This window comes from Sylvia atricapilla, chromosome 5 (genome assembly GCF_009819655.1).
Source record: "Sylvia atricapilla isolate bSylAtr1 chromosome 5, bSylAtr1.pri, whole genome shotgun sequence".
Taxonomy (NCBI): domain Eukaryota; kingdom Metazoa; phylum Chordata; class Aves; order Passeriformes; family Sylviidae; genus Sylvia; species Sylvia atricapilla.
In genome coordinates, this window is record NC_089144.1 from 25,724,923 (window position 1) to 25,797,011 (window position 72,089).

Consider the following 72,089-nt stretch of genomic DNA (forward strand, 5'->3'; position numbering starts at 1 on the left):
GACAAGTTATCGAAGTCAAACTTATCAAGATGGTCACTTGTTTCCATGTTGCTTTGTGTCTTATGAAGATTCTGAACACTCAGAGTTGAAAACCAGAGCAATGGGAGCTCAGCTGCTGGGCTTGGAGAAAAAAAAGTGCTACACAGTGATGTCACAAACCTGATAGCCAAAGTGTACAAAGAATGTGTACAGTTGACCTCAGACTTTTAGGTTTGTGCTTCAAGATGTTTTCTCAGGTAATTTTGAAAGTAAATTTCATTGTGGCTTCGAAGGATAATAATGTAATAGTGATTGGGTTATTTTGTCTTCAGCACAGCATTTGAACTATGTACAGTTAGAAAACAATGGATACCCACTGGATGATGAGGACCAAATAAATAGTTGTTTATTATTTGAAAAGAATCCTCCTCCAATGTGGCATGCAGTTGCTATACAAACAAACAAAAAGTTAAAACACATTGAATAAAACAAAAAATATAAGAAAGTGTGTGGACAGCTATATAATCATAGTGGGAATATCTAAGATGGGAGTTCTCATTCTATGGTATGTGTATCACTAGTGGTATGAAAACTATTTCAAAGTGGTCTTCAAATAAAATCTGAGCATCTGAGCAGAAGAATGTCTCCTTCATATGAGCTACTATTATTGCATTCTCACAGGAGACTGGCACAAAGATCTGGAAGTGTGTGGAGGGACTGGTGCATGTCACATTTCCACTATCATCACTAATCTGGTAAAATACAACTCATTTTCCTGAGCTAAAATGGTTAGTTCAGGAATAAAGGATAATCTGGTAAATGGTAGGTAACAATAGGTCAAGCAGAGTGTCATGTTATACACTTTAATACCCTTCTCCAACTCTTACTCAGCAGGGAAGATGAAGTTAAATGACACTGTCATTCTGGGAATATCCTCACATGTACTTTGTGAGCTTTTCCCAAGTAAACCCAGTGAGAACAAACAGGAGTAACTTGTTCTTTTGTGTAATTATAAAGTAATTTGCTGACAGCTAAAGGACTATGAATATTAGATTTTATCTAATACATAAACTATAGCAGGCAGAGACTTTCCCCACCTACTACTCATCAAACCTGCCCTGACTCTTATCCCTAGCTTTCATTCTCATCCGGTTTCAATTGCCTGGCATTCACCATTTGTGTTCCTTAGGCTTCTCACAGCTCCTTGATCAACATGTCTGAGCTCCTTGTCCCAGCTCCAGTTACCTCTGTTTCCTCTAGCCAGTCTCCCCATCCCACCTTCATCCCACCTTCATCCCACCTTCCCCAGCTTTGTCCAGTTCTCAGGTTTTGTCCACACAAAAGGGCATTTAATGACTGAGGCACTGCAGTGCCTTCATCTGCATTTTCTGTGAGCAAGTGTTTCAAAGGACGCCCTTCTAATTTATAATTTATCATAGCTGGGTTTTTTTACAATTTTGCATGTTACACTTCTCAGTGTAAAACTTCAAAAATTTCTGCTACCATGAGGTTGCTGGATAGATACATACATTTAAAAATACATTTTAAAAATGTATTTAAGTGAGCAATTTATAACATTATATACTCTGTAGCTATGTACATAAGTATAACTATGTAAACTAAAAATATAGATATAAGCCTAAGCAATAGGTGAAAATATCCCCCAAATGAAAATTTGTTAAATGGATTACACCCAGCTAATATCTAAACTTGTAATTAGCATGTTGCCTTTAAGTAATCATTTAAGTAGCTTAATTAATATGTGGCCATGCATTTAAAAAGCAGATTCGAACTTAAAAACATATTTTAGATAACATTGCCATCCTATTTCACTTGAAATATTTATTAATCTGAACAATTATTCAAGCAATAACAAGTATACAAATAATGGTTAAAGATATATAAATGTACAGAGTTTTTTTTATCAATACAATGCATCAGAATTAATAGTGTCAAGTGAGTTCTAACCAATGTATAATATTAAATTAGTAGAAGAATAATTCAGTATTGCTAGCAATATGGGAGGTGACAAGTATTTCAAAGACATTCTCAAATGACAAAGAAAAAATGTCTTAATCCTTCCTATTCAATATAATGTAAAATTAAATATATGGTTGTACATATTTGGATATATAGTTATAAATACAAATACATGTCTATTAATTTTAATCTAATAGAGCAGTCGTAAACAGTAATATGATTAATACAGAATGATTTAAAAATAATTTCACTGGGCAATCAATGGGAATGGATTTGCTTTTATACTGAAGTAATCTATGCATGGCTATTGACCAGCAGAATTATTAAAAATTCATTGTTATGGTTTCAAAGCTAATACACTTGGATAATAACTGGCTAATATAAGTAAGCAAGTTCTTCTGCTTTCTTTAAACATATACAAAAGTTCAAAATTGTGCAACATATATATTTTATCTTGACAGAGTCCCAAGCTGCCTGTGAAGTTATTCAAGCACTTTCAAATACTTTCTAGTACTTACAGATGTGTCTGAATGCTTCACTTTGGTGCTGTTTCTGAGAAAAGAATGAAAGGGAGTTAGGGAAACCTGGCTGAATATTTAGGAAAATATTCTGCTGCATAACTGAAGTGGCAGGAGATCCATAAAACCAGTCCCCAGAAGTGCTGTGGGGTTTGTCAGTCTGTAATTGAGGTGAAAACTTCCCCATGATTAAATCACTGTTTACATTCCACTTTTGGTATTCATGCACAAACTGCAGTCTGTCAACATACAGAAGTTTCCACAGTGGATCCAGAAAATAATGTGTTTGGTAAAGCCAGTTTGGTGCTGGGCAGGAAGGATAGTGTCCCCATGGTGTGAAATAATTCACAGCAAGGCAGTGCTTTACCTCCTTTTGGTGCCCTCGCTTTCGAGACCTTCGATGTTGCCTGAAGTCCCCATGAACAAAGTCATTTAAGTTTGATGGGTGAATACCCCAGTAGTTTCCTTTGCCATCCTCACATCTTCCCACCTTGATGAAACAATCATTTAGTGAAAGGTTGTGTCTTACGCTGTTCCTCCAACCTCGACCCTTGTTCCTGTAAAAAGGAAAATTGTCTTCAATATATTTGTAGATAGCAGCTAAATTCAGTTTATTTGTGGGGGAAGAAAGTATCGCCTTTGCAATCAAAGCTATATATGACAGAGGTGGTTTATCCAGAAATCTTCCTTCATCCACAGCCACAGGAAAACTCTTCTTGGCATGTATGTGAGAACTGGGAATTTGGGGTGGAAGCCCTTGAGCCAATTTTCCTTCTTCTTCTACTGTACAGATGTCTAGACTTCTGTCATTGTTTTCAGAGGAGTCTTCATTCATTATAGCAGCCTGAAACCCAGCATTTATTTTAAGCGTTCTGATATTTTACTGCAAGTAGCCAGTTGAATAATTGGTCCACTGAATATAACCAGCAGGAGAAATGAAAGTTTGGCTTCAAATGTGCTGCTCTCACATACCCAGATTTCTATTTTATACTCTGTTAAGTCAACATCCTTAACAACGATAACCAAACTGCCTGTGTTTACAAAAGTCAAGGTACAAGTCCTAGCTGAATGAAAAAAAAATCAAAATTATTATACTATGTTAAGTATGAAGATAAACAGACCATGACGTTAGCCTCTCACTTCATTATAATCTGAGAAAACACCCTTCAGTGTTCCCCATTGAAACATAATGATTAATGAGAAATTTATGGTGCCTAGATAGAGTTGCAAAAGGATCAGACTCTACAGTGATATGTAAAACAAACTGAAACCAACATGTTGGTTCCTGTGTTCTACACTTAGTCAAACATGTTGTATTTAGTACAATAAACATTTGTTTTACCTGCTAATAGAAAGTACTGTGTGAAAGGAAACTTCATATCAAATTTTATAGCTGCAGTGTAGCTATTCTTGGTGCAACTGAATTAAAGCAAAAAAAACCCAAAAAACCCCTGAACAGAAATTGCTCCCCTTTTTTTCTTATTAGCTCTCTGATAAGAACTAGCTTTCATACTGAGTATGCAAGTGACCAGTCCTGCCAACCCAAAAACTGCTTGAGGGACCAATTAGCACTCAGAATAAGAGAGTTCTGTGCTCTGTCACCCCCAAAGCACAAACTGTCACTTGAACTTTGACATGGCCCTCAGCTTCCTGAGGTCGAACATTGTTAAGGAAAAGACAATCTCATCTTGGAAAAAGTTGCCCTGAGAAGTTGTGGATACTCCTTTAATGTCCAAGGCCAGGTTGGACAGGTTTCTGAGCACCCTGGTGTAGTGGAAGGTGTTGGGACCCCAGTTGGAAATGTTGGAACCCCAAACCTTTTCATGATTCAATGATTCTATGATCTCATGAGATTAGTCTAAGAAGGTTATGAAATGTGTTGAAATATGTTCGAAAGCAAAATGAAACAACATAGAGGAAGCTTTGAACATCAGTTCTGATGTTCAAAATATGTATTAACAAATGATGTCTGTGTTTTGAGGTATCAGCAATGGCATCAAAGATTTAACCTTACAAGGCTGAAGTTGATGCTGTTTTTCAGGCTCTTTTGGGTTCTGAAAATAACCCTTGGTTGCTTCTTTCATATTCTAGTTCTGTCAAAGAGAGAGGGACATTAGGGTATCTATTAAAATGATCCTTTTCCTCCTAATCTTGAAGTTCATCCTGACTGATCATCTTGATTGGTCCCTTGTAAGCCTTGTCTCAGGGTTTCAAATTGACCAACCAATGTTTCAGTTGGTAGCCTGATGTTTTTAGATTAGAAAACAAGACTGATAATGCAATGTTATAGGTCACATGGGTTATCTAATATTTCTGTGCCAGAGTAGAATTGCCACCTGCTTGCTTGCAAGATTTCATAGAACACTTTTCTAGTAATCACTGTGAAGGGCATCTACCTGGTATTTTAACAGCCAAGGCTGTTCAAAAGTCCTAGTGATGACATGATGAGCTATTTAACAGAGCTTTTTTTCTGGACTTCAAGCTCAGCAACCGTTTCTTTTGAAGGCTTCATTTCACCTGGTCTATCCGCACTGGAAATCATCTGCCTAGAACATCCTAAAGTTGCCATCATCTTGCTGTTATTGGTAGTTTTTCATGATGATTAATCATGAAAACTTCTGATGACTAATTTACCCAATTTTTTCTCCTCTCTTATTTGCAGCTGAATGGTTGCCAAGCCATAGCAGAAATTATTGAGATTATCTCTGAAATGTGTGATCTGGAACATTAGACTATTTGGTACAATCATGTTGTTTCTGTTTCCATTTTAATCAGGTTGTACCTAAAGGAGTTGCTACAATAATAATATAAAAAACAGGATTTTAATTCAGAATACCTCTATATTAGGTTATTTCTGCTGAAATTTGTGTCTTGATGAAACAACTGCACTTGTAGGCTGGAGAATAAATGCTGCTCACTGCGACAAGGACTGTATGTTCATTTCCCCATAGCTTCAAGAAACACAGAATCAACCACATGTGCTGCTATTTTAGTAGTGACTTCGTAAATTGAAGGATTGTAAAGAAGGACAAGGCACAGAACCCAGATTTTGAGTGCCTAGAAATATCCAAATTAAATTAAGAATAAGGAAAACAATCTTATTAAAGTTTTCAATTTTAAGGAGAGGATTTCAGAAACTGAGGAAACTGAAGGTATTAAAAGGAGCCAATCTGAAGAATTAGAAATTTAAATGCAGTAAATACCCAAAAGTCAAATGCATGATACTTTTACTCAAATCTTATATAAGAAGAAAAATTTTATTGAAGGGTTTCTATATCTGAGTAGATGAACAGTTCTTTCAGTAGGTAAAGGAAGATCCTACAGGGAAGGAAAGACAAAAGGGTGAGAAACAAAGCTCCTACATTTAGAAGGGCTGCAAGTCCTGATCTCCAAGATCACAATTTTTGTTTTTCAGAGATGCCACCAAGGAAAATATTAATCCCAGACTCCTGGGTGTCTTGCTTGTTCCTTCATTCTGCACATTATTTCTGGAGTTAGCTTTTATTTTTGTCTGAGTCTTGTCATTAAAGATGAAAATTCATCTATTTGCCCAAAACAAGATTCTGTAAAAAAAAAAAAAAAAAAAAAAAAAAAAAAAAAAAAAAAAAAAAAAAAGACAAGTTTCCTGTTTTATCCTTATTCTTTGTGGGATCCCTCTTGTCAGTGTCTGAAATGTTTGCAAATCTACATTAGAGGAACAACCTTCATTGGCTCAATGTCCAGTTTTATCTGAAAAGAAGAATGGGAGACAGGGAGAGCATTCTGTGTATTCTTACTATGCAGACTTTTTCCAACCCTGAGAAGCAGACTCCTCTTCAAACGTCTGCACACACTTTATTAAAGCATCATTTTTGTTGCCACATTCTCTTCAAAGCTGCTAAAACACTGCATAGTTAGAAATCTGAGATTTCTCACAATGTGCCATAAAAAGAAGGAGCTGGCTTTATCAGCCAGACTAGTTAAAGTGTTTATCCTGTAAATTTATGAATAAATGATGTATTCTTGAGGATAAAAGAGCATTTGGGAATTCTGTTCCAGTAATGTAATCTGTTCTGAATTTTCACTGTACAAGGATTGGGTTTTTCTTCTGCCCTTAATTTAGGTTAAAGAGAGTTTTTCAATGTCTTAGCTTTGATTGAATGAATCCAGGCTATTCTCTTACAATAGTTCTAATGTTTCTTTTTTCTAGACATATATTTACAAAGCCTGCAATTTTTCTGCTTGGTACTGTGAAAACAAGCACATACTTTAGGGAGTGGTCTGGTTTCTACTTTGGGTCACAGAGTAGACCAGTTTCAGTCATAGGACAAAAGTTTTGTTAAAAAGTCTGATGGTGCATACAGTCTGTAACAAAGAGCAGAAAACAGTTGAGGGCAGCCTTTGTGAACTAAGCCTTTTTTAACCAAAATTTAACTACAGCCATACGGAATTTAGAAAGAAAATATTGCTGAAGTGTAGTACTGTCTTTTCTTCCTTAGCTCTACATACTTTCAGAATTAATTACTGTTTTAAAATACCTCTCAAAATATGCCATCAGTGTTTCTTTCTAAAGTATATAACCTTTAAAATATTTCTTTTACCTCTGGTTCAGCACTTTTGACCATTCAACAGTCAACTAGAACAGCATTCTTTGTGAGGAGAAAATGTATTTATGCCTTATCCTAATAGATTTATTTAAAAGCAGTGCAGAAAGTAATACATGTCATACTATTTGCAAAAGAAGTGCAGTTTTCTAGGGCACTGGGGAATACACTGTTAGGAAGCCAAGTGGAACCAGATTTTACACTGCTTATCTTTAGCCCATGCTTAAGACATAATTGTTTTCCACTTGATGCAAAGGTATAACCTCTTTTCTTCCAGTTAAGTTAAAGAGAGATCAACTGGTCAGTGCTAAAAATAAATATGACAAAAACATTTGACTGTAGTTTTTGTTCCTCCATTGTGTGTTTAATTAGGTCCAAAGCCTTCTAATTCTGTAATGTTTTTCCTTCTAATGTTTATTATGCTTTTCAATAGAGAGGCTAACCCATATGGAACTCTTATTTTCTACACATTTTTAATTCTATCTGTTGTTTCCACTGTTACTTAAATAGTGTTTAAAGACACCTGGAAAATATTTGTCTTGATTCAACATTTGGTTTTGGTGTGTTCAAAGGAATGAAGCTTCAGTAAAGAAGTCATTAAAGAAGTTTTCACATTAAAATGTTCTAAAATTACTTGCTGCTGTTATACTTTGAAAGGAAATAACTACTCTGTTGTCTGATTTCGGTATTTTAGGGCACCATTTTAAAAGATGCAGAGAACAAATTATACTATTACTCATTATATTATTTTCACAGTGTGAATGCAATCATTATATGTATACATGTGCTTGATTTGATGTCACTCTGTATATTTTGATAAAAATATGTGGATTTCTATGAAAAGTTTAACTCAATGCAAACTGTTCAGACAAGAACTAAATTAAATGGAGAGCAGACATAAACCTCTTCCCCTCCGCACTGAAGATGAAGCTTTTAGATAGGACATTGTTTTCAAAGAATGTGATCTCCCTCTGTTCCCAGTTGTGCTTGTTGGTCTTCCTCCTTATAACAATTGGTATTTCTTTTTTATGCAAAGGCAGAATCTTTTCCCTCTTTCATATTATTTCTTTTACAACATTTTTTTCTGTTTCCTAAATTAACTTTCCTTACTAAGTATATGCTCTTTCTCTAACTAGAGAATGGCATGAGACTGAAGACTGTCGATCAGTGGTAGCACTTGGACTAAACTAATAAATACACATTTTCTGACCTTTTCTTCCCATCTCCAATGTTTATTTACACCCAGGACAGAAGTAAAGGATTTGAACTGAGTGAATGGAAAGATGGATAGAGAGGTAAAGAATAATATCCATTAATTACTGTCAATGACAGTAATTGATTTAAACAAAATTAGGTCTTTGAATATATCTTTGTTTTCAGAACATTCTGCAACCTATCCTTCCTTCCTAAGCAGTCCTTGTCACAGCATGATGCAATGCAGTTATTTGTTTGTAGGCTTGTGCATAATATCTAGTCAAATAGCTGCTGAAGCCTATGGAAAGGTCCTCCCTAACTGAGTTAGTGCTGGACCGGGCCAAAACAAATCACTGTTTGGTTTCAGCAAGCATTAAGAAAAGAAAAATTACAATGGCGTTAATCAATAAACAAAAACTCTCTTCAACCATTTTTAACCTATTTTCATGCAGTCCAGAGGCAAAATTGGTTTCCATGAGTTTTCTTTTTCTGTTTTTCTTCTTCCATTTTGGTAGAAATGAATCCATTCTCAAAGCTTGCCTTGGTCCAAGACATACCCAAGCACAGCAGGTTGGCAGTCCTCTTCTGTCCCCCTCAGTGTCCATGTCCCACTGTGGTTAATCAGTGAAGTTACCTTCCCATTTACATTTGTCTGTGTAGCTTTTTGTTAGAAATATACTGGATGAAAAAGGGAAAACAGTTTTTCACAGAAACAGGTGTAACCAATAAGCTAACAGTGTCATAAATAAATTCTCCTTGTTTGCATAATTACTACAGTAATATTTTTTTAGATTATATTGACAGGAGAAATTTACTTCCCATTAGATTTCATGTTCCACACTGTGCCTACTTCACACAGTACAAAGTCAAAATGTGCACGTAGCAAATGCGCTCAAGCTCTGTGCAGAGCCATAAGCAGGAGCAGGTAGACATGGTGGAAAGACTGGGAAAGACTTTGGATTCTCCTGTGAGGAAGTTCTGGAGATCTCATTCCTTCCTGAGACAGTCATGAACATGACCTGATAGTGCTGCTATCTGAATTTAAACAAGTAATTCAATGTTTTTGCAGCTGACCCTTGCTAAAAATCACAGCATTGTAAAGCACTAGTTCAAAGTCAATAACATCCCTGGAGTGTAGGACTTACGTCATTTATGATAAAAAGCTATTTTCTTAAATCTCTTCTGATATTCCATTGTCTCAAGGTATGATTAAGAAATTAGGAATGTTTTTGCAATAGCAGGTGGGATGGCTATTGAAGGGTTTTGATGGAGCATTGGTAAGACCTGGAGATGTTGTCCTGGTGCAGTGGTTGATGCTTCATCAGAAATGATTTGTGCTAAGATGCCATTTACCTTATTGTCAGGAAATAGACAGACCCAAATGAGCTTTAACGTTACCAGTGAAGCTATAACAACAGGGGGAAGGATTCAAAGTGTCCTGAATATAGAATTAGGTTTCTAACCTGTACTGAAATCTGTGATGATGCTACTAATGCTGTCAGTTTCTGGCATGGTAAATTTCAAGATAGTCTTGCTATATGTCTTAACTTATATATACAGTTATTATATATATATTATATATAATATGACTATTAGATTACAGTGTAGGCTTACCCTTTGATATAGGCAAGGGAAATAGGAAAAATTAAATGATAAGGTGGAAAAAGGTGACGTTTCCAGTTCAAGATCTTTGTTCTAGAAAGACTGAATGTTTCCATGCATTGAGTGCCATAAAAGTGAAAGTGAAAAGAATTAGTTGCTTAAGAAGTCACTGTTTCATTTCATATCATGGGAAGATGTCCTGCACAGAGGTTAAACACTCTTTAAGAAGTTTATTGTCTATCTTCCTCCTGTTTGTGGCTGTGTGAAACAGGTTTGTGTTTCAGAGTTGGCTGCTAAAGTTAATTCTTTCTGTTGCTTTTCTCTCCATTTGGCTGGATGATGCTAAATGCAATTTATCATGAGATGACTTTATAATCTAAATAATGGTGTGCTCAGCCATATTTACAATGGTACATTAGAAGTTAATTTCCAGTGTATTCACCTCAATGTTTTGTTTTATTTTATTCCTGCTTCATTGGAGTGGTGATGGCCAGTCCTTAGCTAGAAGAAGCTGGCATAGTCCTAGTATCTGGCTCACTGAGTCAGCATGGTATAAACTGAAGCAGAATGCAATATTGCATTTTATATCTAGAAATATTGCAAAAATGGCCTTGAACATATATATAGGAATATTTTAGCAGTATTTACATGATGAAGTATACATCCAGAGATGAATAGTTTCTCCTTCCTGCAATATGATGATTTTTTTGTGCAACATAAGTTGATAATCTTAAAATAGCTCTGTGCAATTTAACAGTAGCTCTGTCTACTCAAAGTAGACAGTTTTTAAATGCTGTTCTTCTTCTTAGCACATAGAGCCACATAAAATAGAGGATACAATATTTGAAATGTATCACTGAAATTGTAACATCTAATACTGTCAGATGGAGAAAGGCCAACATAGCTCGCACACCACAGTGTCTATTAATAGACCTGACTCCCTTTTACAATGTCAACTGTAACATTAATCCTTGTTTTAAATCATGGTATCTCAAATAGCAGCTGCTACTAGTTGTACAGTTCTCTTTCAGTTTATATCAGAGAGCCCAATGGAGTCTTTTGGAGGACCTAGTCAGGTTAACAGGGGTAACTTATTACAAGTCCCCACTGGAAGTGATTCCACTTCAGAGGAAGAAGATGTTAATATTGACATTAAACTTCGTTTCTCCCCACGTCCTCGAAGACGAAATTCTTCAACTTCAGAGGAAGAAGAGGCAGATACTCCCACCAACATCTCAAGAAAAGTTTCATTTGCTGATGCATTTGGGTTTGATCTTGTGTCTGTTAAAGAGTTTGATATCTGGGAATTTCCTAATACAGGACAAGAAAACTATATACAAGATGAAGTTTTCCCTCAGGATGAATTTTTTTTCTCCCAGCAGTTTACATTACCTGCTTCTCAAGAAGAACTCTTACAAAAAGTGCGAGAGCAGAAAGTAATGTTGGAGTCAGTCGTGCTCCTGCCTGGGATTACCTGCATGAATGGCATTATTCGAGTCCTCAATGTATCCTTTGAAAAACAGGTGTATGTTCGAATGACTTTGAATAACTGGCTCAGTTATTATGACATCCTCGCAGAATTCATGCCTAATTCTTGTGGTAGTGAAACAGATCAGTTTTGCTTTAAGATTTCTTTGGCGCCTCCTTTCCAGAAAGATGGAATTAAAGTGGAATTCTGTATACGCTACGAGACATCAGTTGGTACCTTCTGGGCAAACAATGATGACAAAAATTACACACTGATTTGTCACAAGAAAGAAACTGTGCCAAAGGTGGATAATAAACTCCAGAAAGAGGCTACAGATCTCAAAGGTTACAGTCTAAAAGGCTGCTTAAAGACAACACAAAGCAGGTGAGGTCACACCTTAATTCTTGGAAATTTAGAATGTAGCTGGCTAAATCTGACTTACTATGTATGCTTACTCAAGTAAAGACTGCCCATGTTATTTTCTTCTATCTTAACTTGTTTTCTAAATGAGAAATTAGACCAAGACTTGTTTTCAGTAAAGTGTTTGTATATATCAGCCATTAGTTATCTGCATAGAGATCAGTTTGGATCATAATTTTATGTTTGTCATTCATTTGAAAAGTAATGTGAGGGTCTATAAACCCTCTATGCACTGTGTACCAATTCTGATATCTGTAGGATATAAACTGAGCTGACATAATTGGGACCTTTGTTCCAGACTCAGGTAGCTGTACAGTTAAAGTAATTCACAATCACTTCTTTTGTAAGTGAACAGAAATTTAAAAGCAAAACAAAAGCTGGGTTTTCACACAATTTATTTAATGGTTCTTTCTCTACATTCAATTATTAAATCAGAAATGACAGTGGTGGTTCATGAAGCAGAAATGGATAACTAAGGGAAGAATCCAGCAATTAAAATAGCTGGTACAAACTTGTCTGCAAGTGGTTGGGCTATTCTGCAAGTTGTATATTACGGCTATAATTCCTTTTCCCTGCCATTGGTTCATGCTTCTGTTTCACAAATGGTGAAACGAAGTATGTTTTATAAGGCAGAATGGTAATATATTAAAGAAAAAAATAGAGAATTTATCTTCTATATATTGTTCTGATTAAATATAGACAGGTAATAGGTTAATTATAAAGTGGCAGTTGTTAACTTATACTTTAATTGCATATAAAGAGAGACAATTAGGAATAGTAACTTCTGGTTTCCTACTGGTTTTAACTATATTTTTTCTGTTAACAAAACAATGTTGCATGCGAAAATCTAATCCTCAATTATTTTGCTCTCCAAATTTACTATAAATTAGTTGGACTTCTGCAGAATTAAATCTGCACTTTACCTGTAATGTCCTTTGCAATACTTAGATGCCAGAACTAAGTTAATGTTGGGTTTTTGAATTTATGCTGGGGTTTTAGTTCCTATATTTTTTCCAAATAAGACAGTGCTGTTTGATTTTGCTGGTGCTCTTCCACTGGACTAAAGTGGTGGGGAAGGGGGAACAGAACTGCAGCAGTGGTGGGAGCTTAAGGAAGAGAGAGACAGTCAGAGCTTCTCTCTGCAGAACCTTCATTTCCAAACCCAGACTTGCTGTGCTGGGAACTTTTGCCAGGCCTAATCACACATTAGCCCTGTGAGGAGAAGTGCACAATATGTCTTATTGCTTGTACCAGCACCACAGGGTAGGAAGCACCCCAAGGCTAGCCCAAGGCCTGGTTCAGAACCTGTCCTCAAAGCTCTCCTGGCAAGTGTCCCTTGGGCCAACTCTGGAACCCTCATGATGATACTTCCATGTCAGAGCAGAGGCAACAATGCTTTTTGCATGTCCTGTGGTCAATTCCTGACATTTGTGTCTGGTTTTATATATAATTTCTGTGTTTTAAGGAGTGTCACATGACCTATTCTGGATAAGTAAGACAGCCTGATATAGCCTGCAGAAGGGCTGTGATATCAAACACCATAGGCATGTGCAGGCAGTATGACTCCAGCCTCAGCTCAGGTACCTCATGAGGAACAGATGATGGACACGGAGACCAGAGTCTCAGTTTAGTGAGCCCTGGGCTTCCAGATGATTTCAGGAATAACCTGAAAATTTAGGTACCGTTAGGTGCCATAAAATGAAAATTTCGGCATCTAAAGTCAAATGACTCCTACGTGTTTAATTCCTAAAGTTTGTCATGGCATGCATAGTGCTAGAAAAAGTTGTAGAAGCCTTCCTTCTGGGGGGTACTCCTTTACATGGATATACAAAATGATTTATGTGTAAGTCAGACAGATAGCTGTTTTAAAAAAGGAAAAGGAGATAACATGTCTTCTTCTCAATATAAAATTACTTTTTTTTCTAATCAAACTATAAAGTTGTCTCCCTCTATGTCAGACTGTCGAGGAATGCAGATGTGTGCATGCGGTTATACATACAAATATATGTATGTATGTGTGTATACATTTATGTGCGTATTAGTTCATATAGACACATATACACATGTGTGTTTAAAAATATTTAAATCAAAATGGTCAGATTCTTGTCCACATTAGGATCTACTACACACTTCTGTTAAACAGTTAAGAAGCAGCCACTTTCAAGACTCTCTTTAGTGGCAGAGAAGTGTACAGAGACCTTACAATAAATGCAAAAATGAGCTGAAAGTTTCTTTGGAATATTGTTACAGTGGTCACCAAGGCTTCTGAAAGGCAGTTCTAGCAGTATGTAATCCAGGACTAATTTTATGCTGCAGGGACTTCTTTGACTTCACAAGAGTCACAGATTTGTCAGTGTAAATGAGGTCAGCATCCGAGCCTTTTGTTTCAAAATAACTAAGATGCCAACTTCCATTGCTCACTTGTTTTTCAAAGTGTCTTTATACATGTTGCCCCTTTGAGTGAGGAGGAACACCCTGCAGACATCTGCAAAAGTACCTCATTATTCTCCTTCAGACCCTCATTAAAATTCCTTTGCTTTGATATCTCAAAAAAAGCATGAGAAAAACAAACCCCCCAAAACTGGCAAAGTGAGGCTGCCAGTGTGCTGTTACTCCTTCATCTCACAGTGATCAGTGCTGCCCATTTATCAGCTCTCCTCCCTCCACCAGCTCGTCCCTCTCCCTCCTCTTACTTTTAGTTTGGGTAATAAACTCTGCAGCATTTATATATGCTATGCTGGGTGGTTATAGGACATTTAGCAGAGTGGGGAGGTTCCTCAAACATAGCTAGCTTGTCCTTGGAGTTGCAGCATTGTGAATAGATTGAAGTAAAAGCGATTTTATCTATGATTCTCACAATAAAGTGACAGGTAGGGAATATTGCTATCCATACCCATGAGTTGGATATCTTAAATTAAAGGTTTTTTATGGCAACCTTTATAGCAATTTTTTATAGAATAGAAGGATAATTTTAAAGGACACTCATTTAGGCCTTTCAAATTTAGAAACTTGTAACAACATTTTAATTTTTTTTTAAACTCTTGGCTCTGAGATATTTATACTTTTTCTTAAAATGTGCAATTTACCTCTGCAGTTAAAAAATAAGACATGAAAGGATTATATTTTTTAAGCAGAGAGTCTGATCCACTGTAGGGCATACTTGTGTTGCTCATTAAATGTCATTAGAAAGGATTAGTTGTGTTGGTTAAGTGAAAGGAATAATATTCATTTTCAGAAGAAATTACTGGGGAAACACAATGACTATTTCAAGTTATGCTTAAGAACATGATCCAGGACTAAGATGAGTGAATGAGGACAATAGGCTGATTTCTGACACCATTATTAATAAATAAATAAATTTAAAAATTAACTTAACCCCCAAAAGTTGCTTAAAAAAACCAACCTAAAAAAAAATTATAGCAAAATGCAAAACTACATCAAATAAATAATGCTGAAAACTGTCTATATTTGCATATTTGGAACCACATCACTTAAAAGTTTGCCTCTTCATTTTATTTTTCATTTGCTTTTGCATCCATGTCTAGGTATGAACAAATAGTCTTCTCTTAAAATTTCATGAAGTATTTATGAAATAGATAGGTTCTAGCTGTATTTCAACAGCCTAAAATTATTTCCTCATAAACTTTAACAATTTTATGGTTTTCAAAAGTCTTCAAAGGATGCACAGGGACAAAATACAGTTTGAGAATATGATGTTTAAATTAATTAATTTATGCTTGGGTCTATATGAAAGTCTTTGCTTACCTTGTACATAGTCATAAATATACTTCAGGAGAAAAATTGACTCCTAAAATATTAGGACTCACTGGAAATGAAAGAGCTTCTACCAATAAACAGGCCTAATTTCCATCCTATTTATATAAATTTATATGCATTAAAATATTTTTACAGATATATATAAAGGTCAGAAAAATGTAAATTAATTGCATCAGTTCCACTCTTTTTATCTTTTCTTATGCTTTTGGGATATGGCTAATAATTCTGGATATGAATTCTTCCCAGTCCTCAGATTTAGACTACATGATTTTATTATGGACACTAGGCTCCTGCATTGGTCTGATCAGACAGGAACAGGTTGGGTGTTGCATGAGGCAGACTGCTGCAGATCTTGCTGAAAGGTGCAGAGATAGAGTTGTGGTAGCCATGTCCCCTGTCCACTGGGGATGCTACATCCCATTTCTGTGCTTGGCCTTGGTTTCCCATCTGTCGAGAGCAAAAGCAACAGCACCAGGAAAACGGCTGATAAACATGAGAATTGTTTTACAGAAGGAGACAAGGAAGGAGAAGGCCAGTATTTTTGTCACATCTGTTAGAGTTATCCTCCCTTAGCTCCCTGAGCCCACAAATATATCAATCTGAACTGATCTACAAGTGTATCACTGTGATCCACTGACATTGATCCTATGCTTTTTTCTTTTTGTAATTGCTAAACTGTACCTTTTTTTTTTTTTTTTTGAGTAATAGTGCATCAATTTCCTTCCCTCCATGATGGCACTTTAAAACACAGCACAGAATAGAGCAATGGCTCTTACAAGAGCTGCTCTATGTACAACACAATGAGAAAGAAGAGATTAAAACCCATGTCTGTGGGCTGCCAATGCCAAATTGGACAGTATATATACTAAATGGTGTCTAAGCAATTGTCAGTGAGAAATTTTCTTCTGTGCATGAGTGCCTTTCCTTCTTCAGCTGCTCATCATCTCCTTTCTGATGGGAGGCAAAGAAGTAAGTTGCTGAAGACGCTGCTTGGCAGGACTACACTGTGGTCAGTCTTCCCAGGCAGATGGCAGACCAGTGCCTAGATTGTGCTGAGAAACAGTTTTGCCTCAGCTCCTCTTGGCCTTTCTCACAGGTTCATGATGTGATTAAAAAGAAAATTCCAAGGCTTATCACAAGATATTTGGAAATAGTCTGTCATGCACTTTGCTATGAGGAACAACTGTAGCATTCCTATCTGGTCCATTTAAAATATGGCATTTAAATTATATTCCCTTTTAATCCTTGTTCTTTTGATTGTGTGTCACCACAATCAGGAAGGGAAAAGAAGAGCAAGAAAGGTGTTAAAACACTTATCTTCTTTGTGTACCTCTATTTAATCTCAAGGTTGGTTCTGGCATTTTAAGTCATGAGTTACATCTTGATCAGCATACAGATTTAGGATTTGACTAAAGTTTATTGCTATTAATAGGAAGTGACTGCAGTCACTGTTTTTACCAGGAGAGCAGCTGCTAGAGAAGCTATCCATTCACAGGGAGCCAGCTAAGAGGAGCACTCCGCTCTCTGTGTTTAATGTGACTTAGTATTCCTAGACCTTCTCTTGCTTCTTGGTTATTGCCAGTCTTTCTCAGTTGTAGAATTAGGTGGGACTGGCACCAAGTACCAGGGACACAGGATAATTATATAAGGTGCTCTAAAATATATTATTCAAACAAGTGGGATAAAAGCAAGCTGTGAAACTGAATTTTACTTAGCATTAGAAATGCTTCCTAACAGCAACTCTAGGGTTATCATTTGAGGACATTGCTGCAGCCTTACTCTCCAAAGTAATTTTAAATAAGCTAATATAAACCACTTGAAAAATATTCTATAGAGAACAATCTTACTTGGCCAGAAAGTATGCTCAGTGGTTTTTTTCTGTCTGTTTAATCATAATATTTTGAAATCTGGGCATGTATACTATTTGAAATATGAAACTTATTAAAGACCTTAAAGATAGATATTTAGGTATTAGATATTTATTAGATATTAATGGCTTATTAATTAGATATTATTTATTAGATATTAATGGCTTAAGTCTTTGAATGCTATCACAGAAGTGTTAAGAGGTGGAAGATGTGGATGAGAATGGCATGCAGTGACAAATAGAGACATTCTTCCTGTTCTCGTGGTCTCCTAATTGAAGAGTACCCTGAAAGCTGAAAACCTGACACATTTTTGCTTTTGGTGGTTGTAAACTGTGCCACTCATCTGCCATCCATTTATTGCTCTAAAAATATTAAAAGAAGCTTCTAAAATTTAAGGGAACAATGCATGAAAATAACATGTTGCTGTACTGGCAACCCTAGCATAGTCTTTACACTGGAATTTATTAGTATCAGTTTCTCATTCATATAAAAACTGCCCTCACTAATGCTACAGAACAGAAATTTGTGTTCTGTTATGTGAGAAATATTGGTTGCTACAAAGCTTTTTCAGTTGTTTGCATGAAATCATATAAAACAATTGCTCTGTGGTCTGGATGTAATTTCTCAGCCATGATAAGTACGGCTGTTGACATATATTACAATTATACATGCATTGCTTGGCTTTACGCTTGTAAGATTTTTTTTCAGTTACTACAATTTCATCAACTTATATGCCAATACTGTAACACTATTATGACTGACTCATAGAACTTTTTAATTCAGCAACAGGCTTGCTCCTGCAATAGGCACAATAAATAATTTAATGAACATCAGGAGTCTAACTAAACTTTGTAGAATTCTTCATGTGTAAAACTATCCTTGAATGTTAATATTTACAGGACCAGATGCTTTTTCAAGTTTCTGGTTAAGGACCTTTGGAAAAATAGAAGTACATTGCTAAATTAACTCCTCTATGTTCAATGATCCTTTTGTTTAGGAAGATATCTATTTTGCAAATTGAACCAGGCTGTAAATGACAATTTCAATACTCTCTCCTGTCCACCATTCAGGTACTATAGTTCATAAATGTTCAGTTGGAAAAAAATTTTTCCATTACATTCACCTTGACTTTGCTAAATGTTAGTCTTAAAAAGATGTTTAAAGTTAGCGCAACATTAGCTGAGAGCGCTGGAGTCATGTTTAATCATTGCAATGACTACCAGTGTCATTTGAGCTGTTTATTCTGATTATGAACTTTAAGCTGTGATCCAGTCCCAGCATTGCAACTCTGAAAATGAAGCAAATTGTAGCAATGAAATTGAAGCTGCAGTGTAGGTCCAGAGAAAGAGTTGCCCATGGTATTTTTAATATAAAATCTGGAGTATCTTCTCATCTAAAAAAGGTGGAAAAAAATGGTCCGAATAAATACTTTGAAAGTTAAATGAAGTCCCTGCCTTTAGGGCAAAGGAGAGGGTAAGACCTTTTAAACACCGTGGGAGAATGTTAGAAGTGGCTATTTGATCCCTAGACCTTCAGTGACACACACAAGAAGTATTAGTTGACATGCCAAAACATAATAGGGGGCTTGGTTTTCCACTCTCCTCCTGATTCGTGAAACCAGCTGATACTCTAACACTAAACCTGAAGATTTATTACTGCTGGTTACTAACTGTAGTCCTAAAGGGCACTGGGCTACACAAATGAATGTGAGCCAAGCAAAGCTGGCAAGTTTTTCTTACCTTGCACTTAGGTGCACCAAGTGGATTGACATTTACCTTTTGTTACGATGCACAATTGTTGTCCCTGCAATAACATTTATAAATGCTGGGTGATAAATATGCTAGACTGAAACATTTCATGTTATGGTGGAGGGTTGGGGAGCTTTTCAGTCTCCTCAGCTACCCTAGTAAACCTGAACCAGTGTCTCCTCAGTTTTTTCCATGTCTTCTCGGAAGAAATATTGATACCAATGACACAGCTGCCTTCTTGCTGTGTGGCAGTAAGCATGTGAAAAATGAAAAAAAAAAAAAAAAAAAAGGTTAGAAAAGTCTCTTTTCATGATAACACCTGGTATTTTCATCCTTTTGAGATACTTACTGAATTTACAGTTGCTTCCCAAGATTTAGACCATAGTTGCCATCTCTTAAGGACAACTGTCTAAGGGTGTTTTTTTTATGGTCATGCTTTCTGTTCTCCTCCGCAGGAGAGGTATTTGTGTCATAGTCTCACCTGACTGCCATCTATCTCTCTACAGTCTATCTAAGGCACTTAGCACCATCTTGTATACGTGCCTCAACACACTGTAGGCAGCCTCCCGGAAAATACTCTCTTCTGACGTGCCAGGAAGAGTTGCTCCTTTTCTATTTTTCCCATGTGAGATTCAGCAAAAGACCAGAGGCAACATAGGTTAATGTTTTCCTCCTCTCAGATTTATCCAAAATAGGCGCATCTTGAAAGTTTTTCTCCTCCGATATTTTAACACAGGGGGAAAAAGGAGCAAGAGAAGAACAAAGGGAACTACCCCCAGCCCCTTTCTACAAAACCATTTTGATATTTGATCATGCCTCTTCCAGACAAAATAGTGACCTATGAAGCATGTCCTCTGACATTAGGCCAAGCCTAGCCCTCAGAAAACTTGACTGCTCACTCACCTTTTCCTCTTCTTCAACAGCTTGGCGCTGGAGATAGATATCCAAATAGAAAAGTCCTGCATTACTAATTCACAATGGATCTCTCAATAGACTTTTTAACACTACCCTGGAGAATCTTTTTGAAAGAGGTTCTCTGTTTATGAAATACTTAGCCTATTTGAAAGGAGTCAATGAATTTTTTGACCAATCTGCATCTAAAACAGTGGTGTAACACTTCTGTACATTGTTACATGGATATCACAATAAGGTACAACCATCATGACAGAGCTATGAAAGGATCTGAAAAAAAAATGGCAGTGTTCCTGTTTATAATTGCTATAGCTTAATTTGAGGTATAACTAACTTACTATGCAATGGGCTCCTCTGCAGGCTTCATACCTATAGTCATGAGATTTGGGGACAGACAGCGTTATATGAAAGGTTTGAGCCTGGCACCAAACTGGTGTTGGGCTATTGGTTCAGACTGGATGGCACTAAAATCTTCAAATGGACAGATATACATCTATATTTAAAAAAAAAAAAAAGTATGAATGTTTTTCTATTAAAACTCAAGGTCTTTTTTAATGAGCTAGAAAATAAAGACTAATTTCTTGGGACTTTGTTTGCTTTGAGGCAATGATTATTCTCATCCCAAGTCAGGCCAATGCATTTTGTTCTGTGCCACCCATGTCCCTGCTTCAATCATAAACTAAGACAGAAAAATGAAAATATTAGTAATTGGAAAATATAATCCCTGGATAACACCAATCCAATAATCTTAATAAAAATAGATTTATTACAAACATTGTCTAAATCCTACTGGGAATTATCCTTGCAGAAAAAATGCTTAAATTCCCTTACAGCTGCTCTCTTGATCAATTGTACCCCTTGATACTATTAATCATAATACCATATATTGCATATTCTGAGCATCTATTTCAACTTCACTTTCCAAACTTCTTTTCTAATTTCTCCTTGTGTAGAAGTTACTGACAGTCCTTAATTGTCTCTTTTCTGGCTTGCCTTCTCTCCTCTTCTGGTAAAAGCCCGTTTTCTTAGGTGAGAAGAGAAAAACTAAGGGGTCTTTCCTCAAGGTGGAGAAATACCACAGGTTTATATTGTCTTCTTCAAATTTCAAATATTTAAGTAAAGGTTCTTTGTGGCTCTGTTTTCATTCAAAATGCGTGTGAAGTTACGTGACCGACTCTCCTGGAAGTGAAGTCTTCAATTCCTGGGGTAGTTTCCAAACAGCAGCCACAGTGCCAGCCTCCTTTGCCATGCCAGCCAGCAAAAGCCCTCACCTGCTGCTCGATAATGAGTGCACCAGGCCCTCTCCTGCCTCTGTCCTCTGTTTCCTGGCTATCAACAAGGAAGCTAATTAGTGTCAGTCCCATTTGTTGGGTGACACCTATTTGCTAAGAACTAGGTTGAGGCTTCTGTAATACTGCTGGTAGTTGAAGGTCATATAAGAAAATCAATCTTGCCTAGATTCATATTCGGGGCTCCTATTTTACATACAGCTTCATTTTAATGGGATCAGTTATAATAGCCATACTTAAAAATATTATTCAGTTCTTTCTGCCTAGTATTCACACAGCTTTTCATTTATAGATGTTGATTTTGTCTGCAGTTTTTTCTTCTGAAACTTTTCCTTTGTGGTTTCTGTCAGTTTTGAATCTAACATAATTTTAAATTATTATTTCCTACATTGTTTACATTAAATTATTTTTTCTGTTATGCTTCTATTTTTTAAATACCTCCCAAAAGAAAGTAATTGATTAAACAGGCTGTGATACTGCCAGGACATATAATAACGCTGTAATGGTTCAGGCATGTGTAACATGACATCTCCACAAGGAGGGATCATTTGAAGCCAAAATGTTTTAGGTGGGAATTTGCCATATTTCAGGTAAAGCCACCTGAGAAGTCAAAATTCAGGAGTGTCCATTAGGAGCACAGAAGTGAGGGATGGTGCTGGCTGAGCTTCAGTTGTCTTCTGTTTTGTTGTCAGCATGGACAGCAATTCTCCACATTGCCCTCAAACTGCTCTGTGCAAGCTTGGTCTGTCTCTAATTAGTGCGGCTGTTGGCTTCTGGTATACTTAAGGTCCAGTTCCCAGGACTCTGCCTTGAGTTTTGGAAAGAGGCAGTTGTTTCAGCCTGAGGATGCAGCCACCTCCCCAGCTCTGCTCCCCAACACATCCCCGAACTTCAGTGCAGCTCTATCAAATTCCAACACAGCTCTGACACCCCTACCTCATATTAAGACCATCCTTTTATAACCTTATATAAAAGCCTGAAAACGATCTAGAGCATTTCCCTGAAAAGTGTTTTAGATGAATACTTGGTTTCCTTGCAACTTGCTTTCAGAGCCACTTTAGAGCTTTTTCCAGCTTCCCCTGACTAATGGGTTTGGTAGTCAGGACTCACACAGGCTGCTCACACTGACTGCCCTTTACTGGTTGCTGTCTTTGCTCTGCTGCTCACTTTATCCTCTCCTCTAAACCCTGAGAAGACCCTTCCCTGCTCTGATTTTATGTGCCCAGTACCTCTGCCTTCTTGGACAGCCATAATCCTGTGTCCAGTTGTTTAGTTCTCTCCCTAGGGTCTAATATTAGAATTTTATTTAATTTTTTTTTAAGCTTATGTCTTGTCCTTACTAAAAAAAAAAAGAGGACTGTTTAATAACTGTTTAATATTCTCAGGCAGTAATGTCAATTTTCTTTCATTTTCTTTATATATACCACAGTTTATTGCAACACATCCTCCTGCACATCTTTTTTTTATACATCCTAGTCTTCATATACTCCAAATCTAGTTTGAATTATGGAAATTCTTCAGCAATCATAGCAATAACCTTTTTCTGTATTTAGATGATTTCTAAGAAAAAAATTCCCTTAATTTCTGGCAAATTCTCATCAATACCTTTATATACAAGTTAGTATAAAGATTAGCTATTCCTATCTAATTGTTTCTTGGAGTTTAAGACTGTCTCAGCAGGAGTTGCTGAGGGATGAAAACTTCTAATGATGATTTAAAGCAGTGAAGTGTGTAGGCTGAAACTGAAATAATTATTGCTGTAACCCTCTAAGCACTCCACGTTCCTCAAGAGAAAATACTTTGTTCCGAACAGACCCTGAACAACAAAATGCGAAGAAAGTAAAATAATAAAAAACCCTCCAACCCTTGAAGCAGGATGATAGTTTAGAAATAGAATCAGTATAATGTGAAGATGTTCTCAACAACTGCTCACAAATGCATCAGACATCACAATTAAAAGGAAATAATAATTATGACCCCATTCTAAAGTATGGAATATTCTATTCCATTCAATAAGTCATGAACACTTTAAAACCATCAGTGTAATCTACAAACCTATATTTACAGCATTAAACTGGATGTTCTGCCTTTTCAATAACTGTCATCTCATCTCTATTATTTTCACCTCAGACTCTAATTGTTTCTTTTATAGGAGCTAACCTACCAGTGTCCTTGGCAGTACAGTTTATGGCTCATGCATTTACTGTAATTGTTTGGGCAATTTGCCACACAGTATAACAATCTTCACATCACAATCAGTTTTTATAATAAACAGCATTAGTTATGAAAAATACAAGTGATGCATGATTCTTATGGTTGATAAAGGGCACTGAAGATGCCCTTTAGAAAAAGAAAGGCTCAAGCCTTGAACTACTTGAGAAAAATACTGATGTCACAATAGAGCTAATTAATTTGATGGTACAAACAAGAGGGGGAAAGGGCCTTGCATTCATTAGTGTCAATTCCAAATGAAAGCATACTGTTCGTATAAACAATATTCTGCCTTCATTTAGATGAAATATGCAGGTAAACAAATAAGAAGCACCAGGTCTGGCAATAACAGTGATTTTGCTCCTTATCTTTATCAAGGCTCTTTCTTTTCTATAGACCCAGGGAGCTCAAAGCTTGGAGAGATACAACTTACAGGTAGAACTCTGGAGGAGGCCAGATCCCGTTGCCCACCGTCTGGTTTGCTCCAGTGAGGCCAGCACTGCCAGGCACTGCTGGGCCCTGGAGCCTCTGCGCCTGGGTTTATAACACACAGGTGGCACATAGACATGTCTCACTTCTTATGTCTCTGCTGCAAATGTTTTTTGGCTTCCCAGTTTTCAGGAGTCCTGAAATAGGAGGTCAAGCACAGATCACTGGTGAGGCAGTCAGTCCTCCATGTTAGAATTTTTCCAGAGGAGAAATAATATATTTGCCCCCTTATGCCAGTGCACAGACAGGTAACTCTCAGCCTCCTTGTCATCTCCACACCACATCATGGTGCTGCAGCACAGTGAGGAAAAAGGCCCCAGGAGCACAAAGGTGGCCTCAAGCCAGGGCTGTACCTCCTCTTCCTGGGCTCAGCTGGGAATTCCCTGGAAGCACCAGGGCTTGAGACTAACAACTGCATGTGATAATAAATTGTGGAGTGATGGTATGCTTAAATTATAACTTCAAATTCTGAGAACACAGATATCAATTTAAATCAGTAGAAAAACTTGTCCCTGTAGTGAGTTTTGAACTGAGCAATATGGAGGCAAGGAATGAGTTTGTCTTTACTCATTAAATATTTAGTTCATATATTCAGTCAGTGAGATAGACTAAAATTAACTATGGAGACACCATCAAAAAAGCCAAAGTCTACACTTCGAAGGTCCCCCATCAGGATCTTTGATGGCTACTGAAACAGAATGAAGCTTATGTTTTGCTTTGATTTATGATTTGCTTTTTGGTTTTGTTTTGGGGGGTTTTTAGTAGTGCCAAGGTTTTTTCCCTTCTTGCATTTTTCTTACAGTGTGCATTGCTTTCAGAAACATTTTTTCCCTCTCTAAATGATATTTTAGGACCAATACAAATAGAGCAATATTTTAAAGCAAGACAAGTGTTTTGGGCATTATGTTAGTAAAAAATATCTTGAAATCTTTTTCTTCTGAGCCTTACAAACAATTGAATAGAATTTTAAAGCTCTGCTTAGAGCTTTGCACATACAAAATCTTCCTTAATCCTTTCCAAAATTCCTTCTTCCTAAGAAATTCATTCTTGTGACATGTTTGTGGATTTCAAATGATACTGCATACAATACTACTGAATTTTAGAATTACACGTGGAAAACCCTTTCTCTAGTTTCTTGTCCAGGTCTTCAAGACATCTTGCAGGTTTTCTGCTTTTGATGTGCACATAAACATTTTAAAATAATTTTTGTTGTTTCTTGTTTAAATGTAGGTATTTCCTTCTCTACTTCTGAAATTACATCTGCTGCTAATGATACAAAAATAACCAAACTAAGCTGCCTGCCATTCCCTCCCCATATTCCCTTTTCCAGCTCTGTGGGGTTACAGTTCTGTGCAGAATTGCCTGTTTGGCTCCAGTGACAGCTCAAACATGAGTACTTAACTGCACTAATTTACTTTTTTGCTCTTCTGCTTCTCAGTAAAACACTACAGACACATGTAACTACTTCATTTCAGGGATCTCACATGTTGTTTACATCCCAGTGGCATCATTCTTCAGCAAGGCTGGCTATTTTTGGCACTAGATCCAAAAGCACTCTTTATATTGAGGGCTGCTGCTGTATGAGGTTACTTTTCATCTTAGAAATCTGTCCTGAAATTAAAATATAACTATGGTTTGGTTAGCAACTTCAGTCTTGCCAGCTCTTTTCATGAGGACATTTTAGCTTCACGTCAACTTCAATACATTCAAGTCTACCTTCAGGGTAGAATTTTTAATTTTTTTTTCCATTTATTTTTTTATTTTGAATCTGCAGTAAAAATCAGAAGCATGAAAGAATCCACAAAACCTAAGACTATTTTCAAATAAAATAAAGTTAAGAATTTTTTCTCTTTTTCATCTTTTAACTAAATATTTGAGAAATACATTCTCTGAATACTTTAACAACCTCAGGCATATCTGAATTTGAGACTAAATTATATTATCCCATGTTATCTTTTAAATATGAGATGGTACAAAATTGATCAGGTTGCATTAATTTCAGAGCTTTTCAGGTACATTTTCATCTTTCCATACTCTGTAATCCAACAATTTTAGCCTTTTTTCACAATTTTAAAAATAAATATTATATGATTTAGATAGTAAGACCTAGCATAAGTGGATATGACACAGAACAAAGTTAATGGTACCGTGAGTTATACAAACATACAGACACAACTTTAGGCAAATATTGGTGTGTTAATCAAAATCCTTGCAAGCTGTGATAAACCCCACCCATTGTGAAGAAGTTAGTTAATGCTGGCTGTAGTCCCAAACCTATTTCAGCCCAGACCAAAGCACCTCCTCTTCCACAGAGAAAACTCCTGCAAGCATAACTTTCAGGGCATGTAGCTACACAGGAGCATTTGAATTAGGGCTGGATTGCGACTATGGGATCACAGAGTTTATTCTCTTGGGAAATGTGTTGTATAATCTAGTTCAGAAAATATATTCTTGTTTCCATACTGAGACCAAGAAGGTCACAAGTTTCTTGTGTCTGATACTTGCACTGATGAACTCCAGGATATACTTTTCTAATGCTTGCAGATCTTCTTTTGTTTTCACAACAAATGTTTTTGTGAACTCTTTACATTGATGCTTTTATGTCTTTTGAGTATTTACCCCATATGCTATATCAATAGAGGGAATTTATTCCTCCTCTCAGACTTTATTTTGTTATGCTGAAAATAGAACTACTCAGTCTGTCTCCTTGGTTAATATAGATTTTTCATCCTTTCAGTCTTGCTCTAGTCCTCTTCTGAACATGCTTCAGTTTGAATCAATCTTTCTTGGACCTTGTAGACAAATGTTCTAGAGGAGTTCTTATTGGTGCCTGGTGCCACAATGTGAATATTTCTTGGAAATCTTTCATAACTGGGACTACCTTCCCTGAGACATTACTGCTGAACTTGGTTTGCCTTTATATCACAATGTGTATCTCATCTCACACTACTGCCTTGGAAATGGTTTCTAGCAAAAAAGACCCTATGATTTTTCTTGTTCACCTTTTCTTCCAAGTTCTGAGGCCTAGTTTTGTGGCAGAAACTCTTTCTGGTCCCTAAATGTATAACCTAACACTTTATAATTTTGAATTTCATCCCTTATCTATTATTCTGATCCTCCAGGCCACCGATTTCTTTTAATCCTCCTCTGTGTTGGTGATGTCTCCCAACTTTCTCTCTGCCACGGATTTAATTTAACTTTGACTTCTTGTGCTTTGGTCTGTAATAACATGACTGAGTAAGTCTGATTGCATGACTTGTCCTCTCCAATTCCCCAGCGACGCCTGCTAGCTCCACAGCCCAGCTCCTGGGACTCTGCTTGGCACTGAGCCCCTCTCCCACCGCCCAGCTCTGATGCTCATCTCCCTCTCCTCCCGTTTAATTAATAAATTTCCCATGTGGCTGCACAACAAATGCTTTAATGAAGTCCAGATAACTGATTTTTAGACAAGGGAAATATAGTAATCTTATCAAAGACAGATATTATCAGGTGAATCTGGCATTTTTATGCCATTTTCCATTTATCTGTATTTCTTCTTTAATTTTTTGTTTTAAGTCTATTGTGAAAACTTTTTGAAGACACTTGGGCCTGTAGTTGCCTTTACACTATTTCTCTTCTTTTTTCCTAAATACAGCTTCTATTTTTTCTACTCTTCTGATATTACAGTATAGGACCACTTGAATATATCTGAATAGCAAAGGTTTTAAACCAATATGTGTTTTCCTCTGTTGGGTCTCTCATATTTGGGTTGGAGATTATCTGCTTCTCTTAACTGGAGCGAATTTAAACAACAAGTTCTGCTCCCAGACTGGATGAAATAATAAAACTTAATAAATTGCAGTTCCTATCAGTTATGCCCTGCAAGATTTCTCTTCCTATAAGAACCTGTCCCACCACTAACACTATGATGTTAGAGAAGAGTTTATGAGAAGTCTTTTGTTTGTGGGGTTGTATATAGATTATCTGAAATTTTGATGACATCTCACTTCTAAAAAAATCTTATTTAACTTAAAAAGGGTAGTTCAAAAGCCTTGACATGTCTGAGTTTATTCCAACCCTTCATGAAGAGAAAGAAATATTGTCTATTGGCTCTTTTCTTTCTTGTCACTTAGACATTTTCTGTCTACTCTTCACATCTTAGGATTCAGGTTTAATCTTTCCTCTCTGGATTGCCGATTCCACATTTGGAACTTCTGAACTCCACATAATGTCAATCACATTTTCAGTCCTCTCAGTTCTACTAACTAGCCCCTGAACTTCGTATCTGTATTTTCTAATGCAAAATTACTATGATAACATGTCTTCAGTCCTTACTTATTTTCATAACTCAATCCAAGTGAATGATTGTTTCATCAAGTATGAATCATATGAGCACATTTTTGGGGTTTTTATGCTGGTAGAAATTCATAAGTTCCTAGTGTACTTTATACATTGCCCCATTCAGTTAAATGAGAAAAAGCAGCAGAGCTTCTGCAGGCTTATGGCTACTTATTCTGGAATGGAATTGAATAATCTGCCATAATGGATTTTTTTCTAGTTTCCATTGTCAGAATATCTGGATCACTTAAAAATAAAGATAAATCCTTTTCAACAGAATACAAATGTTGTATCTCTCATCATGTAGGCAAATTTAGACCACACTTCACAACAAAGAGCAATAATTAATTTCTGAAATAAAAGCTTAATTAATATTCTAATTTAAAAATCTGGTTATGGAATTTTGAGCTAGGACCTTTACAGAAAAAAAACTTACAAACTAGACAAACACCTTCTAATTGCCCCTGTTTGATGAAGGGGCTAATTTTTATTGGCTTTTGGGAAGTATTTCAGTCCTTAGGATATACAAATAGGTTTGAGATTTTTCTGTAGTTATATGCACCTGTATCCTCAAAATATAATCTCTTCAATTGAAGTATTGATTTAATTACTATCATTTTATGCTCCTTGTGATCCTACATTGCAGTAGCAATACCCTCAATTTAAGCCGATTTTAAATTTCCCTAGAGAATAATTATATGAGGACAGATATTTCTTATCTAAAAATGAAGTAAAATAACTATTACATTGACATTCTCTGCACTCAGGTATTTGCAGGGCAGGTGTGCACAAATAATGGGCTATAAACCAGAAATCTTTATAAAATTAAGTTCAATAGGGAAAAATTATGCTACAAGCCCTGCAGTGTAGCTGTGAACCTGTGTTATCATTGCTGTTTTTTACTTGTGTTGCTGTTGCGAAAAGAAACTTTTGGACCAGGGCTCCCAATGCTACTAGAACAGAAGTTATGGAAAAATCCAGCTTTAATCACAGCAAAAGTAAAGCTGAGGGGCTCAGATCACACATACATTGAGTGTTAGAGTCCCAGACACTAAAACTCCATAACTACATTCCAGTTTGAATTTAGACTTACAAAGTGAGAGTCATGCAGCTTTAGATAATGGCCAAAGATGTAGGTTCCCTTCATGGTCAGTCTCTTTCAGAGGTAGAGAAGCAACATTGAAGGATATGCTGCTCCAACTTACTTACAATTCCCATGTTAGAGGGAATGAATCTCCTTTTGGAAGTGAGTGTCTCACCACTGACAACAACCACTAATATACAAGACTGTCTGAACATAGATGTTAGAACAATAAGGCCAGATAAGATTACACTATCCTGGCACACACCCATAATTATCCATTTTGAAGCATCTCTATACCTGTACATTGAAAGGTTTGTAAAATAGGAACTCATCCTTAACATCCTTATTCAAGTACTGTGTCTATATTTTTTACACTGAAACTTTCTTAATCAAAACAAAAAATATTCACTGCATAGGAAACAAGGGAAACAAGGCAGAATTCAGTTTCTCCTTGCTTCCAAGTCATGAAAATTAAGCTAAAGAGTAAGGAACCTGCTTGTACATCCAACTCCATTAGGAGTAGGCAAATCTGCCCTGCAGTTTTTCCCCAGATGTTCTGTATTCTGGTAATCTGGGTATTTTTTGCATGAATGATGTGTGGTGGGGTTTTTTATCACATGAGGGTGTGATAGAAGCTGAAAACAGCACTGCTACTTGGACGCCACAGTAATTGCTGTGAACTCTAGCAAGCAGTAGAATATTAGGCTAGGTATAGGCATTAACAGATTCCCTTCTTCTGGGAATGCTTCTTGAATGAAAAAAAATTGTCAACCTTGTTCCTTTAAGAAGTAGACAAGAGACCCTTCTAGCAGCAAATAGTGCCATTCCTGCATTCCAAAAGTTGTGTCATCCATATGGCTGAACACTATAGTCACGTAGTCAATGTAGTCAGCTATGTTCAAAGAAATATAGACACTTTAGGATGCTCTTCTGTTCCCCACTGGAAAGCAGTGGAAGGTTTCCTGCTGGGCTCATGTGGTTTTGGGATCACCATTTTGGGGTGATGATTCTGTTCATGTGTTATACATGTCTTGACTCCTAATCTGGGCTTTTTGCAGACACCCTAATAGCACCTAAATGTTTTGATGCATCTGTATCATGGTTATACCCCAACCTACACAGTGTTTAGATTTATGAAAGCAGGTGAGTGAAAAAGATGCAGAAGGGCAGAATAAAACTGGGAACTAGATGTAACACTAAGCTATGCCTTTGAACAATAAAAAACCCCCAGCCAACAAAAAAAACCAACCACTGTCCCCAAACCTCTATATATAAATAATAAGCACTAATGATTTACCTTAAAACCTCCACAGGTCAACTTAAAAAATGGTGGATCTGCTACCTTTTCAGAATGAAATGCATATTATAGCAACTGCAGGCGAGGGAGAATACAACTCAGTGTGAGTGGAAGAGTGAAAAACCCATAGAGGTTATGCACATACCAGCATTCAAGAGCAACATGGCATTCAAATAGATTGCAAGAATATTTAGCATTATTTCAATTAATGGTGAAAAGGAATTGCTGAGAGAGCATTAAATCTTGTGCTTCAAGGACAGCTTCTATCAAAAAAATGGCCAAGAGGAAATTTAAGAGGGCTGTGCAAATTACTCAAAGTATTTTCCTACAACAACTCTACATCTTCCCCTGAAGTATCTGATAGTGGCCAGTGTAAGAGATCAGATGCTAGGTCAGATGGCAAGAGCTTCTGTCTGCTTTAGTCTGGCAAACCCTATAAAGACTGGTTTTTAAAAAGTTGGTGACAGTAGATGTCTACGTTCTTTTAATAGAGTATAAATTTAGCATCCTCCTTCTGAATTAAGCATTTAGGTGGCAGAGTTAATGTTATATCAATTCAAATGAAAGACACTAGGAGAAAATAGAAGGGGAAAAGATTAATATTTGAAAATTAGAATGTAATTTTCAGAAACAGAGGTGGATGGCTGGTTGAAAATCACATAAATTAAAACCTAAAGAAAAAAAAAAATTGCTCCTCATAGAGAAGTCATTAGAAGTGATACAATAATTTACATTTTACATAAGTGACATTCTCTTAACATTTTTTTCCTTTTCCACTAAAGGTTAGGTTCCTATAAGCAAACAGCTCAAACTGCTAGGACTTGGCAGTTCGATTGATATCAATTGATATTGATGAGGACTGCAGGCACTCAGCATCTCTCTGTAGGTGCTTTTTGTGTTGAACCTGAGCTTTATTTTTGCAGCCAGCAAAGCAACAGAAAAAATTGCACAGGCTGAGGGAAGCAGAATTCATTCCTGCTGGCCAGGCATAGTTTAGCAATAGGATTTATACCGTACACATACAGGGAGAGTCTTTTGATTTCTTTCAGGTAACAAAGATGCCTTTTCCCAGCCGTCTCTGTAAACATACAAATATTTGAAAAACACAAGCAAGAGAGAGCCCTGGCCTCCTGAACACATATGCCCTTCCAGACCCTTGCCTGACCCCAAAATTATGCTCTCCTGTCACTGACCCATCTAATCGCTTTTTTGTGCTTTCTCAGAAAAGGCCTGAGAAAACCCATCAGATTTGCAATGTAATCTGGAGGTCAACATATTCCCATTTTCTTGGCCAATTTTTTCTTATGACAAGCCTTAATATCAGGTCACTCAAAAAGTGCTACATTCTATGTAGCTGTTAGTTTCAGAATTTCAAACAGCATTCAAAATGTTGTGTAATTAACTAGTAGTCTTTATATTTGAGTCTAAGGGGAATTAGAACAATAATTTTTGCAGAATTACACAAGTTTCTTTTTGTTTAACAGAAAAGAAGAAATATTGGCAACGTCTGATGATGGCACATGGAATAACTCAAGGCCTTCAGGTACAACACCCGGGTTAATTAGTTCTTCCTTACTGCTGCATATGTTAATTAAAAATAGTGTAACAGCCAACCTCATGGAAATTATTCAACTGTTTTTTTAACTCTTCAGACCCAAACATCCCAGAGATTGTTTATTCACAAGCAGAAGACAAAGACACCATGCTAGCAAATGAAAATGCGAAAGAGAAAAATGCAGAAAACAACCGGAGTGATCACAAAGATGATGAAAAAGAATTAGAGTTGCTGGTAAGTGTTATACAATTATATCTACAGTATTAAATGATTTGAATCCATTTACGCTTCAAAGCTGGTGAAATGCCCCCTTTTAACAGAGCTGACTGATGTACTAATTTACAAATGTAAAGCCCTGGTCTGTACTTACTCTGAATCTCTAACTGATTCAACAATAGAAGGTACTTTGATTTTGGTATAGTGCACTAACTTTTTCTCGTCTTAAATTAATGACTTCTCCCTTTTATTTCTTTACCAGAGGCTCTAAAAGACAGTTCTAAGGAATTACAAGGGTAATATTTAAAAAAACCCCTCTCATCCTAGTCTCTAGGGTGGGAATATTTTTTAAATATATGCTTTCTATTTGTAAATTTTTATATTTGTAGTACTCTTTACTTATGAGATTTTTGAAATTTTAACTATATGAGCATAGTAAGTATATATATTTATATTAGCAGATTTTTCTAAATCAGTATCTTACATTATATTTTTTCACAACGAATTTCACACTCAGTGAGTATTCAATCTATTTGGATTTGTGTGCATGCATGTGTGTGTGTGTGGTTTTCCTTGCATTTTTCAGTATTAAAAAAATGGCAATAAATGAGACACATACAGCAATCTATTATTCCCAGTGTCTGTTCTCAGCTCATATCATTTGGGTGCACATATTCATAATCATAGATTATAATAGCTATCACCTGTGAAAATGTGAATGCTGAATCAGACAAGAGAGGAAGATGGGATCCATTCTTTTCTTTCTTGTTGATAGAGAGAAAAAAATCCTCTCATTTTAATATAATTGTTTTTTGTCTTTTACTTTAAAAAGTTTAAAATTTTTTGCCTATTGTTGGACCTTTCACTGCCTGAAAGTCAACATTTTGGTTCTTTTTTCTTTATGGTGAAACGTGGAAAGGAAGACCTCTAAAATCCCTTGTTGTTCTCAGTCCACCCTTTTACAAAAAAGAGGATCAAGTATAACCATTTGTTTATCAATTGCCAGACTTGTCCGTACAATAAATGAAGGGGGAGCTATAATTTAGATGTTAATTTGCACTGTGTGCTCTTTAATGAATTAAACAATGAAGGCTTATAATACATGGAAATACAACCAAATCTTTGAAACACACAGGCATTGGCTCACAAGACAGCTGTGCAGTTGACAAGTAACATGAGCCTTATGTGAGAAGAAGGGGAAATCGTAAGATTTGCATATAATTATTGAGATCATGCAAATGTCAGTTATGAGGAGAGGAAAAAAACACAGGCATCTCACTGTTAAATCCTGACAGTTGGCATCACCGAAGAACTCAAATACACTTGAGCACTGGTTGGCAGAGGGTCATTAAAACAGAATTTGCAGAGACATTAGCTCCCTCACTTTTCTTTGAGTGACGTTTTACTATTAATAGTTTGCAGAGGCTTTGCAGAAAACATATTAATAAGAGAAACTGTAATGGGGGTATCTGCAGCAAGTGCAAATGTATAAAGGGGTGCCCAAGAAACTAGCCTCTAATTGATCAGCTAGTGCTATCAGTGTGACTCTGCTAAAGTGAGAAGAGAGTGCAATGACAAGCAGGCATAGCTGAATAATACAATATGATATTTGGAAGCTAGGAGGGAGAATGATTAGTTTCTGGCCTTTTACTTTGCTAATCTCATTTCTAGCTCATGTCTTACCAGATTGTCTAAAACCAGTCTGGTTTGAAGCCTGTAAAAGGGTCCCTGAGAGAAATGAACCACAGATAATCCTTACAGTATTTGTCAATGTGAAATGTGTCTTTGTTTTACTGGACAATACTGTACATTACCAGACACTGATATACTGTATCAATGCCCTCGTTTAAGCACCAATCCTTCTCCTTCGCCCCACGGCTTCCTCTCTCCAAATCTAGAATCAAATTTATAGAGAACAAATTAGCCTGCCTTTAAGGGAATATTCTCTTCAGATTTAATTTGTATAAAATCCACTAGCAGCTTACTGAACTCATGAATAAAGAGAGAGGCTTCTGAGCACTATTTTATTTCCTGCTCCTTTCAGCACCACCATAAAGCTCATTACCTATGTTAAAAAATACATGCAATGCAAATTTTGCAAATTGTTTAGAACATGTTTCCATAAAAGCTTTGTTACTGAAAACAAAACTTTCCATAATGAAATCCTGCTTCCTTCATTTGGCATATTTTTGCAAAGCACTTTTTGATCATTCTTTTCTATTCTATTGTTTCAGTTAAATCCGCACTTCACAGAAGCTAGAGGTACCTCCTCCAGAGATGAAAGGAATTTATACACAACAGAACCAATTAATTTTCTAAGTGAAACTGAAAGATTGGTGAAAAAGCTAACCAGTTTAGAAAGAAGCAATGACTTGCACCCTGTGCCTATCAGCTCCTCATCTGAAAACTCTTCACATGAGATAGGAGAAGAATTAAAAGATAAAGCTAAGTATTCTGTAAGAGATTATAATAATCAGCTACCAGGTAAGGAAGGCACTGCTGGCTCAGTAAACAGTTATGAGCAGTCTTTGGAACATACTGATACCAGTGAAAGCCTTTTATTGGCAAAACATTTTTCTCTGACAGAGCAGAATGAGGCTATCAATATTATGGCTACTGGCTCAAGCCGACAAGGAAAGAGGCACACAGATATTTCAAAAGGTGAAATAGATAGTGCCTCAGGAAGTAGGATGATGGAGAGGTTATTCATCAATGAGGATGCTGCTGGTACCTCAAAAGAGGCCCGTGAAACGAGACCAGAAACCATTTTGCCGGAGCATGATGAATCCGTGCAATTAAATGAATGCATAGCAAGGACGCTGGATGGCAATGCTAATCCAGCTCTGGAGCACCAGGCACCACAAATGCCTCACCAAACTTTGGATTCATTGTTGTCAGATGATGACAAAAATGAAGGAAAAATCAAGACGATTGAAAGCAAAGTTCAGGTAAATTTAAGAGGAGATTTTTATGCCAGCACTTTTGCACATCCTGGTGTCTCAACGGATTCTGCACAAAAAAAGGGAGTTGGTGAAACGTCAGAAAAGAACACTGATTTAGGGAAGCAGAAGAAAGTCATTGAAGTAGCAGACTTGGCATCAATTGGTGAGGAGGAAGCTTTCAAGCCTTTCAGGTCACACAGGGAACACAATGCCAAGGCCCTGAACCCAGCACCTCTGGCAGCTGAGAAAAACAAGCAGGCACCCAGGGCCACCAGAGCAGATGAAAGGCGACCTGAGGACACTCAGGAACACAGAGGATTCAGGAGGTTCAATGACAGAGAGAGGCCAGACAGCACAAATGAAGAGAGACCAATTGAAAGGGAAAGTGAAGCAAACGTTGCAGAGGAGAGGCAGCGAGAAACAGGGAGTGAGGTTAGGTGGAGAGTGAGGGGGAGCATGGAACCTCAGACTGTGACTTCCACAAAGGAGTTGTTTACCTGCCAGGAGGCAGAGAGTTGTGAAAAGTCTTCTGTCTGTGAACAGGGTATTACAGAGAAAACAGAGGCAGGTACAGCTTATATAATTAAAACAACATCAGAAAGTGTTCCAGAAAAAATGCCTGGCAGTGAAAAAGCAGTAATTGCTAAGCTACCTCGAGAGACTGCACTAAGTGACAGGCCCACAGAGGAAAAGGAAACAGCATTTGATACACGTGAAGGGAGAAATGATGGTTCACATTATGCTCTTTGTCAACTCAACACAGTGGGTGTATTATATGACACTGAATTTGAAAAGAAATCAGTTTTAGGTATTTATAATGCATGCGTACATGAAACACTGCAAGGAGAAATGAAGTCTGGATGCAATAGCAGGGAAAAATGTGCCAAAGCACAACCAGACAACCTTCTACCTGTAGGAGAAGCAGTAAAGGCTTCTGCTGTAGGAAAGAAAGATATGGAAGGTTTAAGTTCAGACATACCCAGAAGTCCCCCGAGCACTCAGGAGCATCGATACCGTGAGAAAGCAGAAGAGCTCTGCAGGGGAGAAAGCCATGGTGATACACTTTCCTGTTTATGTTCTAAAGCTGAAACAAAAATGCCACCTTCTGGTACAAATACCGTGCCTAGTTACAAGTATAAAAGCTCTTCAGTGGCATTTTCAGAAGGGCCCACTGTGGAAGGAGGCATGGAGCACCTATATAGATACTTTGAATCCAAAGTCATTGACAGGGTTGCTGCTGAGTCAGGGTACAATTTAAATCTAACAACTGAAATCAGATGTGTTAACAAAAGCTTCTCTCCTGAAGTTGAAAAAGAAGTACCTTCTGCTTCAGACACAGCAATTTCTGGAGAAGGAAGAGGGCCGAATACAGGTCAATTTTTCCATCAAGCAGAGCTCCAGCAAAAGAAGTCATGGAGGCCAGAGGTTTTCATTAGTAAGTCTACCAGAGAAAACAGAGGAACAGACTCTCAAGCTGACCATCTAATACCTGAGAGGAAAACACTAAACTGGCTTGATGACTCACAGAAGGAAAGCCAACACGCTTCTGATTCTGCAGATATTTCTAACCAGAAGAGTGAAGCACTTGAGTTACCTAGTGAGTCTCCAGGTTTAAAACATATTGCTTTCAAAATATTTTATTTCTTCTTGTTTCTTCTATTTGCTGCAACACTCTACCACTATGATTTGATGGTCTGCCTTGCACTCTACCTGTTCTCCTTGTATTGGCTATACCATGAAGGAAGAAGAAACAAGGAGTCTATCAAGAAGGAATAACATTGACTGTCAACTGTGCTCAGGATCCATGGTCAATAATCTCCAATTCCACCAAAGAATTTTCACTATTAAAGAGCTTATTCTTTGTTAGAACCAAAGCAAGGTTTCCACAGCAGCATCTTTTATTAAAGTATTACACGTGAAGTTGAGCCTTCATATAAGTAATTAAACTATGCAGGACCATTATGTTTGGATCATTAAATACCTATATGAATATGAGTTCTGAAGCACGTCAAGTTAAAATGAAGTACAGCTGTTGCTTCTTAGCAGAATATGAAGAAGCAATGATTCATGTCTCTGTAGTACTTAAACCCACCATTTACTTGCTTTAATTTCTTTTGCATTAAAGCTTCATATTTTTCTGGGAATTTTTTTCCTAAGATTCTGTGTGGTACATAACAACATAAGGAACAATATAAAACTTAAGTCAGTATTTTGGTGCTGACATTGCAGTTGATACTCTGCTAGCATAATTAGCCAATGCTCTAAGCAATGCATCTGTCAATAGTTTAATGTATTTTTCCAAATTTTTATTTCATTATTTTGACTTAGAGCTTCAGCGGTACCCCTGTTTGAAAGATGTAAGGTTTTGACTTCAATAAGATCATGTAACTTCCAGGATATAACTGCATAGCAGAATAGATGTGCTGTTTCCACCCTGTAAAGAGTGGAGGTCACAGCAACAGGCCTCTTACTGATCACTCACATGCACAAAAGTTTTTGGGTTTTGCAAATGAGGACTGTGTAAGATGACTGAGAATTTCACTGAACTGTTATTCGGGGCAAAGCATTTGAGTGGCATTTTTCATCAGAATTACTTAAGCATAAGGCATTAAATAAATTTTACAAAGGAATGCTATAATAGTGTGGAGCATGTCTGAATTAGATTTACTGCTTTTTTATTTCCTATGGCTTGCAACCTAGAGCTAATCAAACACCAAGAGAAAACACTGGGCATGACCCTGCTGTTCAGTGAGGCTGCTTTGTCTGGTTTGGGCAAAAAGCCCAAATTTTGTCCAGAAGGGAAAGAATGGACAGGTTATGATGTTCTTCAGCCATTTCCCAGAGGATGGTCACAGATGCTATCACAGGTAGGATATTAAAAGAAGCACCAAGACTGCATAATATTGCTGAAGCCACAGAAATTAAGAACAAAACAGTTGTTTCAGAGCTGTTTGTTTCACTTTCCTTACTACCACTGTGAAATACCATAAGTGTGAAAATCTTGGTTGCAGTATATGGCTGAAGCTATGTAATAGAAAAATTATTTAGTTGTTAGCTTAGCTCTGAAATAAATATTTTCAAGTTTATGTAAAACTTATTCACGTGTTTCACTCTGCCACAGGAGGCACCTTGGCATTCCTGTTCTGCAGCAGGGTAAAACCTTGAGACATTTTCCTTTAGTAGTGCATTCAGTGGTGAGCAAGTATGTATGTGATCTGTTGATGATATGTATTTTGATGGCTGGATACCTTGACAACTTTTGACAGCAATCCATGAATGTGTTATAGTAATGGACTAGAGGCATTAAGGAACTACACAGAAGGCTGTGTCCAGATGTTCAAAGGTATATATGAGGAAAATATTCACTGAGATAAAGAAATTAATTCAATAGGCATTAGGAGATGAATCCAATAAAAAGCTTAGGCTTAGACTTAAAGCAGGATTGAAGTTAAATCAGTGTAAGTCCAAAATAATGATTGCAGACCTTCCTTTATCTGGAGGCAACAAATACTGAGAGAACCTATCCTTTCCATGATGTTTATACATACTTCTCCAAAAGGCACAACATTGCCTTACTTCTGGTAGTTCAACTCCTGCAGTGTGACAAGTCCCTGGTCTAAGTGGATCAGATTTTCAGCTTCACTGGGATATAGACATCAGGTATTTCTTTGCTTGCCAATATGGTGGAAGCTCTGAAATAACATCTAGTATATTCTGACAGAATCAAGGCCCTCAGATAGAGGGATAAAAAGTGAATAAAGCATTCTGCCCATGTCCTGCTGAAAGTGTCACAATGCAGTCAAGTACCAGATTCCTCAAGTGAGATAAATCAAAGGCACTGGACACATTGCGATCTTCCAGTTAAAATGGCAGAAATTAAAATCTTTAGATTCAGTTAGCAGTTAAAAACACCTACAATCTAATTTACCACATAGCTCTTTAAAGCAAAATTCATAAACTTCAGAGCAAGGACCAAATTCCAGGTTCCTGACCAGTTATGTAAAAGCTCTACACACTAAGTCACAGGATTCAAACCCATGTTTGAATATCTTCAGCTTTACCAAACCTGGGCCTTTCATCCTGCAGAATGTATTTAAACCATTGGAGAAGTATTATTATGAGGAGGACTGTGGTCCCCGGGGTTTGACAGTACCACTGGGTTCCTACTTTCTCAACTGATTTAACTGAAAATGTTTCTCTGCACAGAACAATAAATACTTTTTTCCTCATTTGAGGCTAAAGACTGATTTGATACTCCCATCACAGAGGTGTTTTCTTTTCCCAGAACTTGTAATGTCCATTTTTAGAGAGGTCTTAATCTAAATCCCTAAGCACCTGAAATAGCTAAAGAACTTTAACTTTCTTGGACACATGCCTTATTTTAAGCAGAGATGAACAGTTCAGTCACCGTGGAAGTAGAAAAGCCTGGTTGTGTTGCTTTTATTGAATCTTGGGGGTTCTAAGCAGTGTGCATTATAAGGATCCTGTTGCTCCTTCACATGGAAGCATAGACATCCTTGAACCAGAGTAGAACCATACATTTTTGTGGTAGTTGTCTGTATGCAATCTGCAAGGTGAAAATTTTGTTTCTCATGCATTTCAACCCCCATTATTTGGTTCATCATCAAAGGCTCTGCTCAACTGATTAAAGAGCAAGAAAAGGGGTTAGGGATGATTGATGGGCCCAGGACCATGGGTGGAGGAAAGTCAGTCAGTGAATTGAATCAGTCTCGGGATAATGGCAGAAAAATGTTACAGAGAGCTCAGGAGAGTTAATATGACCAGGGGGAAAAAAAAAAAAAAAAAAAAAAAAAAAAAAAAAAAAAAAGAAGCAAGGGATAAATAGAGAGGATCTATTAATACAGACATTCATTAAAAATTAGTGGGCTTTTAACGTGTATCATAATACATTTTAAACAACTCCCAAATATCAGCTAACATTTAGCTAAATTACTTCACTCTCTACAGAAAGTGGGCTTTAAACAACTGTATTCCTGTATCCAACAGGTTAAACATCTGGGTTTGCCATTTTAACACATACAGTCATTAAGAGTTGGAATTTAGGGTAAATATTTGAGTGCTAGAATAAGCATATTTCATCTACACACAAGTGGAATACTGTTAGCATTTCTCAGATTTGGATTGGGATTTTATGTTCTATATTTAAAATATTTAATCAGCATATCGTACCTTATGATTGCAAAACAGGACTCTAGACGGATCTGTGAGCACAGGTGCCCGAACTCTAAAGTATGTATGTGCTTAAAACAACAAAGCAAGTAATTTTATCTTCTTTTTGTTTATCAACTGATAAGCTATCTTTTTAAAATCCTCTTACTTTTGTTTCTAGTATGGAAGAAACACCTTTATAAAATGGTCAAAATATTGGGTTTTACTTACTTCAGGGAAAAAGTGGTGTGTTGTGCTCTTGCAATGATTCATATTTAGTTTGCCTACAAGGTAGTAGTAATGTATTTCTAGTTAATACTTTAATATATAGTAGATTCTAGTTATTTCTTCAAGCTATACAACAGAAAGAAGGTGTGATCCTAGATGGTAGAGTTATCCTGTGGTCGCAAAAGGTTCAACTCTGGTACAGTATAGTGATCAAAAAAATTATAGTTGCAAAGAACTTCCTTGCATTATTGCAAGGTATATGAGTTGTATCTACATTCCATACCATGGGAGGTATATCTCATGGCTATTATCCAAACTGCATGTGTAACAAATAAATTAATTTTCATATTGTGGCATGTCTAATCTGTTGAATTATTTTAAATATAAATTCAGGGCAGAAGAGAGAGAAGCAAAAATAATTTCTGCATTCACAAAACTTCCTAGGAGGTAGTCAGAACAATCTACATCATTAATCACCTAAGTACTTGTTGTTGCTAATTGCTTGCTTGTTCCTATCCATCAGTGACTTTTGGCTCAACAGAGGATAGGCTCTGAAACAAGCTACAGCCTTTAAAGGCCTAGTTAATATTGGAAATGAAAAAATAAAGAGGACAGAGTATGAACTAGATCCCTGAAGGAAGGTTAATATGATAATGTCCTGAGTCACTACACTAAATTTTATATGCCAAATAGTATATACACCCCTGAATAAAACACCTGAAGTCTCTAGTCATTGAACAGAGGAATGAGAATCAAAGTAGACAATGTGTTAAATATGGAACTGCCAAAATTTTCTAGTAAAAACCCCTGATGGCAGAGTTAAGTCTTACACCCTTGCCCTGCCAGTGGCAGGGACATGCTTTTGTCAGGTCAGGTTCGATATTCTGCAGTCCTTTCATGCACTGAGGCATCTAAATTGCTGCCTTCAGAAACAGGACACTTTGCAGAAAACAAACCCAGAGTTTTGGGACAGAAGAAAGAGAAGGTTTAACTCCTTAAGCCATAGATTGGAGGGATATTTCGATATAAACTTTGTTCCAGGGATAACTCATGCATTTTATGTGAAATTCTATTTAGATAAAATACAAAACCAATACCAAGACCTTTACATCTCCTCAGTGAAGTCTACTTTTTCCTTGGACTATAAATTTACTTCTCCAGGCCTAGATCAGTGCCTTATGAACCAGGACTGGAGAATTGTTCTAGCCATGAACTGTGAATTTCTCTCTTAGACTTACAAAGGTGCTTAAATCCCAGCACAGTTCCACTTCAGGCAATCAATTTTGTGACTCCTAGCTGAGCTTTCTAAGACTTGCAGCTCTTCTGAGAACACTGTCTGCAAAGGAGACCCTAGAGCTATATGGATAATGACAGGACTCCAGAAGCTTTTCTGATCTAGGAGGTCTTGATGCTGCTGAGGATTCAGAATTCAGGTAGGTGTCAGTGGAGTCTTTTTTGACCAAAACTACACACACCTGAGTGAGAACAATATTTGTCAAAAACATTGGAAGATTGAAGGGAACAGATAATTTCTGCATTCAGAGTAAGTATGAACTATGTGAGCTATTTAACAAATGAGATATATCTTATTTGGTGGTACATATGACATATGCATGTTCATGTGTGTATGGGTGGCTCTAGGAAGAGGGAATGAAAAGGTGAGAACTAGATTCCATATAACAATGGAAAAGAAATAGTAAACAGAATGTCTAATTGGAAAGTTTCTGAGCAGCTTTCTCTAGAGACATGAAAGTTTAATAAGTTCTGAGTAGGTTGGACAGATAACACAAATACGGTATTAGCCATATAAAGTATAAAATTGAAATACATGGTAACTTCTTTTTTGTAACTTATCAACTGCCACTTAATGAAATTATAGTGGAGAATATCTTGCCCTTGACCTTAATATTCAATGATTCAAGATTAGAGCATCGCTCTAAGGACTAGAAACAGCCTTCTTCTCAGGATGTTATAACCCTCCAGGGGGGACAGCCTCAGGCTGGAGCCACAAACCTGCCTCATGGCCATTTATGCAGGTCAGTCCCCAATGACATGAAGCTAAGTGTGTCAGAGGAAAACAAGAATATGTGTCAGCCTGTGCTTATTAGTGCAGAAATATAAAACTATCTGTAAATAGGTAAGCTCCCACATACTCTGGGTTGTCTGGTATAGTTCAGAACATGTAGGAGCTTCTTTGATTTTCTAGTAGTATACATGGCTGCAGGAGGACATTTAGATTCTTAAAGACCACAGGGCATGAGCATGTCTTAGATCATAGAGCATACAGGCTCATTTAAGCCACTATACAAGCTGTATCTAGGTGGAAATTTCTGATCCTCTCTACCAGTTATCTTTCTGGGGCTGCCAGCCCTTGTGCTCCTGGTGCTACTTTCTCCAGTGGAAGAGTGAAGGCAGCTCCATACTGCAAATTTTACAGGTCTCTGAAAGGGAAATGAGAACTGTTGAGCAAAACACAAAAGCTACCTTATTAAGGAAGTCCTCTTTATTAGGGAGGAATCCTTTCTGCTTTTAGGGTGATCACGGACAATTAGGAGTGGCCTGAACTCTTTAAAGACAGAAAACAATGACTGGCCTGGAGAAAAGTCCCAATTAAGCTCTTCAGAAATTCCTTATTTATTCATACCAGCTACTTGCTTGTCTGTCCCTCTGTGCTGTGAATGAACCAAGATCCATGACTGATAAATGACAAGAGAAGGAGGTTTCTTGTGTAGGTTTCATGCTTCCTTGAATGGTCTAGGCTGTTGAATGGTTTGGGGCAGTTAGGCAAGCTAAGCAATGCCTATGGGAAATGTCTCAGCAGTCACAAGGGGTCTTGGCTTGTACCCATCTTAATTTCATGTTTTGGGAGACAGAAGTCGGGCTTTTATAAGAGCTTTATAAGAATAGGTGTGAAAATGAAACTACTGGTTAATCAAGCAGTTTTATACAATTTTGTGATGTAATTTTAGTGTCTAATCCCTCTATATAATGCAGCATTTTTGTAGAGTTATGGTAGGATTACTAATAGAACTTAAAGAATAGAAGAAGGAATGGAAGAAAAAAATTGCTGGAAAAGAGAGGGAGAAAGCAAGAAGAAAGCAAGCAAGCAGGCATTTGCATGCACTGTTCCATAGTAGGCAAGAGATTTATAAATGAGAAAACTATATTTTTCTAAGTTCAGGTTGAATTTGTGATCACCACATCACTGTTCTTTAAGCCATGCTGCACTCCAGAAAAGGGCACAAACACAGACAAGTCTTTTCATTTTTCCTCCTTGTATATTAGTAACAAAAAATTGTCAGTATTAGAAAGCCAGTTAAGAAAGGCTTTGCTCCTGGGGCAGAGGCAATGCCTCCATTAATGTTGCAAGTGAGGTGGGCAGGCTGCTTTAAATTCAGTGTTTGGATGGTGTGCCTGGGATGTGCTCACAGTGTTCTTTGCTGGGACTAGGCTCTGTTTCACATACACCCACTCACATGGCCATTCGCAACCACTTGAGCTACTCGTGTCCTTGCCTTCAGTCTTATGATAGTGTGCATGGTAAACTGCATGTACAGCAATGCACTGTGCTATTCATTACGTGATATATAATTTGGTATAAAGAAATGTTTAGATAAGCTGTTATTATCTTGAAATTATCAAACATCGGAAGACGTACAGTCTAAGAAACTCAACACTATCAACTTCACTTGTGACCTTTTAGACTAACTGATCTCAACAGACTTACACCTGTAGCTGTATGTCATCCTTCAACGTAGACATATCAAGTGAGAAGCAAACATGGTGTTTTTTACAAAGTGTGTTGTCTGATACTGCATAAGGCAATAGCATGACTTGCCATGTACTTTCCTTTTAATTTTGCAAAATCAAGAATTTATACATTCAATAAAAATTAATTATAAGTCAGATTAATGAAACTGTAATCTCATTAATTATATTTTTAATAAACCAATGCTGAACTGTGTTCAACTGCATGCATTCAAAGCAACATCTTCTGCTATGCACAAGGTATCACAATTTTTATGTCTGTTCTATGAGATATTTAAGCCAGTCACATTGTTGTGGGCAAGTTTTCTTCACAGTCCACAGGAACAATGACAATGGACAGCTCAGGTGCCCATCAGCTGGAACTGCAACCCAGAGCCCTGAATAACGTTTTTGTGCTCACTGTCCAATGCAATGGAAAATGAGCTGTTTCAGAGTGACATCTCAGAAACCCACTGGATGTGGACTCATCCCACTTTTGAACAGAAAAATACTTGGAGAATTTAAATAAATTCAGAATTGGGTAGAAGCTGCAGTCATGTGTACACAGTGTGGCTGGTGTACCAATACTCTGTTGAGTCTTACGTTGGAAGAGTTCCTGCTCCAAATTCTAGGTTGGGGATGACAGGGCTTCCCCTTCACTCCTCTGCACATCTGCATTTCCTTCTCTGGGATCACTGAGAGGAAATTACAACAGTATATGCCAGGCCTCCTGCTTAGGGTGACCAAGAGACCATAACTTGGGGCGCTCTGTGGACCCTGCCTTTCATGGATTATGACTTTAGCTTTACATTACTCAGATCCACTTTGTTCTTATTTAAAGCACTTGAGACCTTCATTATACTTAGGTTAACATTATTTGGCCTCAGTGCATGAGAAAAGACAGTATTTTGAAGGAAAATTTAATGGTAGTCTAAATTAAATTAGCAACAAAAATTTGCATCTACCTTTCAATACTTACCTTGTCTCTTTCTTGACCTTATTTGCCTCTTTTCTGGCATCACAGCTATAATTAAGACAACTTCCTTTTCAGATGCCCAGTTGGTGAAAGATGTCTGGGGATACAATGAGAGGAAACCAAGAAGCTTTATTCACATCCTAAAGTAAATGATAATTGTTTAGAAATTATAAAACACAGTTTCTGGTCCTTGGATGGAATGAAATTTGCATACTCAAAACCTATTCCATGGTGATTCCCCACATCACAGTCTGTGACCATAGCACCTGCTAAGGGGGATGGAATGGAGGGTGGAGAGGAATGGAGAGAGCCATTGGCCAGGCTCTGTTGGAATCCTTGCTGGGAGGTAGTTTGCAGATGGTACTTTGCAGTTGAGAAGCTGCATAACATCTGTCAACCAGGTGAGATAGGAGATGTCTTGCTGCAGAGCCAACAACTGGGCAAAATCACTCTTCTCAGATTATACCCTAATTGAAATCTTAACACACACCTTTATCCTGAAGTTACCCACCTCCAAGGTATGACCATCCCGCACTGGACATGCACTCTATTTTCTTTTTGACTGTATCTTTAAAAGTGAAGTGAGAGAATTTTCTACCCACCAGTAAACAAAACATTTATTAATAAAGTCATCAAGCTCCACCTAAACATAAAGAAATAGTACAAAAGTAGGTTGAGAACAGGAGAAAAAGTTAGGGAAGACTCCATTGCAACTGCTGAGATCAATCAATGGGCTGAAGCTCTCTTCTTCCTCGTAGGGATGCCTATCTGTGTTGAATAATTTAATTGGAGCTCGTCTGTGTATTGCATTTTTGCAGTCAGCCACTATCCCCGACAATCCTGGAACCTTATCTTGTGACAATTTTACATTAATAAAAAGTAAGGCAGTTGTAACAACAATGATAACAAAAATGTCTCCCATCACTCTCCTCTTCTCCAGGCTGAACAGACCAAGTGACCTTAGTCACTCCTCACATGACTTCCCCTGAAAGCCCTTCACCATCCCTGCTGCCCTCCTTTGGACACTCTAATGGCTTCATAACTTTCTTATACTGTGGCACCCAAAACTGCCCCCAGCACTGGAGGTGAGGCTGCCCCAGTGCAGAGCAGAGTGGGACAATCCCCCCCCTTGCCTGGCTGTGATGCTGTGCCTGATGCTCCTCAGGATAGAGTTGGCCCTCCTGGCTGCCAGGGCACTGCTCACTCAAATTCAACTTGCCATCAACCAGGACACCCAGCTCCCTTTCTGCAGTGCTGCTTTCTATTATCTCATTCCTCTGTCTGTCTGTACATCCAGAGCTGCCCCATCCCAGGTGCAGAATCTGCACTTTTCAATGTGGAGCTTCATATGGTTGGTGATTGCCCTATTCTCTGTGTTGTCAGGGTCTCTCTGCAGGGCCTCCCTGCCTTTAAAAGAGAAAACAGCTCCAACCAGTTTTGTACTGTCTACAAACTTGCTCAGTATCCCTTCCTGTCCTGCTTCCAAATCATTTCTGAAGATGATGAAGAGCGCAGGGCCAAGGATGGAGCCCTGTGGAACCTCACTATGACAGGTCACCAGTCTGATGTCACCCCATTCACTGTAACCCTTTGTGCCTGACTCATGAGCCAGTTGCTCACCCATCACATGAAGTGTTTATCCAGCTGAGTGCTGGGCACTTTGTCCAGACGGAACCTGAGACAGACAGTATCAAAATCTTTACTGAAATCCAAAGGGATTACATCAACTGCCTTCCCTTGGTCAGCTGGGTGGGTTATCTTGTCATAAAAGGAAATCAGGTTTGATAAGCAGGACTTTCCTCTCATGAAGCTGTGCTGGCTGTGGCCAATGACTGCGTTGTGTTTCAGGTGTTCTTCAATACCTCCCAGAATAATCTTCTCCATAACTTTGAGAGGCACTGAAGTGAGACTGACAGGCCTGTAGTCTGGGGTTCTCCTTCTTCCCCTTGAAAATCAAGATAGTGTTTGCAGAGTTCCAGTCAGCAGGGCCCTCTCTGGATTCTCAAGACTGCTCAAAAATCATCATGAGAGGCTTTTCAACGACATCAGCAGCTTTTTGATGATTCTTGGGTGAATCCCATCATGCCCCATAGATTCATAGGGATCCAGCTGGACAAGTGGATCCTGTGCAATTTCAGGGTTGACTGGGAGTTCATCATTCTCACAACCATGGTCTTCCAGCTCAGGGCACTGAGATACTCTTGTTCCATCATCCATGTGGAAGACTGAGGCAAAGAACATGTTAAACACCTCTGCCTTGTCTGTGTCCCTGTTTGTGAGGTGACCATCCTCATCGTGTAATGGATTGATGTTAATTTTCCACCTGACCAATTGCCATTAATATGTTTGAAAAAACTGTTTTTATTGTCCCTCACAATTCTGGCAGCTTCAGCTACAGTTGAGCTCTGGTTATATGACTTTTGTCCCTGCAGTGGCATCAGTAGTAGTATCTCTGTATTTGTTCCATGTTACCTGATCTTACCTCCACTGGGCATACACCTTCCCAATTTGCATTATTTCCAAGAGAAGAATCCTGTTCAGCTGAGCTGACCCTCTGCCTCACCTGCATGATTTCCAACATTTGGGAATTGCCTGTTTCTGTGCCCTTAGGAAGTGGTGTTTAAAAAGTGATCATGACCAATGGACTTCAGCATCTGCAAAAACACTTTTCCAGACGATCATACTTACTAATTCCCAGAGCAACCTGAAGTCTGCCCTCCTCATGTCCAGAAGCTGAAGTTTTTCTTCTTTTCCTCTTGTCAACAGCGTTTTTAAACTCGATCACTTTGTGGTCACTGTGGTCAAGATGGCTGGAAATCACTGCTTTGCTCATGAGATCCACTCTGTTTGCAAGGAGCAGATCAAAGAATTGAGAGGAAAACAAAAGACAGAACAGAGAAATAGCAGAAAGGAACTGTCACAGCATAATCCCACTGTACCTGAGTGGATTTCCTAGCAGAAATCCCTACCTGGTTTATAAGTACTACTTTTGGCAGCAATAGCTTTCTTGTTCAGGATCTATTCTCCTGCAGAGCCCAGAGGATATGACAAAGGTAGGCTGGATTTGGGTGAAGAATCTCGAGGCAGCTGGCTCTGTCTTTTATTGAGTGCAGGCCCATCCCCTAGCTATTTAAATGACAAGCAAGTCGGCAACCCCAGCCAGACCAGCAGGGAAGAGAAATATTTAGGGTATAAATACAGTAAGTTGGAGTGGAATTTAGTTCACTGCTTTGTAGCAGATATGTAAGCTGTTCATGCTTAGGAATGCATTTTATTAGAGCTTGATCATGTCTTGGCCCACCAGGGTCCAAATATTCAAGTCTTAGAAGAGCTGTGTTTTTAAAGGTAGGAATAGTGAAATCAATGAAAGATGCTTAAAGCACCTCTGAATTAGGCTCTAAGATTTTAGTTCAATACATGCATTTTTTTCCCTTTTGCAAAATACTTTCAGAGCAACTAATATATAATTTTCATTCTAACAAGTAAAGAGGTTTCAAGCTGGAAGGTTGTACTAGGGGCAGTGTGAAAGCTACATACCAAACAGGGATAAATATCTCTAAAAACTTGCTGATGCTGTTTCGTCTGCAGAAAAGAGGGATTGCAGGCTGATGGCGGGTGACGGGACCCAGAGCTCAGGGATGGGCTATGTGACTGTCCCAGGAGCCAAAATATTCTCTGACATCTCTAGCAAAAAATTACCATCATTATTACAATCTCTTTCATAGTATGGATCATGGAACTTCAAATAAATGATCCCAGAATAAGAGACAGTGTATTTTAAAAACAGACCTACTCTTGATTTAAGGAGAGTGAATGAGAATGCTTTGTATCCTTTGATAGTCTGTTCCCGTGTTTAATTATTCTCATTGTCAAAAATGCATGTCTTTGTTCCTTATTTGGATGTATGCTAATTTAAAACAGGTGTTTTCTTTTGATTGTGCAATTAAAACACCGTAAAGAAATGTACAAGGCACTCCAGACAAACGGAAATTCTTAACAACTTCTTTATTGTAAAACTTTTTAATTGTATAATTATGATAAAACTGTTTTCCACTCTCCCTTTAGCTGGCTTGTAATGATTTTTCAAAGAACTCAGCACTTTAAAACTATAATTAGGATGTAAAGTTGTAAGATATTTTATTTGCATAAAAAATATAGACTTTATTTTTAATTGGGAAAAATACTTAAGGTGGTATTGCCATCTTAACTGCTATAAGGCTACATTTTTTCCAATCCAAATGGGACTGCAGTCTCTGAGATACACCATTCTGAACCAACCCCAAATATAAAGCTAGGTTCAGAGTCTCACTTCTCAAAGAAAAAAAAAATGAAGTTATAGTAATTAAGGCCCATGTGCTGTTGGCCTAGTCAGAATATAGTCAGAGTAGGTGCCTGATCCACCTCTCCACAGCCCATGATGCCCTTTCCCCGTGCCCATGATATTACAGCACTTCTTTGGCCATGTGAGAATGTGTTCTGCCAGTTCTTGGCAGTGCCACTGCTGCCTGGTGGTGCACACCACACACAGCCCCTGGCACCAGCTCCAGGGGAGAGGCAGCAGCAGAAAAGGTTGCTGCTGAAGGGCCAGAAGGAGGCATGAAGGCCAGCCAGGGGTGGCTGTGGTGGTTCAGACTAGAGCCTGCACACAGCTGGAGTAGCAAGGGCCTGTGGCATGGGAAACACATCTGGTGGCAGTGGCATGGCATGGCATGGGAGGACAGCACCATGGCGTCAGCCTCTGCCTTCCACAGTTGCAGCTGGAGAGATGAGAAAGTTTGGTGTGCTGTTTGATGTCTTTATTGCTGTGAGTTCTGTCACCAAAGCCCAGCCTTATGTCCTCAAGTGTATATCCTAGCATATCTCAAGAGTATTTTCTTTGTTTTTCACGTGCATTATTAGTACCGAGAACTTGAAGCATCTCAGAAGACAACAGAACTCTGAATGTAGCAGACTATGCCTCTCAGGGTTAAAAAGAGTTCTGGACATATAGGACATGTAGTTTGGACTAAAAGTCATTTGTACTGCTCACCTCTTTCCTTACTCTTGCACAAGCATGAGTAGAGAAAAAAACAGCAGAATAGGTACCCAAAATCTATTTGGTAAGAAGTATTTCTTTAGTTTCTTAAACTTCTGTGGCAGCTTAGATCTGCTGCAGCACAAGGTCTTCCAGCAAGCTGTCAAGAGATGGCTTTAAGCTGCCCAGTGGAAAGAAGTAATAGGGCAGGTCACAAGTGAAATGTCAGGAAAGATGCATAACATTTGGCACATTTTTTAATGTGCCTTGTGATTTGGGGTGCTCAACTGAAACAGAATATGGGCCAGATATCTTTGATGGACACAGGAGCTGCTTTTAGAAATAGTAGCTGCAACATCTCATATGTGCCGAAGTCACGTCACAGTCAAGAGGGCACTGGGGGTCATGACGTAGCACAGAATTTGCACCTGCAGTGTCTGCACAGAAGGATCCACAGATGTGCTGTTCTCCACCTGTGTATATCAATAGCTTTTCCAAGATTTAACTTGTAGACTTGTGTAAAATTAGAAATAAATAAGTTCATGTAGTGAATAGTATTTGCAAAATTCTTGAATTATTACAGTTTGAATTATTACAGTTTTTACATGACAACATAAATTGAATTTTGCATTATTGTTTTAAAAGCAGTTTGATATTAGATACCACATTTTCTGCTAAGTCCAAAGTAAGTCAAGTGAAATGAGATTGAAATTTACAGGTAGTTTTTTAAAATGCTAATTTTTCATTTATTGTTATTTTTTTATTCACAAATTATTGTCCCGTGCTGTGGTGCTCAGAAATCTTATTTTATAAAAGTATTATCTTTTTATGATGAGAAGTTTTTGTGAGTCACACTACAGTGGGAAAAACAATGCTATATTTGTCAGTCCAACAGCACTGATGTAGCTATAGATTAGAGCTGTGTCCTAGGCACTGCATGAATCTTTAACAAGACTCTCAGTACTCCACTTAGATGCTATAGTTATGGCCACATTAGGAATAACAGCTAAACCAGCTAAATGTGGCTTCCAAATCGTTATTGCTAATGCTTATGTACTAGATTTGGCAGAAATAACACAAATTGAATTTTGAATGTCCAATATGATTGGGCTGAGTTGTCAGTGAAAAAAAAAATTGCTTTTGACCTTGTAACATGTCTCCATAATTTTCTTTTGTGAATTTACTCAAATTCTGTATTTAAAATAGCATATGTGCACCTAAAGCTGCCAACAATAAAAGTAAGAATGTAAGATGAAACTAAGAATTGATGGTATGGTAAATGATGCAGGCTTCTGAGGTCTCATCTATCCCTTTCACAATCTAAGAACCATTACCTCCAGCTCTTTTTAGTTCATCACACCAGAGAAGAGAGTTAAACAAAGTAAGTAAGTGAATTGCCTATCATTCTCTTCTTTACGTTATAGTGAGAATCAATAAATTCCCATTCAAAGGGACTGAGTTTAACCCACTCATTAATCCTCCCTCACAGAGATTCTAAAATAATATTTTCTTTTCTTTGTCATCACCTTTAAGAATGCAAAATGTGGTATTTGGAAAGTGTGAATTGTACAGAAAAGAGATTGATGGAAGATTAGGTGAGTGTTTATATGCAGAAAATTCAGAGTTCATTGAGCACGTCCTCATATAAGCTGTGGCTGGGCCACTTGTAGCACTTGTAGTTTGGAAATTTTTTTTTCTCAGGGACTTGATTTCTCTCTGTGCTCATTTTTGTCCCCAGGAATTTGTGCTGCTTCACAAAAAAAAAAAAAAAAAAAAAAAAAAAAAAAAAAAAAAAAAAAAAAAAAAAAAAAAAAAAAAAAAGGATGCATACATGCATATAGCATTTACCAACATTTTTGAAATAATAAGCTTTGAAGCTTTGAATATAGACAAAGGACTCAATGCATCAGACCAAATTCAATGAACTTGTTCAGAACAGCTCAAAATGACTTTGTTCATGTATCCCAATATTTTTTTCTATCAATATCTGCCTTTTCAGTAGAGAAGGAATTAAACACTAAGATCCTCTACACATGAAAGCATTGAGCAACTGTAGCAACTTTCATCGCTTGTAACCTTGTGAAACATATTGCTATTCATTTATGTTTTCCCACCCAGGCTTTCAGCACTGGGACTCACAGCAGTAGGTGTTGCAGCTGTTTGAACAGTACTGTACAGACTGGCTATCAGGAAGGTCTGTTTCTGTTTGATTTGGTGTTTATTTTGGCAAAAAAACCCCTAGAGTTAATGTTTGGTACTCTAAAACAACTTTAAAACTTGCTTGGGAGTGGAACACTCAGGGTATGTACATATTCAGATCTGTGCTGGAATACAGCTCTGGCTTGGAACAGGGTAACTAAATGTGCCTGAGCTAATAACCCACCTTGAATACAAACTGATTTTACAAACTTGATTTGGTTTGCACTCATCTACTCAGATGTAAAATCAATTATCACTCATACCAGCGTCTACCTGGAATGTCAGAAAAATAAATAATTTGCTAACTGAACTCAATTGACTGCACAGAAAGATATTGCATTATGAAGAGAGGAGGGAAACATGAAGCTCAGACTGTGGGGAAAAGGCAACCTGCCTTTCCAGCAGCAATTTACTCTAAAACCAGATGTCAGCATGCACTCCTACAATCTCATATAAAGTGAAAGTTTTAATGCAATGTAATGTTATAAACTAAGCTTTTAAAAATAAATGCATAGAAGGTCTTAATGAAAAAGTATTTTAATTTCCTTGAAACTGTTGTCTTAAAACCTGCAGGATTCCAGCTTTCCTAGAGAGAATTTACTGGAATGGCCATAATTTGTATTTTATTTCTGTGGAAAGTTGGTGAATTTGTAGGAAAGTCAAGTCACATATCCTATTGAGTGATAGAGAAGTATTTATAGGGCTTCTTGTCTCAATAATTCATTGCAGTTCCAATCCTATTCTGTAATGTTAATGGGATACTGTACAAGACTACAGTGTATAGGAAACTGCTCTTAAGTACATTCATCTCCTTTCCATCACAAGCACAAGAAGAGAAAGACAATAGCAGGATGGATTTTATGTCTATTCAGATACATTTTGTGCACAAAGAGAATACAAATATATTGTTAGTCTTGGTCTTTATTAATTGCCTCACTACCTATTGACTCAAGCCCAAGTAGTATATTTTCAAAAGCATTAATAACCTCTTTGTGTTCTAGGTCAGTCTTCCTCAGTCTTTCAAAGATGATAATTCCTTATTTCAAGTCAGTATTACAACCACCCTTACATTTATTGTAGAGTAAGAGTAAAAAATGTTTAAACATAGTAATACAATGAGCTGGTTTAATCCAGTGTGTGTTGAAATAGTGGTTATATCCATGCCTGAAAATCAACCCTGAATGGCACATCTGGGGCCTCCCTACCCTGTCTTCATGTGGGATGTGACCTGTCAGTGCCCTAGAAAGTACCCATCTTCCCTATCCATAGAAGAGACCAAGACATTTCATGTATCCAGCTCTTGTCCCAGCTGAGGTTTGGAAAAAAAAATTAAAAAAAAAAAAAAAAATATATATATATATATGTATGTATTTGCGCCCAGGTTGGAGAACTAGAAAGTGCTATATGGTCAGCATTTTGATTTTAGTCAGAAAACTGAGTAGGAATAGCAAGACTGAAATAGCAAGGAAGACTGAAACCACAAGGAAGTTGTGGTGGTTGGGAGGAGGGGATCTTACAGATCTCAGGCACCTTGATAGTTTTGATATCCTGAGAATTATTCTGGGACTCCTGTTCTTTGACATGGGTTCTCCTAATACTTTAAATGCTTTATAGACCCGCTAATTTTGCAGTCACAAACTATCACAGCATGATGACACAGCACTGCTGTAGGCAGAGGGTGGCTGCAGGCTGAGGAAATGTCTGATGTCCAGTTCTGTATTTCTGCTCTTACTCACACAGCCCAGGACTTATTTTAGAAACAACAAATTCATGCAGGCTTTATTACAATTGTAGTGCCTCATTTCTTCACCCCTCAGGCTTCAACTGGCTTTTTGATTTTGTGGAACCTTTGAAATGTTCTTCCAGTCCAATACTTCTGGCACCAGTTCCCTGCATTCACTTTGGCAAACTAATACTCTGTTTCTGCACTTGAATCATTCTCTCCTTGAAGGCATCACAGGGCAGTTTAGCTATCTGCCAGTCTTTTAAAAGCACGGTGTCATTAATTCCACCCAAAAGGAGAAGTAAGGTCTTCCCATCTCTGAAATAATGGGCAATCAGTGATTGAGGTTGTATTAAAACTTAGATAAAATTGCTGAAGAGACTACAGGCACTGTGTTAAAGACAGATGAATCTAGCTGGGTTTACTGGTTTTCTTCATGTTTCTGGACTTTCTCTGGCTTCCACAGAGCTAGCTAGGAAGGAGCTCTGTGCATTTGCCGAAACCTGCCAGGTTGGGCAATTTTCTGGGCCTGAGATGGTTTGTATAACCTAATAGTACAGGGCCCAAATTAAAAAGGTCTTGCAGGGCAAGTAGAAAGTACTTGGGAGTATAAGGAAATTAGAGGAGCAACATGGAACCTGTTCAGATCCTACATGTCCAGAGCAACTAATTGTGGTAGAAGCTAGCTTGATTCCAGGGGCCTCAGCTGAGTGTTGCTGTGACTTGTGTGAGTATTTCCAATTCTGAAAGTGTCTTGCAGGTTTGCATGAGCTCATTCTCCATGGAGCCAACTAGAATTTTTTATTCCATCTTCAAGCCATATGGAGAGCAGTCAAAACCTTCCCAAAGCCACATGTCAAAGCTGAAAAAGGATGCTCTCCCACTCCTGCTGGACCAAAACTGTTACCCACATCTGGAGCACGGGCAATCCACAGCCAAACTCTATCATCATGGATAAAAGTACCTAAAAACAATTTAAAAATAGTAATTTATTAAGTTTTCTCTTATCTTTTATATCCTGATAAGTCCAAAGTCTTGGACAAAGTATGGCTTCACGGTCTGTTTGTCTGTCTCATGTTTTCTAGTTTTAGGTGCTGTGTGTGTGACAGAGAACACAGTTTAATATCTCCTTAGACTTCCCCCTACATAAATAAAGGTGTTTCCTCTTCAGGAAGGTGACTTGCTATGGCCTTTCAGAAAGCTCCTTATCATTCGTCTTTGGCTGCTTGGGATTTGCCTTTATTTGCTCCTTTCTGTCTTTAGAAACCACAGTAAGTGCTCCTTGTTGTGGCCACTCAGGCAGCAACCTCAGAGTTTGCCAGACTCTAAAGACAGGTTTGTAGTACTGTGCTCATGGTGTGTTCAAGTAGTCTTGGATTCTCTAATAGAGGTTTCACCCATGTCAGGAACATTTCACCCAGGCATCAAACTACTTAAAACATGGTCTTTAAATTGGAAATATAGCTCACAGGGTGTGGCTTTGAAGGTAATTCCAGTTTTTATCAAGTTAGATGTTTAGTTTAGCCCTGTGTTGCCCTCTGTAAGAAAAACTTAACATAGTACTGTGTAAAACAAATTCAGATATGGTGTAAAAGTACATCACTGTTCCCAAGATAAGGAGAAATACAGTTTCAAGTGCTATATTTGTACTCAGACCTATTTTCTGCCTTTGAAACAGCAGTGGGTCAAAAGACAGATATAATTTCTTGAAGTGAGTAACTTTTGAAGTAAGATCCTTTATGGTTGTTATTTTCTGTGTGGAAACACCATCTGAAGTTCATGCCAAAATATTCTATATTTTGGCAGGTTTGCATGAAAATTGTGCTGCTTTAGACTGAATAAAAATACTAAAATTATTCCTTATCGAATTTTTTGATCAATGTAGCTAGGACTTAATGAAGAACAGTGTACCAAAAATAAAATAGAATTGTATGTTATAGAAAACTACTTGTGTAAAAGCAGTTTACAACTACACAGTGTATTATTTCATCAACATTTAAGTCGTTGTCATGACACATTTTAGATACCATCAACCAAGCTGGAGTTTGCATTATGTCTCTAGAGTATTTAAGAAAAGGAAAATAAAAGTTGATGTATGGTGCTGGTTTTGGGTTTTTTTTCATTTTTGATAGGCTTCTTCACATTAGATGATGGTCCTAATTAGGCTATTAGGAGCTTTATCATGACACATGTTATGCATCCAAAAGGCCTTCAGAATATATGAAGTCAGAATGCAACCAAATAAAAACTGTACCACAAAATGTAAATGCAGTATGTAGAGGTGAAACAGTAATATTCATGAATAGAGGGGATATGAAAACTGCCACAAAATATGATAAGCCCAGTTTCAAGGAAAGACTCATAAGTGGTTATTTACTTATGGAGGTTTCCACATGACAGAGAAAACCCTATCTAATGGCTGCTCATTACATACCCTGTTTATTTATAGAGCATCTCTAGAAAATGTGTATTTGCACTTAGGCTAGTACTAGAGAGAAAAAAAAAATACCACCAGAAGATTCCCCAGAACTTCAGTTTCTCTGATTATATGAGTTCTTTTCACTAGAATGAAAGTGTAACAATACAAAAGTAAAAAAAAAAAAAAAAAAAAAAAAAAATCCTGAAACTTCACACGTTTGGAAGATAAATATAGCGAAAGTATGCTGATTTTATGATTTTAGAAGTTACTTGGCAAGGACAAAAGCAACATGTCTGCATAATGTCTGCAAGCTTTTCCAGCATCATGTTCTCAAGTTCAAAGACAGGCATTTATGGCAGTAAAACTAGGGTGTGAATCTCCAGTATCATTATGAGGACAAAACTGAAATAAACATCTACTTTATGTCTACTAAGAACCATTTTCCAGTCAGTAAAATCCAATAAGATGTTAGATCTACTATTACTATGGAACTGAAGAACAAGATAAAGGCAAAGATGTTCCTCAGAAGAGTTGGAGGCTGTTGAAACCTCTCTCAGCTGCTCTTAAGCTCTGCTTATTAAGGGCTGCTAAATATCAGTAACAAAAATGTCCAGTTCATAAATAAGCAGATGCTGTGAGACCCTTCACTAACTTACTCTCATTTGATTAACACCTAGCATCTTCAATTTCTTCTCCCTCAAGAAGTGCAGTGGGAATATTTTAAACAAAACCCAGGATATCTTGGATTTTTTATATTCAGTTCTATTCCATGGCGTTTTTGTACCCTGAAAACTACTACATGAAACAACTGTTACTCATATTCATACTCTTTTAACAGAATAAAAAGGGAATATCAAGATATTAATTAGAATTTTTGTCACAGTTTAGAGCAAGAAAATATTCAACAAACAGCGAGATTCTTTTGGGAAACACAGTTTTAAATGCTTCTGATGTGCCATATTTCATTGTTCTAAGAACTCTAAAAAATGTTAGGGTACCCTTTTAATTCATGCTGGGGCAATTTTTCCACAACTAAGTTTTTATTCTCAAACAGTTTTTACTGCATTAATATGTTGTTTTCCCTCAGTGTGGGTACTAAAAAAAAAAAAAAAAAAAAAAAAGACAGTTTGGCTTGATAATGTTGTTTAATATTTTTTAAGGTGTTCAAGCTTGAAAGACGGAGAAAACTTTCATAATAAATCTCATATCAACCCTCAGCAGACACAGCATTGCTTGGGCTGACTTGCTGCACTCTTAATGGAGGGAAATGCTTTCTCTATGTAGTCCCTCTTCTCACATATCTGTCTTAAAAATAACATCAATAAAGATGTGATATGCCAGGAACATTCATTAGGGCAGACCTGAAGCAATTCAGACTGTGGATTAAATTTCTAGATATTGAAAATTAATCTAAAATTCTGACACTAAGTAACACTCACATTAGCATCATAATATTTGTATCTGAAAGGTCCCAGCTAGAAGTGATATGATTCACTGGCTGATGCCCATCTTGATGGACAACACATAAGCCTTTCTGATCAGTGAAACAGGTAACTCAGTTTCAGAAAATGTGTCTGGTTGCTTCACATTTTACATTTTTCAGGCATGGAAACCCAAAACCTTGATGAAGAAATTAATTCCTAAGTAAAAAGAAGAAAAAAGAAAAAAGAAAAAAGGAAAAAAAGAAAACAAAAGGAACATGTGTGCCTTCTACATGCCACTTTATATGAGCAATCTGGCATCTTTTTTTTTTTTTTTTTTTTTTTTTTTTGTATTTTAGTGACATTTCCTGCAATACAGCCTGTACTACAGCGAAAGTAACAGCCTTTTTCATATATAATCGATACTGTACCAACCCAGTTCAAAGACAAGTCAGACTAACAATACTTTGAGATGGCTGGCACATTATGCATTCTGGAAATTCTAATTTTATGTAAATTTGGAAAATGTATGCATGTGCCAGAGTTTCTCTTTGTTCGTGCACTGTTTTAGCATGTGTAAGTAGGAGAGGCTGCCATAGAACACGGGTTACAAAACAGCAGATGGGGGTGATTTAGTCTCTGAGGAACTCTAATTTCCTCTGAAAAAGTACTCAGGTTTGTTATTTTATTACTATGGGGAAATATATATTTTAAAATATATTAACAATTAGTGCTTGTCTAGTTGGAAAATATCTCAGAATACCTTTAAGAAATAGTTCTCTCTGTGGACACTAATTCCTCTGTAGGAGTCCACTGTGAAAATGGATTAAGCTAAACTGGAATAAACCCCCGAAGTCTTAGTGTTGCAGAGCATCTACAGAGAGACTTAGAGCATAGCAGTTATTGTGCTTGAAATTCATGCCCTGACATATTTTGTTGTGACTTCCCCACACAGACAGAGCCACATTTTATTGCCTCCAGATGCAGTTATGAAATGATACTACTTTCTGCATTTGCTGATAAAATTCTACACTGAAGACTGATTAGGGGTGACTAAACTTTGCAGTCGGAGGTTGAATACTGCATCCCTGAAATACTCATTTTATGCAGATTTAAAAAATAAATACATTTACAATGGTTTCCTCTTTGTTCTGCCACTGTTCTGGCATGTCAGATTAGCGGTAGATGCCACACAGCAGGAGCTAGGAAATTCTGTCTGAAAAAGAGATGAGGTTTAGAGTAATTTTAGTTGCTGTCAAGACCAGAGTTCCCAAGTAAAGGGACACGTTTAATACTGTTGTAATCAGGATATTTTAAACATTGAAAGAGTTCATGTTTGTGTTGTCAGATTATTTGCTGGAGTTTCATACCCAAGCAACTGTAAGCATGTGGTGAGGGTGTAGGAAGAAAATAAGATTGTATTTACTATGCTCTTTTGCATCACTTCAGTCTCAAAAATTGTGACTAACACAATTTTGGTGTGTTGAACTGATATTCCTAAAGTGCTCATTTTAGTTATTACCTTTCAGATACAAAATGCAAAGATAGCTTTAGGTCTTGTTGTCATGACCCACCACTTGCCTGAGCTTGTGCAAAAGTTCCCACTGATTTCAGCTGTACAGAATCAGAATATTCATGGTAAATGTATGGTGTTTGGGAAAAGTGTGCTTAGATTACAGGTCTGCAAATTCCGATTTTTCTAGAAGGCCAAATAAAAAGAATACTATATTCAACTGAAAATCCATAATCTGCAGGTATTCAACTGGGATCTTCTGAACATATTAAGTAAAAAGAACAAGTTGAGTTTCTCTGGAAAATACTTGTTGTGGAAAGAAATACTGAAATATTTTCCAAAAAACAGTCACAAAATTTTCTGTGGTGATGAACCTTTAATGATTAAGAGGTTGGCTTGGTTTCCAGAGTTGCACAACTAAGCATTTATTGGACTTTCAAGTTTGAATCCATGTGTTTGCTTGAATGCTTTTTATCTCCCTTTTCTTAGGTCAACCATATAAGATTGTTCTTTTCCTTGGCCTCTGGCCCATATCTAGGCCTAAAATATCTACAAGGTACATAACCAAAATGAAATGAAACCCAAATAGCCAAGCAGCTGAGTCCCCAGGAACAGGCCTGCTAAGTTTCCCTGGTGAGAAGAGCATTTTTTCCCTCAGAATAACTCTTTCTGGAGGCTTAAAAATGTTTCAAGAAAATCAGATTTCCTTCGCAGACCACTAGGAGCACACATAGGGAGTCAGCCACCACATTTCAAATAAGCTACCACATTTCAAGAAAGACTATAATATTTAGCAGCTGTGGAAGTACATGGGACAATTTTTATCTTTCTTTTTATGTGCAAATGTGTATAGGAGTATCCTGATCTTGGATCTTATGTTCTGATGGATGCAAGGACACTACCCTTATTGTGTCCAGCTACGAAGAAATAAGTAGCATACTTCAGGTGAAAGAGAGAGAGCGAGAGAGATTCAGCCTGTGGGCTGGGATATGGAAGTGTTTTCATTTTTAGTTTTCATTGGTGAGGATTATATTTTATCCTATCTGTTGCTCCTTGTAAATCATTCAAAGAAATTTGAAATCTGAAGCTTGCTGTTGTTGGCATTTGAACCTAATGTCAAAATGCTTTTGCTGCCCTACTTGTGAAGCAGACAACCTGTGTTGAATGTCCTTGAAATAGTAATTTTGGTAGGCTCTAACCTTTTTCATGCATAACTATCTGGGTTCAGAAGCATAGATAAACCAAATATTCTTAACATTCTCTAGCATACACTCTCACCTTAGAAGAGAGTGTTACAAGTATTAGCTTTAAATTATCAGCAGGGAAAAAAAAAGTAGTCTGACTGCCCTTTCACAGTCCAGCAGTTTTGGACCCCAAAAGAAAGAGGTGCAGAAGCTTCACTTTTCCAGAAGCAGCACCAACAACACTTACATCTGCCTCATAAGGAAATGCAAAATCTATCCCACAGCTGCTTCACTAAATATATCTTCTGCGAAACCTATAACATTAGTTTCATATAGTCAGTAAATTACATTTTCATGTTTTCACAACTGATATGGGCTTGGATCCAGTCTTAGTCCAAGCCTAGTAAGTTTACCAGTGTATAGCTGTAATGTATAGTTTTGTGTAGCTGAATATTTTCAATACATTCAGTGAAGTTGTGATTCATATTAATTCAGAAACAGGTATGATCCAAAGAGACCCTGCAGAACATGGCATCTGACTCTCCAGAAAAGGCAGATTATATTTAAGTCTACAATATCTCCTAGAACACAGATAAAAGCTAAGAAGCTGGTATTGTGGTATGACTGAAGTAGCGTAAGTATATAAAAATAGTCTTCCTATTTTAATAAATATTAGTTCTTCTCAAATTAGTAATAGTTCCATAGTGGAACAGTGAATAAAAAGCATAATTTTATCTCACCACTTATACATATTTACATTTTGTATTAGTCATACATCTTTTATTACTGTGCTTTTTTTTTTTTTTTTTTTTTTGGTCTTCTCCTGGTGTTTTACAGCTACATCCTAACACCAAGCTCTTTTTTTGATCCACTTATGAAGGGTGTATCCTTCACTAACAAAACTTGTTTTGTCTGTGATATTTCATCTCTAGTAGCAATGTCCAGCCTCAAGGATCCACATGATCACTGCCTGCCCTACTGATGCAGTAAGTCAAGTATGCATTAAAATTGCAGTGTGTATTAGGGTTCAAATGAAGTTTTGGGCTGCATTTGCACATATAAAAACTTGGATGCTAAGGAGATGGACTGTGCGAAAGGTTTAACACCCAGAACCAAAAGATGCTGTATTTAAACTCTGCTTGTCTTCTCAGATGAAAATTGCAAAGAGTGGGTGACAGGGACATGTGGGTGTAATTGTATAATTAGGCACATGCTGCTGTATTTTAGCACATACTGTCCCCTGCTGGGAATAATCATATTACCGATAACAGTGAAGTAGTGTGTTCATCCTTCCATCCAAAAAGATAGGCTGGTAAGGCTGCCTTTGTCTTTCCCTTTCAGACAAAGGTATGGTTTTCCTTGATCACTCCATGCCAAGAACATAAACATTTTCATTTTTTTTGAGGATTTCATTCCATCAGGTGGCATTGCTGTATGTAGGATGCAGCTGAAGGCACTGCAGAGGGTTCTACAGAAGAGGAATGGTGTAGCTTTGACCTTTCCATGGGATGGGCTGCCATGTGCCCACCAGCATGTATGATATTCATATTAGTTCCCCTAGGGAAAATCTTCTCATACAGTGTTAGTGACTGCCTGCTGGTGCCCCACACAAACCTCACAGAGCTTCACAATCATTTTATTTTTGCAGACGGTGTCAAATGGAAAGGAGTTCTCTCTGCAATTCTTATTCTATCCCAAAAATGAGAGATGGACATTTACATTCCACTCCTCTCACCAGACATCAAGGCTTTCCTTCCCCACGACCATGTGGTCAGCGGAAATCAAAGGTCAGGGGCAGCCTGGCTGCCTGGCTGCTGTGGCCTGGGGTCTCACAAATATAACAGGTCTTCTGGCCTGACCATAACTCATGCCCATCACTGCTCTTGCCCATCTCTAGGTCACTGAACTCCCTAGCCAATGGCATGCAAGGTTATTCCAGATTAAGCTATGCTAGACTTCATGAATTAGTTTATACTCCCTTTTTTCCTCTAAAATTTGACTTGTTAGCTCTGTACACGTGAGGTATATTCTTGTCATTAATTTCTGCCTGGCAGTCATAAAAAGTTTCAGGGATTGCAGCCCCATACATCCTTCATCAACAATTTTTCTGTTTCGCAGACTGAATTTCTGACATTCAAGGTGGCATTTTCTATAAAACTTAGCCATGCTTAGCAATACAATAACTGTCTGGTGAAGGTCTTAGATTATGCATATATTGACAATTAGGCAGTTTGTGTGTGACTCTCAGAAACCAAGAACAATTTTTGTTAGCTTCATTTTTTTGTTAATGTCCCTCTGTTTGTCAATTACCATTTTCTTTTATCTTTCTCAGCAGCTGTTTATCTTCCCTTTTAGAGGGTAGACAGTATCACAGATTCAATGTGTTACAAAATATTTGTTTTTCTTAGAACCTCACAACTGAGGGATTTGGATAAGAAAATTTTTCACTGTTAGCTACTGTTCATATTCTTTTTCAGTACACTGTATAGCTAATATTAATAAAGCTAATGTGTGAGTAGGAGTCCCCAACATTATTTTCCCCTTATTTAAAAATACAGTAACAAATCAGAAATCCATATCTTCCATTGCACATGGATATTGGCTTATAGTGTCAGCTTTGGGACATGTTGGCACATTATATAAACTTTATGTAAGTTCATTATTAGAGGATGCACCTACTTTTTTTTTTTTTTTTTTAAGTTATTGGCAACTTCAACACAATAGGAAAAAAATGGGATTTTCAGGAAGGAAAAGAGTGTAATTTAGAGTTAACTTCTGAGACACTTTTTGTTTAAGTGGGTCTTTTTTTTCTTTTTTCCTAATGTCTCATTTCAAATGTTTCTTAATCCCTTCCCTTTAAAGATTGTTAATTTCAAGTTAAAAAAAACCCAAACAACAAAATAAAAAATAAAACTATAATGATAAGATGTAGAAAGGGCAAGCTGCATGCCACATATGTGCATGTGGAAAATGGGTTCTCTGTGAGACTCTGTCCATACAGCAATTTAGGGTATTGGACAAAGTCTCCATTCAAAACCCACAATGTTTTTAACTCAAACTCCTTTAGAAATTGTTTCCTTTATCTAAAATATTAAGGAGTTGTACAAGGGATTTCAAGACCAGCATGTTCACAGGAAAGATTCAAGCCATAAATAACTGTTTAACAGGACTGATGACTTCTCTTCTGTACCCTTCCTTAAACTACAAGTTCTTACCCACCTTGCCTTCAGTTCTCATAGTTTAAAAAAGTGTGATATAGAAGCGTTATTTTTCAAACTAAAAATGTAAGCATTACAATCAGAAAAAGAAGTGTTTTTTGTGGAAGTCTGAGCATATTCCTGAGGAAGGTAAGACTGGATTGAGCTCCTGTCCTCACTCCAAGCTGCTGGAACGAGGTGGGATCCAGGCTGGAAGTTGTAAAGCCATGCAGAGATGGCACACTCTCCGTGTTAATGTGCTAAAAGACAGGTTATATTGGTCTGCACACTTTTTCTTTTCCAGTTTTGTGTTCTGGAGCTGAATCATTGCAGAAGAGAAGGTGATGTTTCACTGTGAAATACCTGAGGCCCGAATTATCCTTAATGTGTAAGGTTTCCTCCTGGAACTTTCCTCACCATCTGGGGACAAGCTGTATGTTTGGTGCCTGAGGAAACTCACTGGGGGAAATAAAGGATATCAGTGATACTTCTGAAACATAAACCCAAGCCTTTAACACCCCACTATCTGCCTTGCTTGGAAATGAGGGGTTTTTAACAGAATTAGTTAGTTTCAGATCTAAATCTTATGATGACCATTGTACACATCTTATGCTTCTGCAATCTGCCCACATAGTACCTCATCCAAGGCTTTCATTCTCCCCAGGCTGTCTCCTAATGTACAGTACATATCTACTCCAGGGTCAAAAAAAGTGTTAACAAGAGTTAGAGATTTGAAGATGGAAGTTTGGATTTAGAATGTGAAATTTGAATTCACCACAATGGACACTTCAATTATTTTATTGTTATAACAAGCTGATATAGTCTAATTTTTTAGTCAGGCATACAGTTCTTAGGGAAACCTAGGTGTATTTTAGGTTAGTAGAGAAAAATAATATTATTTTCTTCATAAAGAGATCATATTCTGATTCATTAATTTTAGGATACATTGAGTAAAAGAAATATGCTTCACTGGACTTATAAATCACTATGAAGAAAAGCAGGCTGCGGAAAGCTGAACAGACATCCATCACAGTTTTGTGAAAGAAAAATGTTCAGGGCATTTTCAAAGGTTCAGTTAGAAGCTCAGTACTTATCTGTTACATGTGGCCTTCAAGTCCTTCCCCAGAGATTAGCACTTGCCTCCAGGACAGGCAAGGGACCAGGTCACTTCCCCCCTCTAAGGGGTGTGATGGGAGCATGTGCCTGGGGTTTAGGCAGAGGACAGCATGAGATGAGTCACTCCTCATGCCAGCTACCTAATCTCCTTGTTTTTAATACAATCATTTTTGGAGTGCAAATGTTTGTGTGAGAAACCATCAAGAGCTGTGACCAGGCTGTGGCTGTCTCTTAACAAGAGAAGCATTGACACTCTTCTGTTCTGCTTGGGTTCCCTTTTTGCAGTCTAAGCTTAAAGTCAGAATGTCCTTTTTCACGCCTGTTCTGAAGCTACAGCTTTTTGAGGGGAAAATTGCCAACATAAAATAATGGAAAAAATATGTTATTTTTGCAGGAGTTCCCTTTTGGTTCAAACTAGGCTGGAAAGCATAAAAAATGAGTGGTTAGTTATAGAAGAGGTACCACGCCAGCACCACTTTTTTGTTACTCTTCTTGAAGAAAGAATTTTGATCAGGAAACACATGCAATGTTTAGACTCTTACCACATCACCTCTCAAGTGTAATGTTACCCTTCAACAATAACATTCACGTCTGTTTTTCTGAGAACTCTACTGGTTAGTAAAATGACATCTATGTAATTAAATATGCAAATTTCTAATTAAACCAAATTCACTATGTAAACAATAGCAAACCATCCTTACAAGAAAATTATCTTGATATCGAAACAGCACGTGCTCTACTTCTTGTCTCTCACATTTAATATAACAACCTGCAGTGTGACAACATGAGTGCATGCTTTGCACTGCTTTCTTCCTGTGCCATGTGTAAGGCAGAGGCTGATGAAGTCAGGAAACTGTTGAGTTTTTGGGAAACAGGTTTTGATTTGCTCCTGGGTTTATGTTGATTTTAGTCATTATTAACAAAATTAATTCATGTTACTTGAATCAACATTTTGTATTTAGGTAAAGATCAATAAAGATTCACAGATATATTGAATGGTTTTCAGAGAAAACGGAAGTTTTTTATTGGTTTGGATAAACATGTGTTTATTTAAATCATCCAAATTAACTAAACACCTTTGTTATGCACATGAAGAGAAAGACTATAAAAGCATGGTTTTTCCATGGGATAGTTTACCATGTTTGTCCCTTTTCAGAGCTGAATAGAAAAGATGCACTATGCTGTCTAATCTGGTTCATTAAAACCAATGCTATTTTATGCCTTCATAGAGATTTTATCTGACGCTTTTTTTGTGGGTGAGCAGGATTTTTTGAACAAGTCTTTCAAGTAATCTCTTAAACACAATACATACAGAAATAGTCACTAGATTTAAAATTAAAGCTTACATAATAGAAAAAAGATAATATATTTGTGTATATATCAATATAAGACCTTGTAAGAATATAATACTTCCAGATGCTGCCAGTTCTAAGTATTTGTTTCAAGGAAAATCAACTATCTTGACCAAGTCTAGAGTGTTAATTAAGCTGAATAATCTGGCAGTGAATCCAGTGCATTTTGGCTCATATTGAACTGTCTGATCTAGGTCCTGCAGGGTGCAGTGCTACCTTGTTTGGTGAGCTGAATAATTATTTATATCTCAGTGAACACTAATATCTCTGCTTATCTAGCTTTACCCAGACTGTCAGGTTAGCTGTTTCTGAAGAGATCATTCAGCTGGGCAATGTTGTCCCACCCGGTGGGTCAGGGTCCAGCTGGCCTTTTCCCATTCTGTGGGGATGGCTTGGAAGTGCTGGAACAACGGTTTTACACCACATTGATTTTATAATCCCTAATCCAATGTCTCTAGGGGGACTATAATTCTTTGTAACAGGCATAAAACAAAGAGATAAATGTTAAAGTTCTAATGAAAATGGAGGCACCAAGGATCCACTGAGGGTCCCTGTGTTTATTTTCAGGGTAGCCATTCACACTACTTAGGGCAATTATTTTTTGAAAACCATGTTCCTTAGAACAGCGCAGTACAAAAAGATGCACGGGCCAAAGGTTTGTCAAGTTGCTAAAGTGAACCCACATTGCTTCCACATTAATCAGGTTTATGAGTTTATATATTTTATTGATGCTATACAGTACTCCTTTGTATGAGTATTTATATTTATATTAATACTTACATATTTATAAGGTGTGCTGAGGCAGAAAGGTGTGAGGCTGAATTTATGCCATTTAGCTTCATATACTCCTACAAATGCAGTCTGAAGAGTCTTATTTTCTTGGAATGTGAAATTATCACAGACTAAGAAAATTATATGAAGTCTCAATTCATAAAATGCTTATGACTTGTGCCTAAAACTCCACAGTTCTTTCAGGGTTCCAGAACAGTGCATGTTTCTATTTTGTTCTGGAAGGATGAACAACTCCAATAAATTATCTGAATGAGAATAAAATTGTGAGTTTAACAATAATAATGAGCTTTGACAGAATGAAAAGTGGACACTGAGCTCCATAAAAACAATGTAATTACAATAATCTTTCCAAATTGTTAAAATACCCTTGAATTCCTGCCCTTGTTCTCCAGCATTCTTACAGCACTTCCAGCATGGTATGGTCTTCTGGTTTAGTATGCAACCACTTTTTTTCCATCATGTAGGTCGTTAACAAAAGTACTGAAAATCAGCAGAACAAGATGGATCCCTGTACAAGCCCATGTCATGCATCCTTTCATTCCTAGCAGCGAACCACTACTAAGTTCTCTCTGAGTATAGTTTTCTACTGATCACATGAGAGTTTTATGGAAGCTGTGTTTTCCTATCTTGCTTTCAAGATTATCCAGTGAAGTAAGTTTACTCCCTGTTGAAGACCAGCCACAGCAGCCCCAGGAGGACATGCACAAAAGGTGAGCAAGAGTGATGCTCTTACCTTAGGCTGTAGCACAGATCCTGCTACCCTGGCCAGCTTTGTCCCCACTGGGTGTGTGCAGAAGGGATGTTTCCACCATTCAAGGCAGCTATGTGCATATTGATGCCCCAATTAAAAAAAAAAAATGCCTCTGAGGCCCAAAGGGACCAAAGAGACTATGCTGATTAGAGAGACTAACAGCTAAAGTCTAGGCTTAACACATCTCACCCCAAAATTCCTCCATGAAGCCCAGGGTTGTTCATTATCTGCACATCCTTTTACATGTTAATGGCTTTGTAGAGTCAGCTTGAGGACAGAATGGAACAGACTCTGAAGAACTGAAGGAATATCCTCAAAGAAACAGTTTTCATTTCTTTTCTCTATGTTCACAAATGGCTAAAAGATCACCTAACATCACTGCTTAATGAGGAAGCAATTCCTCTTGCAAGTCCAGCAACTTTGGTGAAGTTTTAATAATATGCAGGAATATTATTAAATATTAAATATTATTAAATATCCTTCTAAAGATAATCAGTGATGGAGATATTACTAGCAATTGTTGAGCTCTTACTCAGCATAACAGGGGCTAAAGGTAGGTTTTAAGACCACTGCTTCTGATGTTCTCGAGGTTCCTGGTAATAAAATGTCCATTACAGAAACCTCTCAGGGAAATCATAAGCTCTGTATCATTGTTCCCATTGTATCTCCTCTATGGTCTCATCTGTGTCTCCACCTTCATCCTTGCAATGATGCCTGTGGACATCCATTTTGTATGCCTCAGGGAAGCATATGGTAAAATGAAGGCTTTTAATACAGCTCCAGGTGGTGTAAGTGGTAAATAAGGGAGGAACACAATCTCATCCTGTATTCACATGTTAATGAATTGTGCTAAGTTTGATGTTTCTTTAAGTCACAGAAAAATAATAATCAGTGAAAATGTATATGAATTTAATGACATAAATACAGATGTCAGTAAGAAATGCCGCGTATGACTCTTAAATTTATACTCTAAAATACAAATTTGAGAGCAATTAGAGCATCCAAATTATTCAAGGTGCTCATTGAATAAGGCTCCAGATTATAATGGATTTCATGGAGCAATTGTAACAAAACAAAAAGAAAAAGTGTACAAACTGAGAAAGTTACTATACATACTTCCATTAAATGAATGTGAAATTCTCATACCTCATCCTAAAAACAAAATAATGTTTCATTATGTCCACTGTATATATTAGTTTGTGTTAATTACCTCCTGAAAACAATGTATCTGATCCTGAAAATCATCCATTTTATGACATAACAAAGGGATCTTTGGGAAAATATTTCACTAATAGTTCTTCATGGTAACAAATCTCTTTTAAGACCCAAGGAGATGCTGAATTCCAGGTTTTAACAGGAGAAATTATAGAGTAGAATAATTCAAATTTAGTCATAGAAGAATTGACAGATCAAGGTAATTAGGAATGAGCACGCATTTTAACCTGAAACAGCTCTTTCAGAAAATGCAGTCTGTTGGTCAACAATAAAATAACTTGCAAAAGCATGAAATAATATTGCATTTAAAAACTGCTCAAGAGAAACTTAAGAAGGAATTCACACAAAATAACATTCAGAGCCATGAGAGACTCTCTAAGCCTACCAAACTGCATCTCATCCAAAATCTGATCTCATCCAAAGTCACTGGATAGGAGACGGGTGCACATCATCCATAAGCTGTGCATGGTGGCCAAAAGGCATCTCTGACCTGCAAAGCAAATGTGATTCAAATCTTTTCAAGGACTAAACAGCAGAAAATAAAAAAAAAATGTTTGAGAAAGTATTTCTGTGCAGCTGTTTATATCAAATTCAAAGGAAAGTAATCAGAATGTTACATTGATATGAAAATGTATCAGCTATCACAATGGGCCAATTTGACTTTTCTCCCCAAATGTTCACTTAAACACTACAGCAATTGCAGGCTGTTCCACACTTCCTCAAACAGAGCTGAACTTTCTAATTCACAAATAAGCATTTAAGTAAACACAGCATAAATGAGTATACCTATTTTGCTGAAAAACAATATCAAGAAAAATTACTAAAATGCATTTCTTTGTTTTCTTATTCACCTGTTACTATCTTGCCTTCTTTCCCTCTTCCCAAGTGTAAATTATATTTAGACTAGCACACCAACATGTAATTACATGTATTTTCATTATCCTGTAATTTGGCTTGGGAATCTACACTGTATGCACAAAACGCTGATTGCCTGCAGCTGCGGACAAATGATTATTTAGAAAAGCAAGCAAGTGGATGAGATGAACCAGAAACTTGGAGGAAAGTCACTCTCAGTCTTGGTGCTTGGAGGAGCGGTTCAAACCCTTGGGGTGCATTGGGACAAAAGGGTCTGGCTAAACGTTGCTATTGTGCTTGTTTTGGCATTAGCCAACAACAGTATACAACGCCCTTGACTGCTTACAGTATAAATATTTATTTCTAAATGCTTCTGTGATTTAAACTGTGGCCAAGTTCTAGGGATAAGTCTGTGAATAGCAAAGTACTACTGAATGACATTTATTTTAACCAGCTTTCCTAAGCATCACACTCCTGGTCCTCATTTTCTCACAGCTCACTGTTTATTTAGCAAGTGGTATCTTTCAGACTTAAAAAAGACAAAAAAAAAAAAGACAGCCAAGAAAAATGGAAAACGATTATAAACGATAATTTATATATAAATGAGAAAATAAATGCTTGCAGTTAATTGTAATACCCGTGTATTTCAGGTGCCAAAAAAAACCCAAACCCCCAACTACCAAACAAAACTTGAATCAAAAGCAATATGAAAAAAAAGAGTTATCTCCTGAAAAACTAACCTTTCCAGGTACTTCAGTTACTATTAGCAGCTCGGAAAACTGCTAGTAAGGAAAACACCTAAACCTTTTTAACATCCCCACTACTTTCCCAAGCATGTGAATATCTGAAAGCCTCCAAAAATTCGGCCTGTCCCTGCAATCTTGACAAGTCAAGAAATACCAAGTACACAACTGCAGTGTCTTAGTGGCAGTACTACAGTAAAACATCTTCTTTATGACAAAGAACACAGATGTGAATTATTTGAAACTAACAGGGTGGGCTTGACAGCCTCTGAGATGTCCAGCTGCTGTTCCACACCCCCAGGTCCTGTGCAGCCCCCTGACACAGCTGGCCCCAGGGCTGCTGCTCCAAACCCCCTGCTTTTCTGCCTCTGCATTCAGGAGAGTGCTGCTGCTCCACCCCATGCTCTGCTCCAAGCCATGGCTGCAGCAGCCTCCTGCGCCAGTGGAGCCAAAATAAGAAGATGCTTTTCTCTGGGTCCAGTTGAAACAGAGTATTGTGTGGTGAGACCCATTAAACGAATTTGTAATGGCAAAACCAAAACGGAAGCAAGCATGTATTCAATTTCAAAAGAAGATTTTAATTTCATGAGCCATTATATCTTAAGGAAAAAAAAAAAGGCAGTGTGTTTAGGAGACATTTTTTCTGCCTTCAAACAGGAAAACATGTTGGAAGAGATAGCTGGTCAATCTGATTTTGGGCAACATTTTCTACAAACTATTTTATTTTGAAGCAAAATATTTTTCATGTAGTAAATAATGCCAAACATCACTGTGAATCCTATCTTTTAATTCAGTTTTGATTAATTCCTATTCTGGAAACACATCTCTAAGAAACTTGAAATTAAAATCTTATCTGACCTTCACCTGTGTAACATAGCTAGGTTTTAGATAATATTTGAAGATAAAATTCACTGTAGTAACTCCAGGTATATCAGATATATATAGCTCACATAAAAAATAACTGAACACAAGAAGCCTTCTTTTCTCTTTTTTCTTCCTTTTTTTTTTTTTTTTTTTCTTTCTCCA

At 37.4% G+C, this 72,089-nt stretch overlaps 1 protein-coding gene across 1 annotated transcript; it reads left to right on the forward strand.

Annotated features, from left to right (window-relative positions):
- The first annotated feature begins 10,852 nt into the window (after nucleotides 1-10,852).
- PPP1R3A (protein phosphatase 1 regulatory subunit 3A) lies at nucleotides 10,853-38,216 on the forward strand. Its single transcript, XM_066318998.1, has 4 exons — nucleotides 10,853-11,708; nucleotides 32,221-32,279; nucleotides 32,389-32,525; nucleotides 34,742-38,216. Exons 1-4 carry the CDS (start codon nucleotides 10,906-10,908, stop codon nucleotides 37,223-37,225), a joined length of 3,483 nt encoding a protein of 1,160 aa, XP_066175095.1. The 5' UTR covers nucleotides 10,853-10,905; the 3' UTR covers nucleotides 37,226-38,216.
- The last annotated feature ends 33,873 nt before the right edge of the window (nucleotides 38,217-72,089 follow it).

Coding starts and splice junctions, on each gene's coding strand:
- PPP1R3A (XM_066318998.1), top strand. CDS start 10,906: ATGGAGTCTTTTGGAGGACCTAGTCAGGTTAACAGGGGTAACTTATTA. Junction 32,280..32,388: donor GAATAACTCAAGGCCTTCAG/GTACAACACCCG, acceptor TTAACTCTTCAG/ACCCAAACATCCCAGAGATT. Junction 32,526..34,741: donor AAAAAGAATTAGAGTTGCTG/GTAAGTGTTATA, acceptor CTATTGTTTCAG/TTAAATCCGCACTTCACAGA.